Genomic DNA, 72,089 nt, shown 5'->3' with positions numbered 1-72,089 from the left:
GGAGTGCCTTTGAGCAACAACACTTGAAACCGCTTTCAGGAAAAAAAGTCTTCGATCAGTCAGACAGGCAGGGCTCTCGCTGCTCCCTCAAGCTCGGGGCCGCTGTTCCTTTCCTGAGATCTCATCTACCTTCCGCAGTCTCGGGCTCTTCTCAGCATCATTCACGATTACTGGGGCTTCCCGTTCTGCTGTTGCTCACTTGCTCACGCTCGATACCACCGATTGGAGCAAAGTATTGATTGCCGTCAGGGAGGGGGCCAACCCAAGGCAAGATTTCTCTGCTGATCGTGGAGCTGCTTGGAGGCGAGTGCGAAACAACTACTGTGAAGGGCATTGAATAAAGAGGGCAGTAGCAACATGGATACAGAATCGGCTAAGGGACAGGAAACAGAGTAGTGGTGAACGGTTGTTTTTGGGACTGGGGGGAGGTGGACAGTGATGTTCCCCAGGGGTCGGTGCTTTGACCAGTGCTTTCCTTTATATATGTTAATGACTTGAACTTGTGTGTACAGCGCACAATCTCCAAATTTGCAGATGACACAAAACTTGTAAGGGTTAAAAACAGTGAGGAGGATAGTGATAGACTTCAGGAGAATATGTACAGACTGGCTGCATGGGCGGAAACATGGCAAATGAAAGTTAACGAATAAAAATTCGAATTGATGCATTTCGGTAGGAAGAACGAGGAGAGGCAATATAAACTAGAGGGCTTAATTCTAACAGTGATACAGGAACAGAGAGATCTGCGGGTATATGTGCAAATATCATTGAAAGTGGCAGGGCAGGTTGAGAAAGCGGTTAAAAAAGCATACGGGATCCTGGGCTTCATAAATAGAGGCAAAGAGTACTAAAGTATGGAAGTCATGATGAACCTTTAGAAAACACTGGTTCAGCCACAACTGGAGTATTGTGTCCACTTCTGGGCGCCGCACTTTAGGAAAGATATGAAGGCGTTAAAGAGGGTGCAGAAGAGATTTACTAGAATGATTCCAGGGATGAGGGACTTTAGTTACGTGGATAGACTGGAGAAGCTGGAGATTTGATCGAGATTTTCAAAACCATGAAGGGTTTAGAAAGAGTATATAGAGAGAAATCGTTCCCATTTGCAGAAGGGTGAAGGACCAGAGGACATAGATTTAAGGTGATTGGCAAAAGCACCAAAGATGAAATCAGGAAAAACGATGGGGCGGGGGAGTGGGACCAGCTGGATTGCTCTTGCATAGAGCTGGTGTGGTCTTGATGGGCCGAATGGCCTCCTTCCGTTCTGTGTTCTTTCCATGATTCAAGTCGAATGCTCGCTGAGCAGGTGAGAGATAGCAAGATAGATTCTTGCATTCTCCACTCACCTTTTGACTTGGGTCAATTGTCCAGAAACAAAAGTGGCGTCAGTTTTCAGCGAGCCCATGGTCCATGTACTTCTTAAGCTTCACTGCTTGCTACGGTACAGAGAGGTCAAGTGGCAGCAAATCTTTTGGTGTGCTGCAGGAAGAAAAAAATATTGATTTTGGTCTTGAGCAAAGATGGGGAAAAAAAAAGCTTAATGACGCCTTCTCTGAGGATTGAACTCAGGACGTTCAGATTATGAGACTGACGCGCTGCTTACTGCGCTAAGAAGGCACTTGATGCATAAATATCCAGGCAGCTCTATCAAGTAGGACAGTTTGCAAGGTGTAAAATCATAAACTAATCGGCAGTTTGCAAAAACTCTCCATCCAGGTGGAAATCGAACCAACAATCTTCTGAATTTTGGTCAGACACGTTCCCCATTGCTCGACTGGCCAAAGGTGTGTCGAGTAAGTCGGAGCTCACACGCTCACAGCGCTGCGGTATGAGCAGGTACCGAGTCAGTCTCGGTCATGCCCACGCGACTCCACGAGTCCGGGAGTGTCAAAAGGCACACGGTGAACAATCACCAAAAAGAGGGACCTTTGCTGTTTCCCTTCGATCGTTCAGCTGGTCGTGTGGAAAACTTGTAGAGATTAAAACTTGAAAGCAAAATCACTCTTAAATCGTTGGTTTAATTCTGGCTCAAAATAATGAACGTGCTTTTGGAGTAAGCGGTATTGAGCTCAAGGCCGCTTTCTTAACTTTACAGACTGCTCACTGCTTAAAATGTTGGCGCTTTTCCTTTCTCAAACCTGAAAGCTGTTTTACTCGAGCATTTGCCTCTGCTCACCAGCAGGGAGCGCCTTTGAGTAACAACACGTCAAACTGGACTCACTTTCAGGCAAAAAAGACTTCTCTCAGTCTTTCGGACAGGTCTCTCGCTGCTCAAAGGAGTGCCTTTGAGCAGCAATTTTATTTTATTTTCAAAATATACTTTATTTCGTAATATTTAAGGATGCATACAGTTCAGGGTTAAATTTCGCAAATTCAATTCAAAACAATACAAAACAGATCGCACACATTATGATCCCATTATTTCAATAAAAAGCACAGCACATGTGTTACAATACATTCTGTATAATAAAAGGTGGGATGGCTTCACATAGTCGCCTTTCGACATCTAGCCCTTGCGTCTTCCGCACCTTGCTTCAGTGAGTCCCACAGCACAATCTCCTGAACCTTGGGATTTGCCAGTAGGCAAAACTCGGTCGTGGACAGTTCCTTCAGCTGGAAGATGGCAGGTTTCGGGCTGACCAAAGGGCCTCCTTCACAGAGTTGATGGTCTTCCAGCAGCAGTTGATATCTGTCTCGGTGTGCGTCCCAGGGAACAGCCCGTAGAGCACAGAGTCCTGTGTTACCGAGGGTTGGGGATGAACTGGGACAGATACCAACGCATCTCTCTCCACACATTCTGCGTGAAGGTCTGGGGGAGGCCTTTGTTGGTCCCCTTTGGGGGAGGCCTCGATCGGTCCCATTTAGGGGAGGAGACCTCGGCCGGCCCCCTCTCGCGGAGGCAATGGGCACCCAAGAGTTATCCCAGAGTGGCAGTCTTTATATTGAGACCACCACCACAACAACTACTACAACAAAAACAATAACTTCTCTTTATAATGTATGTAATATATATGTGCATTTTCATACGGCCAACGCGGCGGCATCTTGGACAAATTGGCAGAAAGTACGGCGGCCAACTTGGACAAAATGGCGGCAAGTACCGCGCAGAGTGTCCCCAGTGACAGTGAGCGCAAACTACACCCAGTCACCTCGATGTGATCCCAGACTGCACCCCGGATCCCACAGTGCACCCAATCACCACAGAATGATCAAAGAGTTCACCTAGAGATCCCAGCTTGTACCCAGTGACCCCAGAGGGATCGCAGAGTGGCAGTCTTTATATTTAGACCACCACCACATAAATTACAACTACAAAACCAAAAACGTGTCTTTATAATATGCATAATATATAAATCTATTGACTCACGGCCAACATGGGGGCATTTTCGACTGAGTAGCTGTAAGTACGGTGGTCATCTTGGAAAAATAGCGGCAAGTATTGCGCACAGAGTGCTCAATGAGCACACAGTGACCCCAGAATGTCCCAGCTACCCCACAGTGACCCCAGAGTGCACGCAGTCACACCAGAGTGATTCCAAAGTGCATCCAGTGAACCCAGGGTGCACGCAGTCAACTCCGAGTGATCCCAGAGTGCGCCCAATCATTGCAGAATACAGCCAGTCATCCCAGAGTGAAGCTAGGCTGCACCCAGGGATCCCGAAGTGCACGCAGTCACCCCAGAGTGATCCCAGAGTGCAACCAGGAATCCCAGAGTGGCAGTCTTTATATTTAGACCACCACCACAAGTACTGCTGCAACAACAACAACTTATATTTATAATATATATCTACTATATATATGTATTTAAACAAGGCCAGCATGGTGGCATCTTGGACAAAAAGGCAGCAAGTACGGCGGCCAACCTCGACAAAATAGCGGCAAGTATGGCAGACATCATGGACGAAATGTCGGCAAGGACCGTGCAGAGTGTCCCCAGTGATCCCACAGCGACCCCAGAATGTCCCAGTGACCCTACAATGACCCCGGAATACACCCAGTCACCCCAGAGAGATCTCAAGTGGCAGTCTTTGCATTTAGACCACCTCCACAACAACTACTACAGCAACAACAACTACTCGTATTCATAATATATGTAATATATATGTTATGTATGTGCATATTTACACAAGGACCAGCATGGCAGTAAGAACGGCGGCCATCTCGCACAAAATGGCGGAAAGTACCGCGCAGAGTGTCCCGAATGATCCCAATGAACACAGTGATCCCAGAATGCACCCAGGGATCCCAGAATGCACCCAGTCACCCCAGAGTGATCGCAGTGCGCACCCTCGGTTCCCAGAGTGCACTCACTGATCCGAAAGTTCACTCCGTCAACCCAGCGTGATCCGGAGTGCACCCAGGGAGTTCACCCACGGATCACAGAGTGCACCCAGTTACCCCAGAGTGACCTCAGAGTATTTACACACGGCCGTCATGGCGGCACGTACGGCAGCCATCGTGGGCAAGAAGGCGTCAAATACAGCGCCCACGTTGGACAAAATGGAGGCGAATACGGCAGCCACCTTGGTCGAAATAGAGGCAAGTACCGCGCAGAGTGTCCCGACTGATCCCACAGTGTCCCCAGAATGTCCCAGTGACCCCAGAGTTAACCCAGAATCGCACCCAGTGATCCCTGAGCGCACCCAGGGACCCCAGAGTACACCCAGTCACTCCAGAGTGACCCCAGAGTGCACCCAGGGATCATAGGGTGTACCCGATCTCCCGAGAGTGAATCCAGAGTGCACCCAGGGATCACAGAGTGCACCCAGTCATCCGAGAGTGACCCCAGAGTATTACACATGGCCAGCATGGCGTCAAATACGACAACAATCTTGGACAAGAGGGGACCAGAATGTCCCATTGACCCCAGAGTTAAACTAGAGTCGCACCCAGTGATCCCAGATTGATCCAAGAATGTCCCAGGGACCCCAGAGTGAACAGGGAGTGCAACCAGGGATTCCAGAATGCACCCAGTCAGCTTGGCGGCCCTCTGGGACAACATGGCGGCAAGTTCAGCGCCCATCTTGGACAATATGGCGGCTAGTACGGCGGCCAACTCGCTCAAAATGGCGGAAGGTAACCCACAGAGTTCCCCAATGATCCCATAGTGACCCCAAAATGTCCCATTGTCCACAGAGTTAACCCAGAGTCGCGCCCAGTTGTCCGAGGGGGCACACAGGAATCCCAGAGCACAAAAAGTCACTCCAGAGTGATCCCATTGTGCACCCAAGGATTCTAGGTTGCAGCCAGTCACCCCAGAGTGATCCCAAGGATCACAGAATGAACCCAGTCATCCCAGAGTGATCCCAGATTATTACACGGCGTCATGTACAGCGACCTTCATGGTCAAATGGCGGCAAGGACGGCGTCCTTCTTGGATGATATGGCCGTAAGTATGGCGGCCTTCTTGGACAAAATGACGGTAAGTAGTGTTAACATCTTGGACAAAATGGCGGCAAGTACGGCGGCCATCTTGGTCGAAATGTTGGCAAGTAACGCGCAGAGTGCGCCAAGTGATCTCACACTGACGCCAGAATGTCCCAGTGACCCGAGAGTTAACCAAGAGTCGCACCCAATGATCACATAGGGCCCCAGCCAACCCAGAGTGATCAGAGAACGCACCCAGTCAACACTGAGTGACCCGGAGTGCACCCAGGGATCCCAGAGTGCACCCAGTCACATCAGAATGATGCCAATATGCACTAAGGGATCCCAGAATGCACCCAGTCACCACACAATTATCTCAGGGTGGCTACAAGTACGGCTGCCCTATGGGACAAAATGGTGGCAAGTTCGGTGGCCATCTTGGACAATATTGCCACAAATATGGCGGCCCTCTTGGACAAAATTGCTGCAACAATGGTGGCCATGTTGGACAAAATGGCGACATGTATTGCGGCTATCTTGGACAAAATGGACGTAAGTATGTCAAACATCTTGAAGAAAATGGCGATAAGTATGGCGGTCATCTTGAACAAAATGGCGGCAAGTACGGCAGACATCCTGGGTAAAATGGTGGCAAGTATCTCGCCATTTTGGACAGAATGGCGGAAATTACCACGCAATGTGTCGACAGTGATATGACAGTGACCCCAGAACGTTTCAAAGAACCAACAGTGACCCCAGAGTACACCTGGTCACTACAGAATGATCCCAGAGAGCACTCTGGGATTCCAGAGTGCACCCAGTCATCCAAAAGTGATCCCAGAGTGCTCGCAGTATTCCAGAGTGAACCCAGTCACATCAGATTGATGCCAGAATTCACCCGGTCACCCTCGATTGATCTCAAAGTGCGCCCAGGGACCCCAGAGTGCAACCAGTCACTCCAGAGTGATCCCAGAGTGCATCCAAGGATCCCGAGTGCACCGAGTCACCCCAGAGTGATTCCAGAGTATACACAGGGATCCCAGAATGCACCCAGTCACCCCACAGACATCCCAAGTACGGCGGCCCTCTGGGACAAAATGGCGGCAAGTACACCAGCCATCTTGAACAAAATGTCCATAACTATGGTGGCCTTCTTGCACAAAATGGCCGCAATTACTGCAGACATCTTTGACAAAATGGCGGAAAGAACGGCGGCCATTTCAGAAATAATTTCCGCAAGTATGGCGGCCATCGTGGATAAAATGGCGGCAGACATCTTTGACAAAATGGCGGAAAGTGCGCAGTCATCTTGGGCGAAATGGCGGAAATTACAAAGCAGACTGTGGACAATGATACCACAGTGACCCAGAATGTTCCAGCGAACCCACAGTGATCCCAGAGTGCACCAAGTCACACCAGAGTGATCCCAGAGTGGCAGTCTTTATATTTAGACCACCGCCACAACCACAACAACAACAACGTGTATTTATAAGATATGTATCATATATATTTGATGTATACATACATATATTTATGTGTGTATTAACACACGGCCAGCATGGTGGCACGTATGGCAGCCATCTTTGACAAAATGGCGGATTGTAAGGGGGTCATATTGGACAAAATGGCCGCAAGTAAGGCGGCAATCTTGGATGAAATGGCGGCAAGCACCTCAAGGCTGTTAGACTGGAACAACAGGAGGCCATTGATCCCTTCGAACCTCTTACACAGCAACAGGAGGAGGTCATTCAACCCCTCGAGCCTGTTCGATAAGAACAGGATGAGGCTTTTCAGCCCTTGAAGCCTGTTATGCCGGAACTGGAGGTTATGCAGTCCCTCAAGCCTTTGACACTGGAACAGGACGAAGCCATTTAGCCCCTCGAGACTGTTACACACGAACAGGAGGCCAATCTACACCTCAAGAGGTGGACATTCAAACCCTCGAACCTAATACTCAGGAAGAGGAGGCCAATCAGACCCATAAGCATGTTCGATAGGGTCAGGCGGAGATCATTCAGCCTCACAAGCCTATTATACAGGAACTGAAGGCTATTCAGCCCTCGAGCCTATTACACTGGAAAAGGACCAGACCATTCAGCCAATGGAGCCTGTTAGGTAGGAACAGGAGAAGGTCATTCAGCCCCTCAAGGCCGTTACACAGAAACAGGAGGCGATCATTCAGCTCCTCGAGCCCGTTACACTGGAACTGGAGGCCAATCAACGCCTGAAGCCTGTTACATGGGAAAAGGTGGAGCCATTCAGCGCTGCGAGCCTGTTAGACGGAACTTGAGGCCACCCAAACCTTCAAGCCTTTCAGATAGGAACAGGAGGAGGCCATTCAGCCCACAAGCCTATTATACAGGAACGGAAGGCTATTCAGCCCCCTGAGCTGATTACACTGGAAAAGGACGAGACCATTCAGCCAATCGAGCCGGTTAGGTAGGAACAGGAGACGGTCATTCATCCCCTCGAGCCTGTTATACAGGAACAGGAGAAGGTCATTCAGCCCCTCGAGCATATTACACAAGATCAGGAGAAGGATGTTCCGCCCCTCGAGCCTGTTACATAGCAACAGGTGGAGGCCAATCGACCCCTGGAGTCTGTTGCATAGGAACAGCAGGAGCCAATTCAAATCCTTGAGCGTGTTCCACCATTCAATTAAATCATGGCTGATCTGTATCCTAACTCCATCTGCTCGCCTTGATTCCATAATAACCTTGCCTAACAAAAATCAATCAATCTCCGTTTTGAAATTTCGCATTGACCGTTCCGCCCCGCCCCCCCCCCCCCCCCCCGCGCCCCGCTCAACAGACTTTTGTGGGAGAGAGTTCCAGATTTCCACTCCCCTTTGTGTGAAGAACTGCTTCCTGGCATCACCCCTGGACGGCCTAGCTCTAATTTTAAGGTTATGCCCCCGAGTTCTGGATTCCCCGCCAGGGGAAGTAGTTTCTCGCTATCTACCCTATCAATTCCTTTAAACATCTTAAACACCTCAATTAGATCACCCCTTAATCTTCTATAGTCAGGGGAATACAAGCCTTGTCTATGCAACCTGTCCTCATAATTTAACCATTTAAATTATCAGCATTATCAATCTGGTGAATCTACGCTGCAGGTCTTCCAAGGGCAATATATCCTTCCTGAGGTGCAGTGCCCAGAAATGAATGCATTCCTCAAGATGGGCTCTAACCAGAGTTCTATACAGCTGTAACATAACTTCCACTTATTTATGTTGCAGCCCTCTTGAAATACAGGTCGATATTCTATTAGCTTTTAAACTTATTTTTGTAACTGTCCACTAGCTTTTAATGATTTCTGTACTTGGACCCTTAAATTTCTCTGCTCCTCCACAGTTCCGAGCTCCTCACCATTTAGAAAACTCTCTGATCTATCTTTCTCAGATCCGAAGTGGATGATCTCACATTTCCCCACATTGAACTCCATATGCCACACTTTTGCCGACTCATATAATCTCTCAGTGTCATGGGAATGCTTCGTGCTTTTGTTTGGTTGGACAGTGCTTTAAATCAGGTCGTTATTTTAAAGCGATTACAATTGATTTTCATTTTGTACAGTTTGACGAAGATCATTGTAAAATGCCTGTGTTCTTCTGATAATGGCGACAGTTCAGGGATAGTTCCTTTTTTGCCTACTTTAATGAAGTGAAATTTTGCTGATTTAAAATCAGCTGTATTTCTAAGCTTGAAAAAGCAGCTCCTCTGTTAGGTGAGGTTTCACTCCCAATGTCTCAGTGTTTCCGCTTGTCCTGATATCAATGTAACATTTGAAGGGCTCCAGGTAATGAACAGTGAAACCCCTTCAGATTATCTCAGCCCACTCGTTCTATCCAGTGCCTAATTGTGCCTGCTCTTCAGAGGGTGACAGATTCACACTAAACTAGAGCTTGTTTTAGACTTTAACTGCCAAACAAATTGATGAAACAGTAAGAGAACAAACAAAATAATAGCAGTAAAACAACAGTTTTAGTATAAAGCTCAACCAGATCCTTATTGGAAAAGAAAATAATAAATAATTTACAAATACTATACGGAACTGTGACCGAACTTTTGAACATCCTGGTTCTTTGTTGTCTTTTTCTCACAAACTAAGGAAGCTGTCAACTTGATTAACATTCTCAGAGATTCCAAACAGACTCATCAGTTTGAAAAAGACAGGCTGATAAATGCCTTCAAAACAGTGACTGGGAGCCAGTCATTTTAAGCAATGGTCTGCTAATTCAAACGAAGCTGCCAATCAAAACTTTACGAGAGGAAATGTCCCCGGAGGTCTGTATCTGAATCAAATGTTTGACTTTGTGAGATGCAACTTGCCTTTAAGAGGTGCAGCCTGCCTTTAAGAGGTGCAGGCTGCCTTTAAGAGGTGCGAGCGACTTACGCAATATCGGGGACCCCCTGCTGGTGAGAAGCCGCTCAACAGCGCAGCCAGGCCTGACTGCTCGCAGGAATCAGGTAAATCACCAGGCAGGACCAATCTCACGGACTGTCTGCATCTGAAAGACCGGGTGCAGGTTAATCACGTGGGGGTTAATCGACCCCCGCGCCCGGATTCGGGGTTATCGAATTTAACCCCGTACATATCGTTATATATATATATATATATATATATATTTTACATAGAACACAGCACGACACAGAAACAGGCCATTCAGCCCATCTGGGTAAAGAAGTTCCCGTGAATTCCTTATTTGATAACAACAACAAATTCTTGAATATGTAGTATAATATAAGATATAATATAATTATTTACTTATATATATTTTACATTGAATGTACAGTACAGCACAGTATAGCACAGAGGCCATTCGGCCCGACTGCTATTTCTATTTTGCAACGAAATCTTCCTGAATATATAATATATTTATCTTTGGATATATATATATATATATATATATATATATACACATATGTACATATATATATATAGATTGAATAGAATGCAGCACGGTACAGAAAGTGGCCATTCGGTCCATCTGGGTGAAGAAGTCTCTCCGGGATTCCCAGTTTTACTCCAACAACAACAATATTATATTTATTTGTATGCTGCATAGAATTACAAAGAAACAGTGGTCATTCGGCCCAACTGGGTAAATAAGTATCCCATAGAGTGCCCACAGTGACTAAGTGATTCCACGATGCACCCACTGATAGTGTCCCATTGATCCACAGTGTCCCAGTGATCCACAGTGCACCCAGTGATAGTGCCCCATTGATCCACAGTGTCCCAGTGATCCACAGTGCACCCAGTGATCCCTCAGTGATCGCAGAGTGACCCGGTGATCCAGCTGCACACCCACTGATAATGCCACAATGCTCCCTAAGTGATCCCAGTGATCCCACAGTGCAGTCAGTGATTCCACAGTGCACCCAGAGGTCCCAGTATCCCAGTTTACTGCATTTGTGTAAAAGTTTGAGAGACTGTCTTTATATACAACAACTTGCGTGTATAAAATAACGTGTGTATATAATATATATTTCTATATTACATAGAATGGGTAAAGTAGTTTCTCCTGTGACCCCATGAAGCGAAACAAAATGGCGGCCAGTAAGGCGGCCATCTTAAACAACATGGCCGCCAGTGTCCCAGTGATGCCTCAGTATGCCAATCATCCAACAATGTCCCACTGATCCCACAGTGGCCCAGTGATCCCACAATGTCCCAGTGAACCTGCAGTATCCCAGTGAGCCCATCGCAACCCGTGATCCCACAGTGCTCCCAGTGATCCCACAGTGACCCAGACACAATTCACGTGAGCCTGTGGTGAAGGCCTCGATCAGTCCCCTGTGGAGAGAAAGCTTCTTGTCCAAGGAATCCTCCTCCTCCCAAAAATTCTCTTTCCACAACTTCATGTTACAGCATTTCCACAAAAAAATCTTTTAATTGATTTTTAAAAATTGATTAAAAACAAAGCAAGCGATTAAAAAGGCACAACAAGAGCCCAGAGCTCCCTCACACTCACTCACACACACACATTCACACTCAGTCACTCACTCATTCCATTACACAGGCAGGCAATCTCTCAGCAAACACAACTGACAAAAAAAAAAATCCCAAGTTACAAAGCAGAGAATCTGAAGAAAAGAGTGAAAAGCTGGGACAGAGAGAAACAGAAAGACACTCGGGCAGACTGAAGAGCACATGTTGCTTCTCTCTCTCTCTAATACAAGTTTGCAGGGTTTTCTCTCCTGCTTTGCCACTCACTCCCTCACCCACCCCCTCCCCTAAAAGGTGCTGGTCTGTCTGCCTGTCCTGGTTAATGTTCGCTGCAAGGTTCAAATTGCCCCTGTGCCCATTTTCACTTCTGTTCCTGGAGCAGGGGACAAAAACCCTGGGCATTTTTCGTTACTTCGCCCTTTATGTTGCAGTTTGCAAAGGTGAACGAACTTTACCTTTGCTCTTTTCTCTTGTTTTAATTCGCAATGGACAAAATGGCAGCAGTTTGTGATCAACTTACAGTTTGTGGCTTTTTCCAATTAGCCAAAGATTTCAAATAAATTCATGACATATAAAAGAGCCAAAGCAATTTTTTAAAAACTCAATATACAGCAAGATCCCTCACTCAGTTACAGGGACAATCTCTCAGCAACATTCATTTACACAGAAACAAAGCCCAATTTATAAAGGAGAAGAATCTAAAGAGTAAAAGATTGAGAAACAGCTTTATCCACAACAACAACTTATATATATATATACATATATATATATATATATATATATATATAAGAGCAAAAGAAATAGAAGCAGGAGTAGGCCAATCGGCCCCTCGAGCCTGCTCCACCATTCAATAAGATCATGACTGATCTGATCCTAACCTCAAATCTAAATTCATGTCCAATTTCCTGCCCGCTCCCCGTAAGCCCTAATTCCCTTTACTTCTAGGAAACTGTCTATTTCTGTTTTAAATTTATTTAATGATGCGGCTTCCACAGCTTCCTGGGGCAGCAAATTCCACAGACCTACTACCCTCTGAGTGAAGAAGTTTCTCCTCATCTCAGTTTTGAAAGAGCAGCCCCTTATTCTAAGATTATGCCCCCTAGTTCTAGTTTCACCCATCCTTGGGAACATCCTGACCGCATCCACCCGATCAAGCCCCTTCACAATTTTATATGTTTCAATAAGATCGCCTCTCCTTCTTCTGAACTCCAATGAGTAGAGTCCCAATCTACTCAACCTCTCCTCATATGTCCACCCCCTACAACAGCAAATTGTATACATATGTATATATATATATATATATATATATATATATATATATATATATATATATATATATGTGTGTGTATTATCAAAACTACTATTACAAGCATCCATGAGGGCTGTGGGGGGAAAGCAGAAAGGGAAATGGGAATAATTGGATCATGCTTTCAAGGAGCTGGCACAGGCAGGGTGGGCTGAATGGACTCCTCTTGCACCGTGCCTGCTATCAAAATGTGAATCGATGAACAACAACTTCAACGCCATGAACCTGAAACAAAATGGCACCCGAAAGGCGGACATCTTCCTGAGGGGCAAGGTGAAGCTTGTGATGAGAGACACAGAGAGGGATAATTTGCTTTTCCTGTAAAATCACTGTTGCACTCTAGTTAAAAATACAAACTGAGTGAGACTAACACTAGCTGGTGTTCAACATAAAGACAGCGGTGCAGTGAGGGAATTAAACATCAAAATGTGAACTTCTGCAAAAAAATGGATTAACATTTGGTTATTTGGACCTAATGGTTACAGAAAAGTAGAGACCAGACATTCGGAGGAAAGGTCCAATTAGCCATTTTTTGTAGAGAATGTAATTCTAGCTTCTATTCAACAAATCAGAGTAAAATTGGACTCAATCTGAATGTAGTTCTGATCTGGGATTTAATTCATTTCTCCATTATTCATATTTTTTCTTTAATCTGAAAGAATAACTGCATGTGTAACAGTAACAGAGCAAGAGAGTGCTGCGGGAGCCTGTCCAGTTTATTAACACTGCAGAAGGGGTAAAATACATATTATTTGTCACAGAATTCAGCAGCTCACTGGGAAAGTAACACATGGTACAGATGGAGGAGCAAAAAGATGGAAAGTGATTTTACACTTTAATTTGGAGCAATGCCTTTTTATCTCCACAAGGTTTAGTTTTACATTTAACTTAATGAGCTCTTTATCCTAAACAAACTTCAGGCACAAACCATGGCTTTACAGAGAAAACAAGTATTTATTATTCATTCAATAGAAAAAAATGACATTAGAATTTAAACTTCATCTTGGTTTTATGCCCGATTTAGAATTGCTTTCGCAAAAATTAAACAACACATTCTCAATTCTCAAAATGCATAACCGTTTGGAAATCAAATGTTTATCTTAGACTAAGCCCATAACGAAAGTTTTAGACTTGCCGGGAAGATTCCAGGTATTTTGATGGATACCGTTGTAATGTAGCGTGACTTTCTCTAGTAGACAGGTCATCTGCTTCACAGGCAATCTGTAAACCTGCATCGAGGCATCAAGCTGGGAGGTAGCGAGCAGTCAGGAAGATTCCAGGTGAGGTGGCGCTGTCAGGAAGCGAAAGGTGAGCTTGGAGCAGTTATGGTGGATCTGCGTCTCTCCCCACTCAACAACTGCCCAGCTTTTTAAGACAGTTTTTACAGAGAATCACACCTCTGGGACAATGGCTTCTCAACAATAGGTTCCTCCAAATACAACCCACGATTGATTGACACTTCACTTGTTTTCTCTCAGTGTCCACAACGTAACCAAGTTAATTCGGCAGTAGTTCAAACGACCTCTCGCCCCCCTGGAATCGTTCTTGTTGCTGTGGTGATCTATCCTCTGCTGTGTGGTTTTTTACAATGTGTCATTAACAATCTTTTAACAGCTCTTCCACCTTTTAATCGTCCTTTTCCTTCAGACATACTGAAGCGGATTTAATCTCAGGTTTTCGTTTATCAGATGAATGTTTACTGCACAGAGCAGCTGGGAAACTCCTGCAGTAAGTAATGGTCAGGGTCAGGTACACAAGACTGAGTGATTTTATTGTGCAGCCTCCAGGCATCACCTTTAGAAATGTCAAAATTAAATCCACTCGAGTGTTACCCCAGAACAAACATGAACTGTCTGGCCTGCTACATCTGCTGCTGTTCTGCTGGTCAGCACTCTCACACACTCCAGGCTGATGACACAGTTTGTTTTTGTCCGTCTTTCAATATGTCTGTTATCTGTTTATGTCGTTTGTCTCTATTTATTTTCTGTGTGCTATTCTATCTTGTTATTTCCACTTCTACTTCCATCAATTTGTAATTCGTTGTCAGTCTCTCTCTCTCGTTCCATCCATGTCTGCTTGCTCTCTCTCATTATATACATATATATATATATATGCTTTCTTTCACTTTCTTTCTCTCTTTATTTTTTCTCTCCTGTCAAACAAACTCACTTTATTTATCTCCAGCTCTGTGTACCCCTGTCTCTACCCCTCTTTGTTTCCATCTCTCTCTCTCTTTGTCACAGACCCTCTCGCCTTTATGTGAACCTGTTTTAATTTTCTGCGCTATTTAATCATTATATTTATTTTGCCCTGTGTTCTCTGACTCTGTCCACTCCTCTCTCCATCTCTCTCTCCTTCTGTCTTTCTCTGTCTCCCTCCTTGTCTTTCTGCCTTTCTTACTCTCTCTGTCTCAATATCTCCCTGTCTTTCTCTCTGATCTCTCTCACGCTCTCCCTGTGTCACTCTTTGCCTCTCTCTCTCTCTTTCTCGCTCTCACTTTCTGTCTCTCCCTCGCTCTTTATATCACTATCTCGCTCTCTCACACTCTTTATCGCAGTAAGTTCCTCTCTGACTCTATGTCAGTCACTCTCCCCTCTCTCTCTCCCTCTCTGTATTTCGGCCTCTCTCAATCTCTCTCCCTCTTTCTCAAACTCTATGAATTTCTCTCTCTCGCTCCTTCTCTCCCTCCCCCTCTCCCCCTCTCTCTCCCTCTCTCCCCCTGCACCCATTCTGATCTGGCCCAAAGCAGCTACTTTGACTCCCAGCTTTGCACATTTTGCTGGATCACCATTTAGTTGAAGTCCAGCTGGGCTCTTTAGGACTGCCATTTCGAGCAAAATGCATGTGTCGTCTGCAGAATAAATCCTGCCTCAATTGGTCAGATTTTCAATAAAATATAACATCAGAACCATATTTCAGATCATTTAATGGCTCTGAGCTGCTAATATAAAATGTACTTTCCGTCCCCTGGGAAGTGTAGGGGATGGAGAATGAAATGGGATTTAGTTCTAGTGCTTGAAACCCTTCAGCTCTTTCAATGATTTCACGAATTTAACAATTAGATTGAGTGGGTATTTCACCGCGTTCTTCAGCTCCTCTCTGAATTTAGTCTGGGTCAGGACATAAATACACGTGTTTGTGCAGGAACTGAGAAGCTGCAGCATTCCTGCTGTCTGTTGTGTGATATAACCAGGGTCAGCGGTGGAGTAATAAGACCAAATGTCTGCAATTCGCAGATAAATGAAAAATACAACCCGTATCAGCCACAACAGTATAAAACTGCCCGATATACTGAAGAGTAAAATGATGGATTTCTTTCGGTTCTCCATCTCTGGATCACTCTGATTCTCTCCATTGCTGCGGCCCCGGAGTCCCCTGCGGACTCGACTGGACACTAAAATACGCCTGACCGTCAGAACATTGAGCAGCAAAATCAGACAGAACGGGACACAAGGGGTTAAAATGAGGTGAAACATGTCAAATGCGGCCCATGCGGGGGAAGTACTGAACCTCGGTTTAGTCACACAAAACCAGGGAATATTATCAATTATATAGTCAGGTTCATATGTAAAGTACCAGGGGACACTCTCCAAACAGCCCAGCACACTCACTGTTCCCAGAACCACAGCTGCCGTTCTCTCGGTGCAATATTTAGTTTTCAGCTTCTCACAACAAATGGCCACAAATCGATCAAAGGTGAAAGCGACTGTGAACCAGACAGAAACCCCCGTGGCTGCTTCACTCAAGGAGGAAATAAAACTACACACAGGAGTAATGAACAGGAATGAACCTGGGAAATAAATCGCACCAATCCAATTCAATATCACACCAATGATAACGACCAGGAGATCTGCCACTGCCATTCCCACCAGGTAGCGACTAATACATTTGGAGAGACCGCACTTTCCTCGGGACAGGATCACAATCGCCACCAAGTTAACTGTAAGAGAAAAGGAAGCTGAGAAATTACTGCTCAAAGCTGGCGCCAAAGCAGCAGATTGAGAGGATCTGAGGTGAAATTTCCAGCTTTGTTGCTGCATCGAAGGGTGGAAAGTGATTGATTGACCTGGGCAGCGCTTTCGGGCAGAGAGATATTTTTAAACACAATGATCAATAATGAATTGGGAGATTGATACAGAAAGTGAATGAAGTGAGCGCTGGATCCACTGGAAGGGCTGAGTGAGGGCGCAGTGCCGGTGGAGAAGGGAGAAGGGGTTTTACACACCGGGAATCCAGCGGATTAAAGCCGGATTTGGGCTCCAGACTGACGGGAAAGAGAGGGAAGGGTCAGGAAGGTGAGGGGACAAAGAGAGGTACATTTAGTTTGTTGCTCTGGTTTAAGAGAGCTGACAGGGGCTGGCACTAAACGGGAAAGGCGGCTGAGGACCGTCCCAGTGAGACAGATTGGGAGGTAGACAAGGAAAAGGACATGTCAGAGCTGGAGGGGAGTCAGGAGCAGATAATTTGGGAACTTGCACGAACTGAAGTAAGGGAAGAAGAGACAGAGGATTCAATGCAGTGAGAGGAGAGGCTGTGATTTACAGGGCGAGAAAGCAGCAGAGTGTGAGAGGAAATCTAATCTATAGGTCCCAAGAACACAATCCAACTAATGCATTCAACAGTTCATTTCTGTGGTTATTGGTGTCAGGCAACCTTTGTTGGGTATTAATTATATCAAACTTGTTGTTTATTGAATTCAGCCGAGCTTCTAAAACACAGAATCCTCATAATTCATCACGATAAATAAATTGCTAATTCTACTCTTCAAGTAAATTGTAATTATATTTAGTCATTCCGATCAAGACATTTCTGATTATATTTTTTCAGCAAATTTTAATTATGTTTAGTGTTAAGTTGGAAAACAAAGAACATTCACAAAAACAGACTGAGGACCTGACAGGGATATAAACATGAGGAGCGAGTCTCACAATAAAAACTCACCCAATATGACCACATCATAATAACAGCTTCAAATCACATTTTCTATATTTAATTGTACTGGAAGTTTCAGCAGTTCATTCTGATGAATTATTCACACCACAGCCTCTCGCTTTCCCTCTCAGTCGCCCTCTCTATCACGCACTCTACTCTCTTTCCCAACTCCATTTTCATATCCGATTAAATCCTATCATCCTTTGCCTGCATTCTGTTCACCAGCCCCGTGTTCCACCGATCCTATTCTCAGTCTCATTTTGTTAAATAGTGAAGCCTCTGTGGAATAGTTTAATGTTTCTACAGATCACCCAATTCTCCACCTGTTCACCGACACTGTTCACTTCATCTTCAAATCATGGAATAAACAGAATCGAATGCCTCTCCCAGGCAGATCTCACAATAATTGAGATTCCTTCTCCTGTAATTATAAAGTAAAGTGATAGATGGCGGGATTGTTCAATTAACAAAACGCCAAAATCACACGGATAATCGACAGATACATGGAAGGGCTCCTGATTCCAACAGATACGGTGCAAATTGAGATAACATAACAACCACACTTTTCATTTAACAGTGAAGTCCAGTGACAGTCAGTGAATTCATCCACAGTGAAGCAGAGAAGGAGATGTGAAAGAGTCAGCAGTAAATTCAGATCAGTAACCAAACATCTGAAGCGGCGTCAGATACACACATAATGAAATAATATTTCATAACAGTGATCACCAATAAATACATTGAAATCTCAGTTGAATTGAAGCATGTTATTGGGGAGGGAGGACACTGCACTGCCTCCTTGTAACACTGAGACCGTGAGCTGTCTCATTATTAATCACTGAAAACACATTGATGAAAACATATTCCAGGACAGGTTAGTTCCACAAGAAACTGTTAACAGCTCCTGATGGTCTGAAACCAACTCTTAGCCCAAACACCTGATTGCAATACATTCAGTACAGAGAATAATCCAGTAACAATGTCAGCTTTGTATATATAAAGTCATTACAGATATAATGTAACTCCTACAAGATCGAACATTTGGAAGCTAAGGACATACCATTATTCAACACAACATTCAGTACAGAGAATAATCCAGTAACAATGCCAGGGTTGGATATGAAAGGGTCATTATGGATATAATGCAGCTCTGACAAGACCGAAAGAGCAGAGACTTAACATATTCCATCATTCAACCGATAGAACAGGTGACTGTGTTGAACATGGTAGGAGAAAAAAATCATGTACCAAGTACAGCAGCGGAGTCAACTCTGATTTACGTCATTAACAGCTGAGATAACGGCTTACCTGGAACTCCAACCGCTGCAAGAACAGGAAAATAAATATCTTGTACCAGAAATATTACTGGATATCCCATTTCTGTGAGAAGCACTGACTTCTGGTACCCTGGAAACCAAAGCTTCGGCAGACACTCTGAGCTGCTCCATTCCAACAAGCCCTGATTTATACAGGGGATAAGTCTCCACTGACACGGTTATACTCCTGACCATTGCTATTAGTTACAGTCAGTTTAACAAACACATTACATCAGCAGCTTTGACTCCGATGTAAATAATGTGGTGAATAAAACAAAAAGATCTCAAAGTCCACGATATTACTTAATCAGACCTCTCTCAGGAATAAAGTTTAAATCTGTTCTCATACAGGACTGATCCAATAATAATAAACGGCTTCATTTACAGCTTTTATATAACTATATTGACCATGTTCACTCCTGGTGTTTCATTTATAATTTAGACAGATGTCTCCGCAGTGTAGACTGAATACAGGGACACAAGCAGACCCGTTTCACTCTGTTCCTGCAGTTTCCCAGTTAAAATATGAATTGTGAGTCTCTGATACGAGGACAGTTGAAGGACAGGTTGAGGATTGCAGCCTAGAAATGACTGTGGGTGATATGAGGGGACGGACACTGAACGTGTCCCATTGACATTCCTCTCTCCGCTATTTTACTGCAGATGTTTACCCGTTTATTCTACATTGGTTAACAGCTCCAGTAAAATTGGCCCCTTGCAACACCGAGCTGAGCTCATGACCGGATTTGACCTCCATCACAAAGGCCCGGTGATTCCCTCACCCGCCTCCATTCCTTCCTCAGCCCATTGCCATTGAAACCCTCATCAATGTCTCTGTCCCCTCCAGTCTCCATTCCTCAAAGGCACTCCTGACCGGCCACCCAACCTCCACCTTCCATAAACGTGAGCTCGTCCAAAACTCTTGTCCGTGTCCAACCAGCACCAGGCACTGCTCGGACTCACTGACCCTCACTGGCTCCCAGTTACATATTCATTAAATTTAAAATTCTCATCCTTGGGTTTAAAACCCTCCCCATTTCCAGACCTACAGACAACCCACCGGTCACCATCTCATTCATCGGACACTGGCCTCTTTTGCTGGGACTACCCTCACTTGGTTCCACTCACCTATCTGATCAGAGCCAGGAGAAGCTTCTCTTCCCACCCTATCACCGTTATCTCTGATGTTTCTAAAGGTTCAATCCTTGGCTCCCTCCTCTTCCTCATCTACATGCTGCCCTTTGGTGAAATAGTCCACAGACATGGACCAGCTTTCAGATGGACGCTGACAAAACCACCGCCTCTCTTGACCCTTCCAATACCTTTGTGTTGTCAGACCCACATTCTGTTTTAGATGAGCCACCAGTTCCTCCAGTTAAAAATTGGGAAGTCATGATCTTTGGCCCCAAAATCTCCACATCCTTGCCAGGGATTCCATCCTCACCCCTGGTTTTTTGATTGGTGAGTCACTCACCAATCACTCAAGCCCTTACTGACTTGCTTTGGATTCCAATCTCCTCAGCCTTTAGTTTATTTTTATTCTTTCTCACACTTGAATCCATCAGGGCCTCACCCCTCCCTATCTCTATAAACTACCAGTTCCGACAGCCCCTCCCAAACATTCTGCTCCTCCACCTCTGGCCGCTTGTGCATCTGCAGTCCATTTGTCCCACTTCTGACAGTCGTGCCTTCAGCCATATCCACGCTCCTGAATGCCCTCCCTGAGCCCCTCCATCTCCATTCCTCCTTTCACGTGTCAGACGTGGCTCAGTGGTAGCAGTCTCACCTGTAAGATAGAAGTCTGTGCATTGAAGTCTAATTCCAGAGACTTGAACATATAATCCCGGCTGACACTGCAGTGCAGTCCTGAGGAAGCACTCGACTATCGGAGGGTCACGACTGAGGGAGCACATTACTCTCGGAGGGTCAGTACTGAGGGAGAACATTATTCTCGGAGGGTCAGTACTGAGGGAGTGCTTTATTGTCGGAGGGTCAATATTGAGGCAGCACAGTACTGTCTGAGGGTCAGCAGTAAGGGAGTGCTGCACTGTCGGAGGGTCGGTACTGAGGGACTGGCGCACTGCTGGATGGTCAGTGCCAAAAGAGCGCGGTACTGTCGGACGGGCAGTACTCTGGGAGCGCTGTGCTGTCGAAGGTGCCGACGGTAGGATACTTTAAGCCGAGGGCCCATCTGCCCTCTAAGGTCGATGTGAAAGATCCTACAGCAATATTCGAAAAGGTGCAGGGGAGTTCCTTCCAGTGTCCTGGCCAATATTTACCCTTCAACCAATATTAATAAAACCGACTTTCTGGCCATTTATCTCATTGCAGTGTGTGGGAGCTTGATGTGCGCAAATTGGCTGCCACGTTTCCTACATTAACACAGCGACTACTCTTAACAATGTACTTCATTGACTGTTTAGGGACGTCCCGAGGTCAAGAACGGCGCGAGATAAAAGCAAGTTCTTTCCTTCTTTCAGACCTTCCAAGAAACCCATCTCTTGCTCCAAGCTTTCGCCGTCCTTCCTACTATTTCCTTCCTTGCTCAGGGGTCGTCGAAATTCTACTCTTGAAAACCAATCATATCCCCTCCGATTCTCCATTTACTTCTCCTCCATTTACACCCTCCTCAAACCCACTCTTGACCAAGGTTTTCGCCAGTCCTCCTGATATCTTCTTATTCCTTTTACTTCTCCGTGAATCCGTTTGGGAATGTTTATTCCATTAAAGGCGGTCTGGGAATGCAAGTTGTTGTTAACTTTCATTGGAATGTGTTCATTATTTGTCCACTGTATGAGCAAAAGTAGTTTCTGGGATCATATTCTTGTACCAGAAAGAGATTTATATCAGAGACAGACTTACTCACATAAATAAACATTGGAAACTGCTCGTGGACACCGTTTTGTTCGAACAACATAACTTGGTTTATGTTCAGGCATCGCATTGAAATCGGTTTGTACAACCGTGAGGGATCCTTTCGGGAGTGCTCTATCTAATAGGAGACAAGCAACACTGACTGGGATGAAGATTTATTAGTTATTTGTCTTTTTACTCTTTGATTATAACCCGTTTTACTGCTCTCTGGGACTGATGACTGAGATGAAGATTTATTAGTTATTTGTCTTTTTACTCTTTGATTATAACCCGTTTTACTGCTCCCTGGGACGGATGATTATGATGAAGATTTATTAGTTATTTGTCTTTTTACTCTTTGATTATAACCCGTTTTACTGCTCCCTGGGACTGATGACTGGGATGAAGATTTATTAGTTATTTATCTTTTTACTCTTTGATTATTACCCGTTTTACTGCTCTCTGGGACTGATGATTATGATGAAGATTTATTAGTTACTCTATTCGGTTAAACCACATAGTTCCAGAGCAGTTTCGGTGTCCCATTATAGAAACAACATTAAAGCCATAGGGAGAGCACAATGTAGATTCACTCGAATGAGGCCAGGTAAGGGAAACTTATTTGGAAAGACTTGAAAAAACAGGATTATTTCCATGGGAATAGAAAAGACGAGACTTAAATCTTAAACAAAAACAGGTCATTCGGCCCAACTGTTCCATTCCGGTGCATATGCTCCACACGAGCCTCCTCCTTACTTCATCTAACTCTTTCAGAATATCCTTCTGTTCCTCTCTCCCTCGTGTACTTATCCAGCTTCCCCTTAAATACATCTCTACTATCCGCCTCAACTACTCCAGGTAGGAGCAAGTTCCAAAATTCCATCCACTCTCATGGTTAAAAAGTTTCTCCTGAATTCCTTATTGAGATTATTAGTGACTATTTTATATTGATGACCCCAAGTTTTGGACGCCCCACAAGTGGAAACATCTTCCCGACCTCTAACATATCAAACCCCTTCCTCATTGTAAAGACCTCTATTAGGGCACTCCTCAGCCTTCTCTTCTCTAGAATAAAAATACCCAGCCTGTTCAGTCTTTCCTTATATTTATAACCTCTCAGTTCTGGTATCATTCTAGTGAATCATTTTTTGCACCTTCTCCAGTGACCGTGTATGGTTTTTATAATATGGAGACCAGAACTGTTCACAGACCTGAAATGTTAAGACTGTTTCTCTCTTCACAGATGCTGCCTGGCCTGTTGTGTGTGTCCAGCATTATCTGATTTAATTGCAGTTTGCATAGACTGGTCTGAACAAGCTCCTGTACAAGTTCAACATAATATCTCTGCTTTTCAATTCTATTCCTCGAGAAATGTTTGCATTTTTATGGCCTTCGCCCCTCAGCAAGGCAGCCAGCTTGCCCCACAGTAAGATGGCCGCCTTGCCCCACAGTATGATGGCCGCCTTGCACCACAGTATGATGGCCGCCTTGCCCCTCAGTAAGATAGCCAGCTTGCCCCTCAGTAAGATAGCCAGCTTGCCCCACAGTATGATAGCCAGCTTGCCCCACAGTATGATGGCCGCCTTGGCCCTCAGTTAGATAGCCGCCTTGCCCCTCAGTAAGATGGCCGCCTTGCCCCTCAGTAAGATAGCCAGCTTGCCCCACAGTATGATGGCCGCCTTGCCCCTCAGTAAGATCGCCAGCTTGCCCCACAGTATGATGGCCGCCTTGCCCCTCAGTAAGATGGCCGCCGTGCCCCACAGTATAATGGCCGCCTTGCCCCTCAGTGAGCCTTGCTGGCAGACATTATGTTTTCAGTTCAGGGAGGGAATGAATGGTTCCCTGTTACCCACTGTGTACTGTACATGTCCAGGAGCTGTCACTGTTCCATACATCGGCCGTAAAGTACAGAGAAGGAGAGACACACTGAGAGAGGCATTTTGTTTAAATGTAAAGGCACTGATTTTTTTACAGGTGTATGTCTCAATTTTGTGTTTATTCAGGGCCACCATTTTCTGTCAACACAGCACTGGGACATTTATTACAGAGTACCTCGCCTCACTGGGAAAGAAACACACTGTACAGAGGGCAGGAAATAGAAAGTGAAACATAGATACAGGTCTGAATGGAGATCAGAAATTGCACAGATAAAACTAGGTGCAGATCTCGTTGTTATGTTTAATAACTGTTTTTTTATTCCTTCATAGGATGTGGGTATCGCTGGCAAGGCCGGCATTCATTGCCCATCCCTAATTGCCCTTTAGAAGTTGGTGCTGACCTGGCTTCTTGAACCGCTGCAGTCCGTGTGGTGACAGTTCTCCCACAGTGCTGTTAGGAATGGAGTTCCAGGATTTTGACCCAGCGACGATGAAGTAACGGCGATATATTTCCAAGTCTGGGTGGTGTGTGACTTGGAGGGGAACGTGCAGGGGGTGTTGTTCCCATGTGCCTGCTGCTCTTGTCCTTCTAGGTGGTAGAGGTCGTGGGTTTGGGAGGTGCTGTCGAAGAAGCCTTAGCGGGTTACTACAGTGCATCCTGTGGATGGTACACACTGCAGCCACTGTGCGCCAATGGTGAAGGGATTCAATGTTTAGGGTGGCGGATGGGGTGCCAATCAAGCGGGCTGCTTTATCTTGGATGGTGTCGAGCTTCTTGAGTGTTTTGGAGCTGTACTCATCCAAGCAAGTTCAGAGTATTCCATCACACTCCTGACTTGTGCCTTGGAGATGGTGGAAAGGCTTTGGGGAGTCAGGAGGTGAGTCACTCGCCGCAGAATACCCAGCCTCTGACTTGCTCTCGTAGCCACAGTATTTATATGGCTGGTCCAGTTAAGATTCTGTTCAATGGTGACCCCCAGGATGTTGATGGTGGGGGATTCGGCGATGGTAATGCCGTTGAATGTCAAGGGGTTAGATTCACTCTTGTTGGAGATGGTCATTGCCTGGCACTTATCTGGCGCGAATGTTACTTGCCACTTATGAGCCCAAGCCTGGATGTTGTCCAGGTCTTGCTGCATGCGGGCTCGGACTGCTACATTATTTGAGGGGTTGCGAATGGAACTGAACACTGTGCAATCATCAGCGAATATCCCCATTTCTGACCTTATGATGGAGGGAAGGTCATTGATGAAGCAGCTGAAGATGGTTGGGCCTTGGACATTGCCCTGAGGAACTCCTGTCGCAATACCTTGGGGCTGAGATGATTGGCCTCCAACATCCACTACCATCTTCCTTTGTGCTAGGTAAGACTCCAGCCACTGGAGAGCTTTCCCCCTGACTCCTATTGACTTCAATTTTCCTGGGGCTCCTTGGTGCCACACTCGGTCAAATGCTGCCTTGATGTCAAGGGCAGTCACTCTCACGTCACCTCTGGAATTTAGCTCTTTTGTCCATGTTTGGACCAAGGCTCTAATGAGGTCTGGAGCCGAGTGGTCCTGGCGGAACCCAAACTGAGCATCGGTGAGCAGGTTATTGGTGAGTAAGTGCCACTTGTTAGCACTGTCGACGACACCTTCCATCACTTTGCTGATGATTGAGAGTCGACTGATGGGGCGGTAATTGGCCGGATTGGATTTGTCCTGCTCTTTGTGTATGAGATTTTTGGACTGGTATGTAATGTGTATCTCAGTCTGCACTAATAGAATTGATACTCTATCTTTAAATCTCATTCTCCGAGTACATTCTGAACAGGTATCTAATTTGTTTCTCAGGTTTACTATCTTTCAATATTTCTCAATCTGATACTCTACCTGAGTTTTGGACTTGTATGCAATTTGTATCATATGATACACTTTTCGAATGGATATTGCATGTATTAAAGTCATGTGTGTGAGAGTTCTGGGCTAGTATTCAATTTGAATCTCGGGGAACATTATTGGGATTCATTCTGTACCTTTGAATCGGGTACCATGTGTGATTTCTATCTGGTATTTAATTTGTAGCTAATGTTGCTCTACTGTGAGATTATAACAGTGCCTTTCACTCTGAGAGTGTGATTTTGGACTGGGATTTTGGTATCTACCTGTCAGCGGGACTGAGTTAGGGGGAAATGGAACAGTGTCTGCCTCACCTACTCTGCTTGACTGTTGGATTGAAAATGTGTCTCTGGAAATTGTGATCAGTGTGGGACTGACTACTTCTGCTGTCTGAGACTGTGGAACTGATGACATGTCTGTGTCTCTGTGCTCTGTGAGTGATAATATACTTACTGTGTGTGAGAAGGAGCTGGCTGCATTGTTCCTTCTGCCTCGGGTGGAGGAAGCATCACATTTATTCTGGATCGTTCAAGGGTTTGCCTGTGGAAAGAAAATTATCTCTTGTTACTCAGGAACATGTGAGGGAGAAAATTCAGAAGTGATCAGTTAAATATCTCTGTTAATGATCATTTTGAATATCCACAAAATGAAATCCAGTGATACAAACAGTGTCAGTGTCTGACTCCACTGCAGTACTGCAGCACTCAGCTTCTGCATACCAGGTGTGTTGGGCTGTTTTACAACAATTCAATGACATCCAGACACGGCCCAACCCCTGCACTGATCCATGAATGGGACTACCCGATGGGGCAGGGACCTTTGTACAGGTCAGGTTTCTAATCCCCTCTCCCATGGGACTAACCGTTCAACCGAAACCAAACAGCCGCTGTTTAAAATGTGTCCTTCACACTTCTCACCTGATGCCTGCAATAGATGCTCTTTGTATAACTCCCCACATCCTTACTGTCCGGCTCTGTTTCCACTCTTCACTGTCCAATAACAATAAACAGGGTGAGACTGGAACTAAACCAGGACCATTCACTCCTGGTTTGGGGAGAGAAAGCAGCAATGATTTTAATAGCAGGTTCCTCCCATTCTCTCTCCCTTCCCCTGGACACACCCTGTACACACACAGCCCGAGAATGACCTCTCCTTTCCCCCCTCTCACTCCATGTTCCGTGACCAGTTCCTAATCCACTCCGCCTCTTACAAACAGCCCCCGGACTCCCCCAGAACTTCCCCCGGACTCAATGCCGATCACTGAGCCCATCTGCGGACACGGTCCCGAAGCGATGATCTGCTGTAACGAGGCTGCTCTTTGCTCCCTTCCCCCGGGGGCCGTGATCGCTCCATTCCCAGCTGTTTTAAACCATCTTCTTCCGCTCACTGAGGGAATGGCGCCCACAATTCCCAATCCAAAAATCGATGGAAACTTTCCCCAATTGGAATTTTTCCGAGTCTGAGCAAAGGAAGTGGGACTGGGGGAAAGATCAGAGGGAATGGGGTCCACAGGCAGTGCAGGAACAGGCACGAGAATGGGAAACAGATGGGATTCCACCAGTGCCTAACGCTGGAATCCAGACTGACTTTACAATCTCCAACTATTAAACTCGATGTTTCCATCCCTGCTGTTTCTCTCGGGGTCTTTTGATGGTAAAGAGCCTTTCAGAGATAAAGTGAGCGGCTGTGAAATCAGCCAATGGATTCTCTTCATTAATGGCCCCTATAATGTGTGACTGGGAGAGGATTTCCCAAACCAATCCTGGAGAAACATGGGAGGAAAGTGGGAGTCGGTGTATTTGCTGGGACCGTGTAGGGTTAATATCAGGCAGCAACAGTCGCAGATTAATTTAACCGGAGTGAAACTGTAGGTCACTGAGAGTAATATCGAACAGCCCTGAGCTGTAAAACTGCAGATAGTACAACAGGCATTAGAGGGTTAAATGTGACCCATTGTTTCTGTCCCTCTCTGTACTGTCCCCGAGTGTGGGATTAATAGTGTTTCTGACCCTTGTACAATATCAGTGAGAGATGAGATTGCATCTTCTGTCTCTCCAACGCGATCTTTCTGGATAAAACGGCACTTTACCGGTCAGTCTGGAACGAATACTGTTAACGTCTGTCTGTCACTGTGTCTCACCGCTCTCTCTGTCTCTCTCACCGTGTCTGCCTCCCCCTCTCTCTCTCTGGTGCTGTATATGAAGGTGGATACTGCTATTGAGCGTAATTTGGACACAGATAGTGAGTGTAAGACTGATACTGTCTCTCTCTCTCTCTATTGCTGGACATGAAAGTGGGATACTGTCTGATATAAAATAGAGAGAATGAGATGTCCGGGCCGGGCCTCACTGTAACTGGGGATGTGTTCGGCTCCAGTCCCAGTTCATGGTCATAATCTTTTCACAGATTCAGGGCGAGAGTCTCTGTGAGACGGTAACACTGGCGGAGAAACTCCTCGTCATAACTCAAACCCCAACACATGAGATTCTCCAAATAAGCTGGAATAAGGTGTTTGTAAAACGCTGAACCCGTCTGGGAGGGGATGTGTGGGGAGATAGAACAGGGAAACAGACTGAAATGGAGGAGCCGAGTTGACTTGTTATTGAATGGACTGTATTTAGGCAGGAATATTAACGATTTCTCATTGTAACGGGGCTTATTTGAAAGCTTCGGGTTTTGGGAACCCTTGAATATGAAGCCCGGGTCTGTCAGGGTTTGTGCGGAGCGCTGAGGTTCGGTTCTATTATCGATAAACGGTTTGAAACTGTGGGATGGAGAGAACTGGAGGTGGAGCTGGAAGATCAGAGGCCGCTCTCCCCTCTGTCACTCTGACTGTCTCCTCCCCTCGCGATTTCTCTGTTTAATCCCCCATATGGAACAAAAGCGGGTCGATGGACTCTAAACACGGTTTACTCGTTAACAGGACGAAAGGTGAGTAATGTTCCTGATCTCCTGGGCACCAGGCAATTCACTGTTATTTGTTTCTATACAGAGTTACATTTCAGTGATTCCCCAGTGAGTTTGATGCGTTATGTAAATAATCCAACAAAATAGAACAGAAACGGAGTGAAGCGCTGAATTCCACAGATGTAGAAAGGTTAGTCGAGCAGTTCTGGTGATTCTTTACGAGCCCAGCATGGCAAGTAGTTTAAATAAATACAAGAAATCTGGTGATGTGTGGGCTGGGATCTATAAGTCACCGTTTAAAGTACCGGACTGTAGTCACTGCCCCGACTCCAGTCCTATTAATACCTCATCTCGTCCACAACGAGACAAAAGCAGCGCAAAGCCACACTGGTAGCATGATATCAGCGTCTCCCTTCAGACAGTAACCAGTCCTTTCACAGATACAGAGGGTGGCTCTGAAAATAGCCTTTGCATCGAGTTACATTGAAACGACAGCACAGAAACAGGCCATTCGGCCCAACTAATCTATGCCGGTGTTTATGCTGCTCATGAGCCTCCTCCTTCCTTACTTCATCTAACTCTATCGGCATATCCTTCGATACCTTTCTCCCTCATGTGCTGATCTATCTTCCCCTTAAATGCCCCTATGGTATTTGCCTCAGGTACTCCTCGTAGTTGCAAGTTCCACATTCTAACCACTCTCTGGGTAAAGCAATTTCTCCTGAATTCCCTATTTGATTTATTAGCGACTATTTTATATTTATTACCTGAAGTTTTGGACTCCCCACAAGTGGAAACATTTTCTCTACATCTGTCCCAACAAACCTTATCATTATCTTAAAAACCTCGATCAGATCAACCCTCAGCCTTCTCTTTTCGAGTGAAACGAGACCCAGTCTGTTCAGTCTTTCCTGATAAGAATATCCTCTCATTTCTGGTATCATCCTTTTGAATCTTGATTGCACCTTCTTCAATGCCCCTATGTCTATAATATGGAGACGAGACCTGTTCGCAGTATTCCAAGTCTGGTCTAAACAAGGTTCTATACAAGTTTAACATAACTTATTTGCTTTTCAACTCTATCCCTCTAGAAATGAATCCTACTGTTTGATTTGTCTTTTTATGACCTGAGTAACCTGGGTCGCTACTTTTAGTAATTTGTGTATCTGTACCACGAGATCCCTTTGCTCCTCTATCCCGTTTAGACTCTTATTATCCAAGCAGTGTGTGACCTCCTGATTCTTCATTCTGTAAGTTTATTAATTCCCTCTTGCATTTTGATGCATTCTTCTTTTGTATTAACTCAATCCCCCAATTTGGTGTCGTCCCCAAATTTTGGAATTGTACTTCCGATTCCCGAATCCAAATCGTTAATGTAAATTGTGAAGAACAGTGGTCCCAGCAACTGGAACTCAACTTCCCACCTTTTGCCAGTCTGAGTAGCGACCCTTAACCTCTATTCTCGGGTTTCAGTTTTGTCGCCAACTTACTGTCCATTCAGCCACCTGACTCTGACTCCACGTGCTCTGAACTTAGCCATGAGTCTACAATGTGGTACAACATAGAATGCCTTCGGAAAATCCAAATATATCACCTCTACTGCATTAAACTTGTCTGCACTTTCTGTTCCTTCTTCAAAGATTTCAATGAGTTTGGTCCTGTCCTTTGGGTTATCAGATTAAGCCTTGGCCGGTTTACTTGCTCTTGGAGCTCACAATGCTGGTTTTCTTCGGCAGCAGCACGGCCTGGATATCAGACTACACCCTGAGCGATGGTCACCCGTCCCAGCAGCTTGTTGAGCTCCTCGTCGTTGCGGATGGCCAGCTGCAGGTGTCTGGGGATAATGCGGGTCTTCTTGTTAGTCCCGGGCCGCGTTGCCGGTCACCTCGAGGATTTCAGCCGTCAGATACTCGATGCACAGCAGCCAGATAGACCGGGGCTCCGGCACCCACACGTTCAGCATAGTTCCCCTTTCGCAGGAGCCTGTGAACACGGGTAACAGGGAACTGCAGTCCGGCCCGGGATGAGCGAATCTTGGCCTTGGACCGAGTTTTACCGCCGGTTTTTCCTCTTCCAGACATTTCCACAATCTCACAAACACTTTCACAAAGAATGAAGAAATCCTCCCGCACTCGCCCTTCTTATACCTTCTGGGGGAGTACAGTGGGGACACTTGTGATGGGTCTCTCTCAGAGTGTTTACACTGCCCGCTCACCCTCACTGATATTCTATCTTTGAACTGCTGTATTATTGTCCGTTAGTAATATTGCTGCTCCTCCTCCTTTCCCTATTTCCCTGTCCTTTCTAAAGATCTGATAGACTTGAATATTAAGCTGCCATTCCTTTCCAGTTGGTAGTCAGGTCTCTGTAATGATTTAATGGAATTATTTAACTTTACTCAAAGGCTGATGTGAGCTGTGGTAAAATGTATTTCCAGCTGGTCAAGTATTGCAGGTATCGACTGTCTCTTCAGTCCGATATCAGGTGAAGAATTACTGGCTGGTGTGGAATTTCCATTGATTGGGGGTTGGTGAAATCTACTGGGCGGAAACAGGAACTGCAACAGAGCGAGAAAGGATCCGTCAGAAACCAGTGAAAATGAAGAACAAAATCCAACAGCCTGCAGTGTCTGTTCAGGGTCTGATGTTTGGGAACTATTTTATTATCGATTATTTTCAGCGATGGTGGTATAGTGGTGAGCATAGCTGCCTTCCAAGCAGTTGACCCGCGTTCGATTCCCGGCCATCGCAATTCAGTGTTCTTATTAGTTTATTTCCATCAGAAACTCTTAAGTTTATAATCGAATTTGATGCAGTTCAGTTGGATATTGTTTCCAAAACATAATCGGGTGTAATTATAGTAAAATGTTTTCAACCTTCATTTATTTTCCCGACAGAAGGAAAAGAGGAAAAACATGCTGGAAATACTGATTTACCAAGGGTCTAATGAGAGTGAGGAAGCGAAATGATATGTTTGCCTTTATTGTAAGGGTGTTGGAATATAAGAGTAAGGAGGTCTTGCTGAAATTGTCGTGTGAGGAAATATTGTGTCAAATTGGCCAATATTCGGTGGGGTTTAGAAGAATGAGAGATGGTCGCATTGAAATGTATAAAATTCTTAGACGGCTTGACAGGGTAGATGCTGAGAGTCTGATTCCCCTGGCTGGAGAGTCAAGAACGAGAGCTCATAGTCTCAAGATAAGGGGTTGGCCATTTAGGACCGACATGAGGAAACATTTCTTCACTCAAAGGATTGTGAATCTTTGAAATTCTCTGCACCCCAAAGGGCTGTGGATGCTCAGTCGTTGAGTTATATTCAAAGCTGAGATCGATAGATTTTTGGACTCTTGGGGAATCAAGGGATATGGGGATCGGGCGGGAAAGTAGAGTTGAGATCGAAGATCAGCCATGATCTTATTGAATGGCGGAGCAGGCTCGATGGGCCATATGGCCTATTCTGCTGCTATTTCTTATGTTCTTATGTAAAGAGCTTTATTTCCAAGTGTGCTGACGACAATAATTTAGGTAGCACAGTAAACATTGTAGATGGGAGCAGAAATTTGCAAAGGGACATTGATAGATTACGTGAGTGGGTGAAACTGTGGCAGATGGAGTTCAACGTGGGGAAGTGTGAGGTCATCCCTTTGGACCATAAAACGATAGATCTGTGTATTTTCTAAATGGCAAGAAGCCAGGTACTGTGGGGGAGGAGAGAGATTTAAGTGACCAAGTACAGAAATCAATAAAAGTGATCACTAAATCACAAAAAAAATGTTAAAATGGAGATTAAATTTTGATTTTTATCTCAAGGGAATTGGAATAAAAAGCAGTGGAAGTTATGTCCCAGTTATACAGAGCTCTGGTTAGGCATCATTTAGAGTTCAGTGCTCAGTTCTGGGCACCGCACTCTCTATAATGGCTTGGAATGAGAAGGGGGTTTTCATTGAAGGAACTCATTGAACTGCAGGGTTTTTGAAGAGTTACGCTCAGAAATGGGAGCGGAGCTCAGTTACTGCTTCACACTGTTGCAACACATTGAGGAGAACAGCATCAATGAAGAAAAAGGGAATGAAATGAAATGTGTCACACAGTTACATCTCGCTGCTCTGTCTGACCATTTTAGTCGCTACTTCCCTGCAGAGGGATTTGAAAATTTGAAGGAAAAGCGTTGCGTGAAAGATCCTTTTGCTTTCGAAAATCCTGAATCAATAATGAGGCTAAACTTGATGCCTGAGCAAGAAAACGAGCCGGTGCGACTCACCTGTGAGCACACTGAAAACGCCACAAATCATTCAGTTTGTCATCTTTTTGGATCAGTGCTTTCAAAGAATATCCTCTGTTATGATTACTGTTCTGTTGTTGCTGCCGTTCACAACAACCTACATGTGCGAACTGGGATTTTCGACTTTGACAAGGTTAAATACAAGAGAAAGAAACTTTACAGCGCACCTGAGATGCGTGAAGCACTTTCATCCTGTGATCCAGATTGGAACGAGATCATGACCAACTGACAGACCCACCCCTCACATTAAGGAAGCGAAACTCAACCTGATCTTCTTTTGCTGTATTTATACTGTATTTAAAATGTTTTTCAAGCAACGTCGATGTCTAATTTTAGTTATTACTTGAAGTGAAGTGAAGAGCGAGCATGGACTGACCTTTATTGGGATTTGATGCAAACTCCAGTCTGAAGTTATTATTGTTTGGGGTCCCTGGGGGAAGTGTTTTTACTTCCACTGTGTCACGAGAAAAATAGTTTGAGAAACTCTGTTCTACATTGTACGGTCAGTGTCTGTTCAGCAAACCCGCTCTGAATTCCTCAGTCTGTATTTCCAGAAACGGTTCTGTGGGCGACGCGCGCAATAAAGCACTGACCCACAACCTGCGACTAATGGCGGCCGGATGCCCCACAATCCCCCGCGCCCCCGAAAACCCTCTATCTCTCAGAGGCGCTGATTTCTCCGGCCAGCGGCCCTGGCCGCGACTGCGCATTGCGCCCCTTCGAATGGAGATAGACCGTATTCTACCCCGCGGGGCATTCTGGGTAAGATCATCAGCCATTGTAAACCCCTCTTGCTGATATTTCAGTGATTTGGTTCAGAAGGGCGAAGTTTATCTAATCAAAAGCAAAATACTGCGGATGCTGGAAATGTGAAATAAAAACAGAAAATGCTGGAAAGCAAGTGAGGCAGCGTCTGTGGACAAAGAAACAGAGTTAACGTTTCAGGTCAAAGTTAAGGTTTCGTCAGAACTGGAAGAAGTTAAAGAGTTAATAGTTTTTAAATCAGGTACAGAGCCAGGCAAAAGGCGTGGGCAGGGGAAGTACAAAATGGAAGGTCTGTGTGAGGTGGAGGGCAGGAGTGATAATGTGACAAAAGGGATGATGGTGCAAGGGGAGGAGGGTGGTAATGGGACAAGCAAAGAAACAAAAGATGGGTCTGGAGGAGCTTTAAAGTCAGCTCGATGTGTAAATGATAAAAGGGATGATGGTGCAAGGGAATGAGTGTGGTAATGGGACAAGTAAAGAAACAAAAGATGGGTGGAGAGGAGCTTTAAAGTCAGCTCGATGTGTAAATGATATCGTGAACCGAAAGAAATGCATTTGAAGCAGAGAGCCAAAGACACGCCAATAATAATTGCAGCTTTTCATTTGATTCGATTTTAAATCGCTAAGTTGATGAACTGAATCTTGTTTCTCTAATTTTCCAATTCAGATTCAAGGCCTCATTTTATTTTCTTTCTCTGAGCCCCTCAACTTCACCCGGCAGCGTAATGTTGGCGAGTTGTGATTGATTGCCCGAAGAACCAACAGGAAGAGAGCCCAGGCTGGAGGGCCAAGGGAGCAGCGTGTTCTGCACCAATCGTGGTGCTTGACGGGTGGAACCTGGGTCGGTGAGTCAGGTGAGTTAGTGGGAACCCCTGTTAATAATTTATCTTTGAAAAGCTCAATCGAGATTTCTTTTGTCAAGAAAGTAGTTTTAACATTTGTCAGTAATTATTTTATCTGGAGTTCCTATCATTAGTTTCAGACACTTCAGTGCCAAGTGGATCAACTGTTCAAATTCCCTCTTTCCATGTCACCTCTGAGAACTCTGCGTTTTTCCAAATCTGGCATCTTGTTCATGGCCAACTTCCTTCGCTCTTTGACCAAGCTTAGTCCTAATGTGTCCTTCTTTGGCTCAGAGTCAATTGTTTTTCTGATTACGCTCTTGTGAAGTGCTTTGGAACATTTTACTACGTTAAAGGCGCAGGTTGTTGTTGATCTGCTAAAGTTGGCCTCAGCTTTGCCGGACAGAATCAGCCAGGGACGGCGGCTGTGCTGCTCCCCGTGGTCGAAATGCCGGCAGTTCGCTGGAAAGACTCACAAGTGCAGAATTTCCATTTGCCCGGGTGCTGGAGGGTAAACAGTGACTGGGGCCGAAACCCACCATAATGCAGAACATTCAGGAGAGAAAGGGAGAAAAATAGAGGCTGTGATGAATCTGGATTTCAAACAGCGAGGACGTGTCAAGGAGGGAGAGTGTGTGGGACGGGGGATTTACAGATTAATAGGGGCAAGGAGGGAGAGTGTGAGGGACGGGGGATTTACAGATTAATAGGGGCAAGGAGGGAGAGAGTGTGGGACGGGGGATTTACAGATTAATAGGGGCAAGGAGGGAGAGTGTGTGGGACGGGGGATTTACAGATTAATAGGGGCAAGGAGGGAGAGTGTGTGACGGGGGATTTACAGATTAATAGGGGCAAGGAGGGAGAATGTGGGACGGGGGATTTACAGCTTAATAGGGGCAAGGAGGGAGAGAGTGTGGGACGGGGGATTTACAGATTAATAGGGGCAAGGAGGGAGAGTGTGTGGGACGGGGGATTTACAGATTAATAGGGGCAAGGAGGGAGAGTGTGGGACGGGGGATTCACAGATTAATAGGGGCAAGGAGGGAGAGAGTGTGGGACGGGGGATTTACAGATTAATAGGGGCAAGGAGGGAGAGTGTGTGGGACGGGGGATTTACAGATTAATAGGGGCAAGGAGGGAGAGTGTGTGGGACGGGGGATTTACAGATTAATAGGGGCAAGGAGGGAGAGAGTGTGTGGGACGGGTGATTTAAAGCTTAATAGGAGCAAGGAGGGAGAGAGTGTGTGGGACGGGTGATTAAAGCTTAATAGGAGCAAGGAGGGAGAGTGTGGGACGGGGGATTTACAGCTTATTAGGGGCAAGGAGGGAGAGTGTGGGACGGGGGATTTACAGCTTATTAGGGGCAAGGAGGGAGAGTGTGGGACGGGGGATTTACAGATTAATAGGGGCAAGGAGGTAGAATGTGGGACGGGGGACTTACAGCTTAATAGGGGCAAGGAGGGAGAGTGTGGGACGGGGGATTTACAGCTTAATAGGGGCAAGGAGGGAGAGTGTGGGACGGGGGATTTACAGCTTAATAGGGGCAAGGAGGGAGAGTGTGGGACGGGGGATTTACAGCTTAATAGGGGCAAGGAGGGAGAGTGTGGGACGGGGGATTTACAGCTTAATAGGGGCAAGGAGGGAGAATGAGTGGGACGGGGGATTTACAGCTTAATAGGGGTAAGGAGGGAGAGTGTGGGGACGGGGGATTTACAGCTTAATAGGGGTAAGGAGGGAGAGTGTCTCCGCGCCTCACGTTGCCCTCTTCTTAATCTCAAGGGCTTGACATATTCTTGCCGGCCTCTGCTACAATGTGCCTGAGCATTTCTAGTCCCGTCCAACCGTAAGCAAAGTGACTGATAACGGGAGTATTTGAAAATGTGCCCTGAAACAGGAAGGATGGTGAGAGCACAGCCCAAGGAGTCTCACCCCCTCTCCCAGCCTTTCTTCTCGAAGCCCCCTTTCTCATTACTCTGAGTGCCGAGGCCTGGTTTCTTCCATTCACCCACAGTTATATGAGGTCCGCAAACTCCATGTTTAATTGTCTTGTTGGAGCAGAAAATGAGATGATTTTATGCCCAGTAAATCCTTGGGTGGCCGGATAAACTGAAGGCAATCAGTTCTTCTTTCCTTGGTTAAAACGTTGCTTCGGCTGGGGATGTAGCTCAGTGGTAGAGCACATGCTTTGCATGTATGAGGTCCTGGGTTCAATCCCCAGTATCTCCTAGAATGTTTTTGCACCTGAATTACCCCCAGAAAGATGAATCGCAGTGCAGCGAGTTGCAACTTCTGAGGCTCCACAAGCGTTAAATTGTCCCGGAGGAGGACTTCATCTCACGGTCCCCTCAGCTGCTCAGCTCAGAGCAGCCGCCGACTGACCGGAATGTGTGACGGTGCAATGTCGAGCGAGTCGTCCCAGCTCTTGTTCCTGTTTGACCCTCCATCATTCTTGCATGTCCCTTGAATGTCGTACTTAGAGGAAAATATTTGCAGGGCTCTGGGGATAGGGCGTGGGAGTGGGACTGGCAGGATTGCTCTAACATAGAGCTGGCGTGGACTCGATGGGCTAAATGGCTTCCTTCTGTGCTGTCACATAAAAACATAGAAAATAGGAGCAAGAGTTGGCCATTCGGCCCTTCGGGCATGCTGCACCATTCAAAATGATCATGGCTGATTTTCTAACTCAGTACCCTGTTCCCGCTTTTTCCCCATATCCCTTGATTCCTATGGCATTAAGAAACATATCTATCTCCTTCTTGAATACATCTAATGACTTGGCATCCACTGCCTTCTGTGGTAGAGAATTCCACAGCTTCACCACCCTCTGAGTGAAAAGATTTCTCCTCATCTCGGTTCTAAATGGTATACCCCGTATCCTGAGACTGTTACCCCTGGTTCTGGAACCTTTCTATGTTTCAATGATTCAGAGTTTTGATTTCAGCCAAATCACTGACTATTAGCAATTGTTTTTTCCCGCTAAATTGTTTTTTTGAAAGTTCAATGTAGAGGAGCAGAAACCCCGTGAACTGAAGCAGAGGTTGAACATTGTGAGCACACGGAACCGCTGGGCATCTCGTTGTCCTGGAGAGAGGAAGCAGAAAGCCCACTTGTTTACTTAGAAAGTGACGCGCGGTTCACTGTAGTTCTATACAAGTTAACATAACTTCTTTTATTTTCAATTCTATCTCTCTGGAAATGAACTCTAGTGTTTGATTTGCCTTTTTATGGCCTTATTAACCTGCGCCGCTACTTTCAGTTATTTTTGTATCTGTACCCCTTTGCTCCTCTATCCCGTTTAGACTCCTATTATCCAAGCATGTGACCTACTTATCCATCATTCTGCAAGTTTATTAATGTCCTCTTGCATTTTGACGCATAGTTTCTCAGTATTAACTACACCCCCCAATTTAGTGTCATCAGCAAATTTTGTAATTGTACTTCCGATTCATGAATCCAAATCGTTAACGTAAAATGTGAACAGCACTGATCCCTGTGTTAAAGCACTTCCCACATTTTGCAAGTCTGAGTAGCAACCCTTTACCCCATTCTCTATTTTCTGTTTTGTAGGCAGCTTACTATCCATTCCGCTACCTGTCCCTTGCCTCCAGATGCTCTGAACTTAGTCTACAATGCGGGACATCATCGAATGCCTACTGAAAATCCAAATATATTACATCTACCAAATTAACTTTATCTACACTTTCTGTTACTTCTTCAAAGGATTTAATAAGTTTGGTGCTGCCCTTGTTCTATTAATAGATTAAGTCTTGGTCGCTTTACTTGTTCTTGGGAGGAGAGGAGAGTCCAAGAGATGAGCGCAGTGTAAAAGGAGAGTCCAGAGACCGGGAAGAGAGTCTGAGAGGTGAACGCAATGCAAATCTAAGGCAAGTCATGGCAGCAGAGCTCGTACCCGTGATATGCTCCTCCTGCACTATGTGGGAAGTCATGAACACTACAGGTATCCCTGGCGACCATGTGTGCAGGAAGCGTGTCCAGCTGTAGCTACTGGCTAACCGGATTTCGGAGCTGGAGCTGCGGGTGGACTCACTGTGGAGCATCCGCGATGCTGAGACTATCGTGGATAGCACGTTCAGTGAGGTGGTCACACCGCAGATAAAGATTACGCAGGCAGAAATGAAATGGGTGATCGCCAGGGAGAGTAAAAGGACTAGACAGGTAGAGCAGGAGTCCCCTGGGGCCATCTCCCTCTCAAACAGATATACTGCTTCGGATACTGTTGGGGGAGATGGCTTATCAGTGGAAAGCAGCAAGAGCCAGGTTCGTGGCACCACGGGTGGCTCTGCTGCACAGGAGGGGAGGAAGAAGAGTGGCAGCGCTATATTGATAGGGGATTCAAATGTAAGAGGGACAGATAGGCGTTTCTCTGGCCGCAAACGTGACTCCAGGATCGTATGTTGCCTCCTTGGTGCTAGGGTCAAGGATATCACGGAGCGGCTGCAGGGCATTCTGGAGGGGGAGGGTGAACAGCCAGTAGTCGTGGTCCATATCGGTACCAACGACATAAGTAAAAAACGGGATGAGGTCCTGCAAGGTGAATTTAAGCAGTTAGGAGATAAATTCAAAAGCAGGACCTCAAAGGCAGTGATCTCAGGATTACTACCGGTGCCACGTGCTAGTGAGTACAGGAACAGGAGAATAGACCGGATGAATGCGTGGCTGCAGGCATGGTGTAGGAGGCAGGGATATGGATTCGTGGGATATTGGAGCCGGTTCAGGGGAAGGTGGGACCTGTAAAAGCGGGACGGGTTACACCCGAGCAGGACTGGGACCGATGTCCTCGCGGGGGTGTTTGCTAGTGCTGTTGGGGAAGGTTTAAACTGGAGTCGCAGGGGGATGAGAACCTGAGCAGGGAGACAAAGGAGGGGGAAACAAGGATAGAAACAAAATAAATGGAAGAAGCAGTGGAAGGCAGAGAAAACAAGGGCGAAAAACAAATAAATAAAATTAAGATGACTAGTAATCTTAAAAAGACAAGTCTAAAGGCATTGTGTCTTAATCCACGGAGCATTCGCAATAAGCTAGATGAATTAACAACACAGATAGATATTAACGGTTATGATATAGTTGCGATTACGGAGACATGGCTGCAAGGTGACCAAGGATGGAGCAGGTGTATTAAATATTTAGACAGGACAGGCAAAAAGGGAAAGGAGGTGGGGTAGCATTGTTAGTAAAGGAGGAAATCAATGCAGTAGTGAGGAAGGATATTGGCTCGGAAAATCACGATGTCGAATCTGTATGGGTGGAGCTAAGAAACATCAAGGGGCAGAAAACGTTGGTGGGGGTTGTCTTTAGGCCCCCAAACAGTAGTGGAGATGTAGGGGACGGCATTAAACAGGAAATTAGAGATGCATGCAAGAAGGGTAGAACTATAATCATGGGTGACTTTAATCTACATATAGATTGGTCAAACCAAATTAGCAATAATACTGTGCGGGAGGAATTCCTGGAGTGTGTGCGTGATGGTTTTCCAGACCAATACGTTGAGGAACCAACTGGAGAACAGGCGATCCTAGACTGGGTATCGTGCAATGAGAAACGATTAATGAACAAGGGGAGAGCGATCATAACATGATAGAATTCCTCATTTAGATGGAGAGTCAAGTAATTGAATCCGAAACTGGTGTCCTGAATCTAAATAAAGGAAATTACGAAAGTATGAGGTGCGAGTTGGCCATGATAGATTGGGGAAATTTACTTAAAGGGATGACGGTAGATTGCAATGGCTAATATTTAAAGAACGTGGGCAGGAATTACAACAATTATTCATTCCTGTCTGGCGCAAAAATAAAACTGGAAAAGTGGCTCAACCGTGGTTTACAAAAGAAATTAGGGATAGTATTAGATCCAAAGAGGAGACTTATAAAATTGCCAGAAAAATTGGCAAGCCTGAGGATTGAGTGCGGTTCAGAATTCAGCAAAGGAGCACGAAGAGATTGATTAAGAGGGGAAAAATAGAGTATGAGAGTAAACTAGCAGGGAACATAAAAACTGACTGTAAAAGCTTCGATAAATATGTCAAGAGAAAAAGATTAGTGAAGACAAATATAGGTTCCTTACAGTCAGAAATGGGGGAAATTATAACGGGGAACAAAGAAATGGCAGAACAATTAAACACATACTTTGGTTCTGTCTTCACAAAGGAGGACACAAATAACCTGCCAGAAATGTTAGGGAACCAAGGGTCTAGTGAGACGGAGGAACTGAAGCAAACCAATATTAATAAAGAAATAGTGCTCGGGAAATTAATGAGGCTAAAGGCTGACAAATCCCCAGGGCCTGACAATCCACATCCGAGAGTACTAAAGGAAGTGGCCCTGGAAATAATCGATGCATTGGTGATCATTTTCCAAAATTCTATACTTTCTGGAACAATTCCTACAGATCGGAGTGTGACAAATGTAACTCCACTATTCAAAAAAAGGAGGGAGAGAAAGAACAAGGAATTTCAGACCAGTTAGCCGAACATCAGTAGTGGGGAAAATGCAGAGTCTATTATAAAGGATGTGATAACAGAATACTTGGAGGGCATTAACGGGATTGAACAAAGTTAGCATGAGTTTATGAAAGGGAAATCATGCTTCACAAATCATCTGGAGCTTTTTGAGGAAGTAACTCGTAGAATAGATAGGGGAGAACCAGTGGATGTGGTGTACTTGGGTTTTCAGAAGGCTTTTGATAAGGTCCTACACAAGAGGTTAGTGTGCAAAATTAAAGCACGTGGGACTGGGGGGAATATACTGGCATGGATTGAGAATTGGTTGACAGACAGGAAACAGAGAGTAGGAATAAGCGAGTCTTTTTCCAGGTGGCAGGCAGTGACTAGTGGGGTAACGCAGGGATCTTCGCTTGGGCCCCAGCTATTCACAATATATATCAATGATTTGGATGAGGGAACTAAATGCAACATTTCTAAGTTTGCAGACGACACAAAGCTGGGGTGGAATGTGAGCTGTGAGAAGGATGCAAAGAGGCTCCAATGTGATTTGGACAAGTTGGGTGAGTGGGCAAGAACATGGCAGATGCAGTATGACGTGGATAAATGTGAGGTTATCCATTTTGGTTGTAAAAACAGAAAGGCAGATTATTATTTGAATGGTGATAGATTGGGAAAAAGGGAGGTGCATCGAGACCTGGGTGTTCTTTTACACTGGTCGCTGAAAGCGAGCATTCAGGTGCAGCAAGCAATTTGGAAGGCGAATGGTATGTTGGCCTTCGTTGCAAGAGGATTTGAGTACAGTAGCAGGGATGTCTTATTGCAGTTACGGAGGGTCTTGGTGAGACCACATCTGGAGTATTGTGTGCAGTTTTGGTCTCTTTACCTGAGGAAGGATGTCCTTGCCATGGAGGGAGGGCAACGAAGGTTTACCAGACTGATTCGTGGGAATGCAGGACTGACGTATGAGGAGGGATTCGGTCGACTCGGCCTATATTGACTAGAATCTAGAGAAATGAGAGGTGATCTCATCGAAACATATAAAATTATAACGGGACTAGACAGACGAGATGAGGGAAGGTGTTCCCGATGACTGGGGAGTCCAGAACCAGGGGTCACAGTCTCAGGATACGGGGTATGCCATTTAAAACCGAGATGAGGAGAAAATTCTTCTCTCAGAGGGTGGTGAACCTGTGGAATTTTCTACCACACAATGCAGTGGAGGCCAAGTCATTAGATGTATTCAAGAAGAAGATAGATATATTTTCCCGCCGTCCCGGGGGTCACGGTCCCTCCATCCCAGAGTCGCGGTCCCAGCGTCCCGGTGTCTCAGTCCCTCATTCCAAGGGGTCACGGTCCCTCCATCCCGGGGTCGCAGTCCCACCTTCCCTGGGACTCAGTCCCTCCATCCCGGGGGTCACGGTCCCTCCATCCCGGGGTCACGGTCCCTCCATCCCGGGGTCGCGGTCCCTCCATCCCAGAGTCGCGGTTCCAGCGTCCCGGTGTCTCAGTCCCTCTGTTCCGGGGGTCACGGTCCCTCCATCTCGGGGTCGCGGTCCCACCGTCCGGATTCCCAGTCCCTCCGTCCCGGGGGTCTCATTCCCTCCATCTGGGGGTCAAGGTCCCACCGTCCCGGGGTCTCAGTCCCTCCATCCCGGGGTCCAGGTCCCACCATTCCGGGGGTCACTGTCCCTCCATCCCAGGGTCAAGGTCCCACTGTCCCGGGGGTCACGGTCCCTCCATTCCGGGGTCGAAGTCCCACCGTCCCGGGGAGTCAGTCCCTCCGTCCCGGGGGTCAAGGTTCTTCCATCCCGGGGGTCGCGATCCCTCCATCCCGGGGTCGCGGTCTCTCCCTCCCGGGGTCTCAGTCGCTCAGTCCCGGGGGGTCTCAGTCTCTCAGTTCCGGGGGTCACGGTCTCTCCATCCCAGGGTCTCAGTCCCTCCGTCACGGGGTCTCAATTCCTCCATCCCGTGGTCGCGGTCCCTTCATCCCGGGATCTCGGTCCCACCGTCGCAGGGTCTCAGTCCCTCTGTCCTGGCGGTCACGGTCCCTCCATTCCTGTGTCGTGGTCCCACCATCGCGGGGTCTTAGTCTCTCCCTCCCGGGGTCTCAGTCCCTCAGTCCCGGGGGTTCACGGTCCCTCCATTCCGGGGTCGCGGTCTCTCCCTACCGGGGTCTCAGTACCTCAGTCCCGGGGGGTCACGGTCCCTCCATTCCGGGGTCGCGGTCCCTCCATCCTGGGGTCGTGGTCTCTCTCTCCCGGGGTCTCAGTCCCTCAGTCCCGGGGGTTCACGGTCCCTCCATTCCGGGGTCGCGGTCTCTCCCTACCGGGGTCTCAGTACCTCAGTCCCGGGGGTTCACGGTCCCTCCATTCCGGGGTCGCGGTCTCTCCCTACCGGGGTCTCAGTACCTCAGTCCCGGGGGTTCACGGTCCCTCCATTCCGGGGTCGCGGTCTCTCCCTCCCGGGGTCTCAGTACCTCAGTCCCGGGGGGTCACGGTCCCTCCATTCCGGGGTCGCGGTCTCTCCCTCCCGGGGTCTCAGTACCTCAGTCCCGGGGGGTCACGGTCCCTCCATTCCGGGGTCGCGGTCTCTCCCTCCCGGGGTCTCAGTACCTCAGTCCCGGGGGGTCACGGTCCCTCCATTCCGGGGTCGCGGTCTCTCCCTCCCGGGGTCTCAGTACCTCAGTCCCGGGGGGTCACGGACCCTCCATTCCGGGGTCGCGGTCTCTCCCTCCCGGGGTCTCAGTACCTCAGTCCCGGGGGGTCACGGTCCCTCCATTCCGGGGTCGCAGTCTCTCCCTCCCGGGGTCTCAGTACCTCAGTCCCGGGGGGTTACGGTCCCTCCATTCCGGGGTCGCGGTCCCTCCTTCCCGGGGTCGCGGTCCTGTTGCTAAGGGAACGTGGCACAGAGACCACGCGGCGCATGCGCGGCGTCCCTCGGGCCGGAGATGCACATTACGCGTCGTGACGCCAGCGCGCAAATGTGAGAGATGGTGCAGCGTGTCACATGATGGGAGGAGTCAGCCCAGGATGAAGGCGGGCGGAGGTGAGAGCTGTCAATCAAAGGGCCCGGAGTCAGCACTCACCGCGCACAGGGTTTGAAGAATTTGTTTAAAAAACAAAAATAGAAATGTACAAAAAAATGAAAAAATTGCAAATGCAATAATCTGAATTAAAAACAGAAATGTCCAAACTCGCATAAGGCTGATGGTCTGGGTCCTCCTGTCACTATTAGTCTTCTCTACCTGGGGCATAGGATGAGCAGAATGCTTGAATGTAACTTTCTTAATGCAGAGGGTACTGGCTGTATGGAATGGACAAGCAAGGGAGGCAGTGGGGATTGATTGCATCAGCAATTTCCACAGAGTTGGCTAAGTACCCGATAGCGGTACCTTGGGATATGACAGCCTCGAAATTGGGATCTTTCATTCATTTTTTATGCTTGTGCACTTAGTTTTATTGATTGCTGTACCTGGACACCCAAACCCCTTTAACCTCTACAGTCCCTAGTTTCTCACCATTTAGAAAATACTCCCTATTTCTCAACTGATGCCTGCAATAGATGCTATTTGTATAACTCCCCACATCTTTACGATCCGGCTCTGTTTCCACTCTTTGGTGTCCAATAAGAACAGACATAGTGAGACTGGAACTTTCTTAAAATATTTCAAAATATACTTTATTTCGTAAAATTCATGGATACACCCAGTTCAATGTTAACATTACAATTCAAAACAAATACATTACACATCATACGATTCCATTATTACAATTCAAAACACAGTACATATCTTCTAATACATGCTGTACAAAACAAGGTGGGATAGCCTTAAAAGGTTGCCTTTCCCCATAAAGCCTTTGTGTAAGCCGCACCTCGCTTCAGTGTGCACCTCAGCATGTAATACTGGACCTTGGAATGTGCCAGTGGCCAACACTTAGCCACGGACCGTTCCCTCGGCTGGAAGACCAGCAGGTTTTGGGGGAACAAAGGGCCTCCTTGACCGAGTTGATGGTCTTCCAGCAGCAGTTAATATCTGTCTCGGTGTGCATCTTGGACAACTGCCCATACAGCACAGCGTCCTGTGTTACCGAGCTGTTGGGGATGAACCCCTCTTCGACTCTACGGTATAGGGGATGAGTCTCCGTGGAGAGGGATTATCACCTTTTACATGAATACAAGGATCCAATCTCCCACATTCATGTCAGTGTTTGGCAAACACTGTCTGAATGGCTTTCACACACCTGTCGAACCTTGGGGTCAGAGACGTGGGGGTAATTTCACCTTCACTGCTTGGACGGAGCAGAAATTAAAATCGGGCCGGTTCTATGAGAGTCGGGTGATCCGCTCTCCCAGATCAGCCCCAAGCAATGGTGAAAATTTCCCTCCACTTGTTGTGAACCGGTGGCGTTTGAGACAATGGACCAGCTTGTGGGCTTCGAAGATTGATACTAGGGCGTAGGTCAGGAAAGGTGTGGCCGATTTTAAGTATCCCCGCCTGGCGGAAATGGGGTGGTAGAGGCTAGTAAATGGTATCAGTTCACTAACAGTCCCTTTATTGGTGACGTTCCTGCCTCCACCATCGCGGGTAGGGTTCTGAGAGGAGCGGCCGGACCTCCGCCCTAGTATCAATCTTCGAAGCCCACAAGCTGGTCCATTGATTCAAACTGCATCGGTTCAAAACATGTGGAGGGAAATATTCTGGTCAGGTCACGTGTAATATGTAAATCAGAGTATTATGACGTACGTGGGACACCATTTAATGTTGGGCACAAATGGGTGGAGGAGCCGCCCTTTCGATGGGCATTGAATGGTCCGGAACACGGAGAAGTTTCTTTTTAACTTATAATTTGTTGAGCAAGGAGAAGCAGGAGAGCTTTCCCTTGGCCTGCTGCGGCCGTGAGAAATCTCTCGGCTCCTGATCGCATCAGAAATGTATCAGGAGGTTTCCTTATAAACCTGTGTAACCAGGTCCAGACTCATATCCCATTAATCTCCCTGCAGTGAGTAAAAATTGCTGCACAGCAGCTCAGAGAGGAAACAATCTCCAGAACAACCCACTGGAGTTTGATATTACATTCATATTTTACCAGTTAGTAACGGTCCGGGTGTTGGTCCATTATTATTCTGTTCCGGTCAAAACAAATGTCCCAATGAACAGGACGCTGTCTGACCCTGACAGCTCACCCTCAGTCCATCCCACCGGGCAGTGAGTGTGATGGGAAATAATCATCAACTGAAAAGGAGGATTTGATTTTATACATTTCAGGATTAAACATTTAATATTGAAATCATATTATATCCAAACTAATAACAGCAAACCATTTCATGTTGGAATCACATCTTGTGTCATTTCACAACACCGCATTTATCGGGTAAAATATAATTCCTGTCTGGAATTACTAAATTTACTGAATTATTGGATTGATATCAGTTACTTCAGTGAACTCATTCATGTCAATGGATGGTAAAATCAGGCGCGGTGAATAACGGGCGCCCGATCCTCTACTGCCCGTCTTACGCCACCGCCAAACGTGAAAAACTACTCTAATTTACCTTTTATTTAATTTTGGATGAAAACTCTTCAGATGTTTCTATGATTTAACTAATGTAACAATTAGATTCAGTGGGTATTTCACTCCGTTCTTCAGCTCCTCTCTGAATTTAGTCTGGGTCACAGCATAAATACACGTGTTGGTGCAGGAACTGAGGAGTTGAAGCATGAATCCGGCTGATTCAATGTCACTCTTCGTATAGTACTGGACGTTTATTATATACAGAGAGATAACATAAAACACTTCTGTGCCCCATAACAATATAAAGCTGCCTGATATGCTGAAGAGTAAAATGATGGATTTCCTTCGGTTCTCCACCTCTGGATCTTTGTGATTCTCTCCATTGCTGCGGCCCCGGAGTCCGCGGCGGACTCTGCTGGCCGCTACGATATTCCTGGCGGTGAGAACATTGAACAGCAAAATCAGAATGAATGGGAAACAAGGCATTAACACAAGATAAAACAAGTCAAACGCTGCCCATGCAGGTGAAGTGAAAAGGCTCAGTTTCCAGACACAACCCCGGGGTACATTGTCCATTATATATTCCGGGTAAAATACAAAGTACAAGGGAATGTTTAGTAAACAGCTCAGCGCACTCACCACCCCGATAACAGCAGCCGCCGTTTTCTTGTTGCAATATTTTGTTTTCAGCTTCTGACAACAAATGGCCACAAATCGATCAAAGGTGAAAACCACTGTGAACCAGACAGAGGCCGCAATGGCTGCCAATCTCAGGATGGCAATGAGACGGCACACGGGGGTAATGGTCAAGAATGAAACTGGGAAATAAATCTCAACAATGCGCCACATTATGACATCAGTGATAACGACCAGGAGATCGGCCGCCGCCATTCCCACCAGGTAGCGAGTGATACATTTGGAGAGACCGCACTTTCCTCGGGACAGGATCACAATCGCCACCAAGTTAACTGGAAGAGAGAGAAACGGAAGCAGAAGAAATACTGATCAGATCTGGAGACAAAGCAGCAGTTTGAGAGGATCTGGGGTGAAATTTCCAGCTTTGTTGCTGCATCAAACGGTGGAAACTGATTCACTGACCTGGGCAGCGCGTTCGGGCAGAGAAATGTTTTTGAACACAATTATCATTAATGAATTGGGAAATTGATTTAGAAAGTGAATTAAGTGAGCACCAGATCCACTGGAAGGGCTGAGTGAGGGCGCAGTGCCGGTGGGGAAGGCAGAAGGGGTTTTACACACCGGGAATCCAACAGGTTAAATCCGGATTTGGGCTCCAGATGGACGCGAAATTGAGCGAAGAGCCGGGAAGATGAGGGGACAGGGGGAGGTGCTGCTGGTTTGTTGCTCTGGGTGAAGTGAGCCGACACGGACCGGCACAAAACGGGAAAGACCAAGATCCGTGGCGGTGAGTTTGAGCTTCGGATTGGATTGGAAGAGGCAGCTGCAGGCCGAACGAGTGAGTGAGATTGGGAGGAAGACAAGGAAAAGGACATGTAGGAGCTGGAGGGGAGACAGTAGCAGATGGTTTGGGAAAACGAATAAACTGAGGGAACGGATGAGGAGACAGAGGATTCAATGCAGTGGGAGGAGAGGCTGGGATTCACAGGGAGAGACTGGAGCGGAGTGTTAGAGGGAATCTAATCTATAGGTCCCAGTAACATAATTCATTGAATAAATTCAACCTTTAATTTCTTTGGTTATTGGTGTCAATGAACTGCTCGTTGGTTACATAATGTGGTCAATAAATTTAATTTGCATAATCAATTATAATTACATTAAAATACAATAATTGAATTAGCTTCGTCCTTTATTCAATGAAGCTAACACACAGCCTTTAGAATACAATATCCCAATAATTCAATGCGTTAAATAAATCACTGATTTTGTTCTTTAATTATATTTCAATTATGTTTATGTATTCAATCAGTAAACAAGTAAATGGAACATTTGCATAAACAGACTGAGGACCTGATAGCGATAAACACACCCGGCAAGAGTACAATAAAACTCTCACAATCTGACAACATCCTAATAACACCTTCAAGTCACATTTCCTCTTCATAATTGGACTGGAAGTTTCAGCAGTTCATTCCGATTAATTATTCACACCTCTGCTGCTCTCTCTCTCCCCCTCTCTCGGTCCCTGTGTGTGTCTCTTTCTCTCTCTTTCTCTCCTTTCTTCTCCCCCTACCTCTCGTTTTCCTTCTCAGTTACTTTCTCTATCGCTCCTCTCTATGTCTCCGCACTCTCTCTACTCTCTTTCTCAATGCCCCTTTTTCACTTCCGAGTAAATCCTAACATCCTGCGCCTGCTTTCTCTTCACCAGCCCCGTGTTCCAACGATCCTATTCTTAATGTCAGTTTGTTAAATGGTGAAGCATCTGTGAACAGTTTAATATGGCCACAGATCATCCAAGTCTCCACCTGTTCACCTACACTCTTCACTTCATCCACAATGCATGGAATAAACAGAATTGAATCCCTCTTCCAGACAAACCTCACAATGATTGAAATTCCTTCTTCTGTAATTATAAACTACAGCGTTAAATGGCGGCATTGTTCAAATAACAAAACACCAACATCACCGCTGCTACTTGTAATCGACAGATAAATCGAAGGGCTCGTGATTCCAACAGATAAAGTGCAAACTGATACAACATAACCTCAAAATATTGCATTTCACAGTCAATTCATCCACCGTTAATCAGAGAATGAGATTGAAAGAATCAGCATCAAACTCAGTTCAGTAATCAGACATCTGAAGCGGCGTCAGATACACACATAATGAAACAATCTTTCATAACAGTGATAACCAATAAATACATTGAAATCCCAGTTAAACTGAAGCATGTTATTGGGGAGGGAGGACATTGCGCTGCCTCCTTGTAACACCGAGACCGTGAGCTGTCTCATGACCAATCACTGAAAACACATTTATGAAAAAAATATTCCAGGACAGGTTAGTTCCACAACATGAAACTGTTAACAGCTCCTGGTGGTCTCATACCAGCTATTAGCCCAGACACCTGATTCCAAAACATTCAGTACAGAGAATATTTCAGTAACAAAGACAAGGTTAGATATACAAGATCATAATGCATACAATGCAGCTGCTGCAAGACAAAAAGACAAGAGACTTAGGACAGTGGATCAACTGATAGAACAGAACAGTCCACTGCGTAATACACAATGGGAGAAAAATAGTGCCAAGTACAGCAGCGGAGTTAATATCGACTTACACCATGAACAGCTGAGATAATGGCTTACCTGGAACCCCAACGGCTGCAAGAACAGGATAATAAATACATTCTATCTGATACATTAATGAATATCCCATTTCTGTGAGAAGCAATGTCTTCTGTTGGCCTGGAAACCGCAGCTCCGGCAGGCAGTCTGTGTGGATTCATTACAGCGATCCCTGATTTATACAGGGGGTAAATCTCCACTGACACGGTTATACCCCTGATCATTGCTATTAGTTACAGTCATTTGAACAAACACATTACATCAGCAGCTTTGCCTCCGATGTTAATGATGACGTGGATATATCACAAACATCTCAAAGTTCATAACCTTGTCTTAATGAGACCTCTCTCAGGAATAAAGTTTAAAGCTGTGCTCAGAAAGGACTGGTCCAGCAATGAGCGGCTTCATTTACAGTTTTCATCTAATTGTATTGACCATGTTCATTCCTGGAGATTCATTTATAAATTGTACAGATTTCTCCACATTGTGCATTGAATCCAGGGACACAAACAAATCCGTTTCACTCTGTTTCTGCAGTTTCCCAGTTAAGATATGAATTTCGAGTCTCTGACACGAAGACAACCTTTTTAAGGGACCCCATCCTTTCAGGCAATGCTTAACAACCCTCTGTGTGAAAAATATTCTCCTCATTTCCCCTCCAGTTGTTTTGTCAATTATTTTAAACCTATGACCTCTGGTTACCAATCCAGTTGCCAGAGTAAACAGTTTCCCATATTTGCTCCATAAAAATCCCTCATTATTTTGAACACCTCTATTCGGTCTCCACTTCACCTTCTCTGATCGAAGGAGAACAATCCGTCCACATAACTGAAGTCCCTCATCCCTGGCATCACTCTGGTAAATCGCCTCTGTACCCTCTCCAAGGCCTTGACATCCTTCTTAAAGTGTGATGCCCAGTGTTGTACACAATAGTCCGGCTGAGGCCTAACCAGTCTTTTGTAAAGGTTTAACATCACTTCCCTATTTGTATATTCAATGCCCCTATTTACAAACACATATATCTCTTACACTTGCTTAACCGCCTTATCAACTTGCCCTGCTACCTTCAAAGAATTGTGAATATGCGCCACCAGGTCCCTCTGCTCTTCCACCACCCTCAAAATAGTACATTGACTTTCATCGAAACTCCAGCACGGAAATAGGCCATTCGGCCCAACTGGTTTACGCCAGCTTTTTTTGCTCCACACGAGCCTCCTCCCTCCCACTTCATTTTACCCGATCAGGATACCCTATTCCTTCCTCCATCTTGTGCTTATCTGGCTTCCCCTTAAATGCATCAATGTTATTTGCCGCAATTAATCCCTGTGGTAACGCATTCCACATTCTTACCACTCTTTGGTAAAGAAGTTTCTCCTGAATTCACTATTGGATTTATTAGTGACTACCTTATATTTATGACCTCTAATTTTGGACTCCCTCACAAGTGGAAACATTTTATCTACGTCTACCCTACCAAACCCCATCATTGTCTTAAAGGCCTCTATCAGGTCACCCCTCAGCTTTGTCTTTTCGACAGAAAAGAGATCCAGCCTGTTCAGCCTTTCCTGATAAGGATATCCTCTCAGTTCTAGTATCATCCTTGTGAATCTTTTTTGCACTCTCTCCAATGCCTTTATTTCTTTCTATAATATGGAGACCAGAACTGTGCGCAATACTCCAAGTGTGGAAAACCTAGGCTCCACACAAGTTTAACATAACTGCTTTGCTTATCAATTCTATCCCTCTAGATTTGAACCCCAGTGCTTGATTTGCCTTTTTAACCTGTGTGGCTACTTTTAGTGATATGTGTATTTGTGCCCCAAGATTTCATTCTTCGAGTACATTCTGTGCAATACAAGCTGAAATGGCCTGACACGATGACCTTTCCCTATAGACCCTTTGCATAGGTCGCACCTCGCTTCATTGCGTCCCTCAGCACGTACTCCTGGACCTTGGAATGTGCCAGTCGGCAACACTCGGTTATGGACAGCTCCATCAGCTGGAAGACCAGCAGGTTTCGGGGGGACCAAAGGGCCTCCTTCACCGAGTTGATGGTCTTCCAGCAGCAGTTGATATCTGTCCCTGTGTGCGTCCTGGGGAACTGCCCGTAGTGCACAGCATCCTGTTTTACAGAGGTGTTGGGGATGAACCGGGACAGATAAAACGCATCTGTCTCCACAGTTTCTGCACCAAAGATCAGCTCACCATTAGATGGACGACGGTCTCCTCCCAGCCGCAGCCTCGAGGGAAGCTCACGGTGGTGCTGAGGACAGTGAACCGACGGCTGATAAGAGCAAACGTCGGCGACGTCGTCCATGTGTTGGGAGGCCTGAACCTGAGACCATCCGCTGCCTGCGATAGTCACCCACTGATATCTGCATCCTACCTGATCAACGCAACACACTGCTCAATGCCACATACGATCAAGGTCGCGGAGAGTGGACAGACCTGCCTGACTCCAGATCTGATTGGAGGGCTCTCCGACACCGACGCGTTGGTTAGGACTGTGCTACGGATGTCTGCGTAATGCAGCCAGATCCAATCGCGGATTCCATCCCCAAAACACATTTTGGAGAGCCCATCCATCATATACGTGTGGGATTCTCTGTCAAAGGCCTGTTCCTGGTCCAGGCTGATACCTGAGCAGCACAAGGCTATAAGAGATCTTCCTGCCGGGTACAGTACAGGTCTGATCCGGGTGGATCACTCGCTCCAGAGCAGACTTGAGCCTATTGGCGATGACCTGAGACAGAATCTTGTAGTCGACATTTAGCAAGGAAATGGGTGGCCAATTTTTGATTTCTTCCCCCTCCCCCTTCCCCTTGGAGATAACCGTGGTGATGCCTTTCCTCATGGACTCTGACATGCTGCCTGCCAGAAGCAACCCCCCGTACACTTTCAGCAGGTCTGGGCCTATCCTGTCCTTCAGAGCCGAGTGCAACTTATCCAGTAAGACATTGCTCCCAGGACTTCTACTCTTCTCGAAGGATCAGACGGCCTTTGTCAGCTCGTCCAATGTCAGTGGCTGATCCATGCCCTGCTGCTCGCTGTCCTCTAAATCCTCCGTGATAGAGGACAGGAAAGATTGGGAGGCCGTGCTGTCTGTGGGCCTTGAGTCGGACAGCCCGGCATAAAAGGATTTGCTGATCCTCAGTATGTCGGTCTGTGAAGACGTCACTGAGCTCTCTTCCTCCTTCAGGCTGCTGATTTCAGAGGTCTCTCTGTGCAGCTTCTGGAAGAAGAAGCCCGCACAATTCTCGCCCTGCTCCACGGAGTGGAACCTGGACTGGAAGATGATCTTTGAGGCCTCGGAGGTGAAAAGCGAGGCTTGCTGGCCCTTCACCTCTCTGAGATCTTCCCCGAGATCGACCCCCATTAGATGCAGCTGGACCAGATCCTGCACGCTTTTCTGGAGTTGTGACACTTCCCTCTCTCGCCTCCTGAACACCGTTGAGGATGAAGAACTTCCTGATATGGGCCTTGATCGCTTCCTACCAGTGCATCGTGGTTTCGAAGAGGGGTTTCACGGTCGTCCACCCTGTGTAATCCCTCGCTAGTTCCTCGATGTTCTCCGGGGTCAACAGTGTCGCGTTCATCTTCAATATCCCTCTGCCCATCCTCTGGTCCTCCTGCGATTGGCAGTCAGCCAGTAGGAGGCAGTGGTCAGAGAGGAAAACCGGCTGGACGTCGGTGGATCTGATCTTGAGCGTTGGGGGCACAAACTGGAAGTCTATCCTGGAATGGATGGACCCGCCCAGCCTGGACCAGGTGTTTCTTTGCGCAGCTCCATCTATAGGGTTGCTGAAGATGTCACAAAGCTTTGCGTCTTTCACCGCTTTCATCAGCAGTTTTGACGTGGTGTCCAGTATTCCCCCGCCCCTGCTGGATCGTCCAGCCGCATCTATGATGCAGTTGAAGTCTCCGGCGAGAACGACTGGACAGGAGGTCGCCAGCGGCATCGGGAGATACTGGAAGACCTCCAGCCGCTCGCCCCTGAGCTTCAGGGCGTACACATTAGAATCATAGAATCGTAGAAAAGTAACAGCATGGACGGAGGCCATTCGCCCATTCGAGTCCACGCCAGCTCTATGCAAGAACAATCCAGCTAGTCCCACTCCCCCGCCCTATCCCCGTGGACCTGCACATTTTTCCTTTCAAGTACTTATCCAGTTCCCTTTTGAAGGCCCATGATTTAATCTGCCTCCACCATCCCCTTGGGCAGTGCATTGCAGATCCTAACCACTCGCGGTGTAAAAAAGTTTTTCTTCATGTCACCTTTGGCTCTTTTGCCAATCACCTTAAATCTGTGCATTCTGGTCCTTGACAGTTCCGCCAATGGGAACAGTTTCTCTATATCCACTCTGTCTCAACCCTTCATGATTTTGAATACCTCCATCAAAGCTCCTCGCAAACTTCTCTGTTCCAAGGAGAACAAACTCAGCTTCTCCAGTCGATCCACGTAACTAAAATCCCTCAGCCCTGGAATCATTCTAATAAACCTCTTCCACACCCTCTCTAAGGCCTTCACATCTTTCCTGAAGTGGGATGCCCAGAACTGGACACTATACTCCAGTTGTACATGAACCAGTGTTTTATAGAGGTTCATCATGACTTCCATACTTTTATACTCTATGCCTCTATTAATAAAACACATGATCTCGTATGTTTTTTAACTGCTTTCTCAACTTGCCCTGCCACCTTCAACGATTTGTGAGCATATCCCCCCAGATCTCTCCATTCCTGTGCCCCCTTTAGAATTGTGTCCTCTAGTTGAGATTGCCTCTCCTCGTTCTTCTGACCGAAATGTATAACTTCGCATCTTTCGGTGTTCGATTTCATCTGCCACTTCTCCTCCCAAGCCACCAGCTTGTCTATATCCTCTTAAAGTCTACCACTATCCTCCTCACTGTTCACCAAGTTACGTGTCATCTGCAAGTTTTGAGATTGTGCCCTGTGCACCCAAGCCCAATTCATTATTAAATATCAAGAAAAGCAGCGGTCCCAGCACCGACCCCTGGAGAACACCACTGCACACTTCCCTTCAGTCCGAAAACCAACCGTTCACCACTACTCTCTGTCTCCTGTCACTTAGACAATTCTGTATTCATGTTGCTACTGCCGCCTTTATTCCATGGGCCGCAATCTTGATGACAAGCCGACCATGCGATACTTTATCAAACGCCTTTTGAAAGGCCATATACACGACCTCAAATGGATTGCCCTCATCGACACTCTCTGTCACCTCATCAAAAAACTCCGTCAGATTAGTTAAACACGATTTGCCTTCAACAAATCCGTGCTGGCTTTCCCCAATCAACCCACACTCGTTCAATTGAATGTTAATTCTGTCCCGGATTATCATTTCTAAAAGTTTCCCCACCACCGAGGTTAAACTGACTGGACTATAGTTGCTGGGTTTATCCTCACACCCTCTTTTGAACAAGGGTGTAATATGTCCAATTCTCCAGTCCTCTGGCTCCATTTCTACGGATGTTTGGAAGATTATGGCCAGGACCTCCACAATTTCCACCCTTACTTCCCTCAGCAAACTAGGACGCATCACATCCGGACCGAGTGACTTATCTACTTTAAATACAGCTAGCCTTTCTAGTATATCTTCTTTATCAATGTTCAGCCCATCCAGTATCTCAACTGTATATCCCTTTACTGAGACTCTGGCAGTACCTTCTTCCTTGGTAAAGTCAGATGTAAAGTTTTCATTTAGTACCTCGGCCATCCCCTCTGCCTCCATTTGTAGATCTCTTGTATGGTCTCTAATCGGCCCACCCCTCCTCTTACGATCCGTTTACTTTTTACATGCTTGTAGAAGATGTTTGGATCCCCTTTTATGTTGGCCGCAGTCGGAGCGGGGCGTTATTGTACAGAACGCCTGCTGCGAGCAGGCGGCCACCCACCACCTCTCTAACCTCGGGGATGGTGAATTGTTCTCCTCACAACAGAATCCCCAGGCCTGAGGAATGACTATCGTTGATTCCCGACCAGTTCAATTGCTATTTGGTCCATATGCGTGATCACTGCCGATAGTTGCTGAGGTTCAGGATCCCGCACTCCTGCAGGAACAGCAGGCCCCTCTTGACCCTTGACAGCAATGGTGTATTGGGCAGATAATCTGTATTAGTGATGTTGGTTGAGGGGTAAATATTGACCAGGACACCTGGGAGAACTCCCCTCAAGATCTTCAAAATAGTTTCATGCGATCTTCTACATCCACCTGAGATGGCAGGCGGGGCATCATTTTAATCAGTAATGCAAGCCAAGATTTTGTGCCCCATTAACTACATCGACTGCACCAAATCAATTCAGTGCAGATTCTGACTGATGAGTTAAAAACCGACAAAAGTAGGGGAGAGCAACAGATAGCAGCACGAGTTCGGCTGAGATGGTAGAGACTTGCACTCTCACTGGAGGGAAGCACCTGTAAATATAAGATAATTGACGTATAAATATTGCTACTTTTGAGCTGTAGAAACACGAACCACTCAGAATGCATTTCCTTCTTCCACTTCTCGCACACTGAGAGAAGGGAACGGTCATCAATGGCCACAAGCGCTGGTCTCAAGCAACACTTCCAACCCGCTTCACGCTCAGAAGGAAAAATTCCATCTCCTCCTCATGGTTGGTGAAACCAAACGCTTCAGAACACATTTCTCAAGTTGAAAAACTATAGAAATGATCGCCAAAAGTATAGTCTTACTTAACAGATGCGGCAACACCGCTCTCCAAACTTAGCGAGCCCCCTTTAACATAAGCTGAGCGCGGACCAATTCCTCGACCATTCATTGCGCTATTCATTTGTGAGGAATCAAATAAAAACGCAATTAATCTCCGCTACACCCTTTGTAAACTTGTGATTGTGTGAAAAAGAAATACCGTACAGCCATTACCCAGTAGGCACTAATTTGCATCATGTAGATACCAGTCTCCAGCAACTGTCCTGATCATAAGAACACAAGAATATATGAAATAGGAGCAGGAGTAGGCGAAAGAGCCCCTTGAGGCCGCTCCGCCCTTCAATCAGATCATGGCTGATCTTCAACCTCAAAATCACTTTCCCGCCCGATCCCCATATCCCTTGATTCCCCGAGAATCCAAAAGTCTATCCACCTTAGCCTTGAACACATACAACGACTGAGGATCCACAGCCCTCTGGGGTAGAGAATTCCAAAGATTCACCACCCTCTGAGTGAAGAAATTCTTTCAAATCTCAGTCTTAAATTGCCGACCCATTATCCTGAAACGATGCCCCATAGTTCTGAACTCGTTAGCAAGGGGGAAAAAATCACTCAGCATTTACCCTATCAAGTCCCGATGATGCACACAGTGGGTGGGTGACCCAGCACTGTGATCATTGATTCACACAGTGGGTGGGTGACCCAACACTGTGATCATTGATTCACACAGTGGGTGGGTGTCCCAGCACGATAATCATTGATTCATAGAGTGGGTGGGTGTGCGAGCACTGTGATCATTGATTCACACAGTGGGTGGGTGACCCAGCACTGTAATCATTGATTCACACAGTGAGTGGGTGACCCAGCACGGTAATAATTGATTCACACAGTGAGTGGGTGTCCGAGCACTGTGAACATTGATTCAAAAAGTGGGTGGGTGTCCGAGGACTGTGATCATTGATTCACACAGTGAGTGGGTGACACAGCACAGTGATCATTGATTCACACAGTGGGTGGGTGACCCAGCACTGTGATAATTGATTCACACAGTGCGTGGGTGACCCAGGACTGTGATCTTTGTTTCACAAAGTTGGTGAGTAAACCAGCACTGTGATAATTGATTCACACTGTGTGTGTGTGTGTGTGACCGAGCACTGTGATCGGTGATTCACACAGTGGATGGGTGTCCCAACACTGTGATGATTGATACACACAGTGAGTGTGTGTCACAGCACTGTGACCATTGATTCACACAGTATGTGGTTGACCCAACACTTTGAACATTTATTCACACAGTGGGTGAGTGACCCAGCACTGTGATCATTGATTCACACAGTGGGTGGGTGACCCACCACTGAGATCATTGATGCACACAGTGAGTGGGTGACCCAGCACTGTGATCAGTTATTCACACAGTGGGTGGGTGACCCAGCACTGTGATCATTGATTCAAACAGTGGGTGGGTGACCCGGCACTGTGATAATTGATTCACACAGTGGGTGGTTGTCCCATCACTGTGATCATTGATTCACACAGTGAGTGGGTGACCCAGCACTGTGATCATTGATTCACACAGTGGGTGGGTGTCCCAGCACTGTGATCATTGCTTCACTCAGTGAGTGAGTGACCCAGCACTGTGATCATTCATTCACAGAGTGGGTGGGTGACCCAGCACTGTGATCATTGTTTCACACATTGGTTGGGTGACCCATCACTGTGATAATTGATTCATACGGTGGGTGGGTGGCCCAGCACCGTGATCAGTGATTCACACAGTGGATGGGTGACCCAGCACTGTGATCATTGATTCACACAATGGGTGAGTGACCCAGCACAATGATAATTGATTCACACAGTGGGTGGGTGTCCCAGCACTGTGATCTTTGATTCACACAGTGGTTGGGGGACCCAGCACTGTGATCATTGATTCACACAGTGAGTGAGTATCTCAGCACTGTGATCATTGATTGACACAGTGGGTGGGTGACGCAGCACTGTGATCATTGATTCACACAGTGGGTGGATGACCCAGCACTGTGATCATTGATTCACACAGTGGGTGGGTGACCCGGCACTGTGATCATTGTTTCACACAGTGGGTGGGTGAACCAGCACTGTGATAATTTATTCACACAGTGGGTCGGTGTCTCAGCACTGTGATCTTTGATTCACACAGTGGTTGGGTGACACAGCACCGTGATAATTGATTCATACTGTGGTTGGGTGACACAGCACTGTGATCATTGATTCAAACAGTGAGTGGGTGACCCAGCACTGTGATCATTGATTCACACAGTTGGTGGGTGACCCAGCACTGTCATCACTGATTCACACAGTGGGTAGTGACCCATTACTGTGATCATTGATTCACATAGTGCGTGGGTGACCCAGCACTCTGATCATTGATTCACTCAGTGTGTGGGTGACCCAGGCACTGTGATCATTGATTCACACAGTGTGTGGGTGACCCAGCACTGTGATCACTGATTCACACAGTGAGTGGGTGATCCAGCACTGTTATCACTGATTCACACAGTGAGTGGCTGACCCAGTACTGTGATCATTGATTCACACAGTGGGTGGGTGTCCCAACACTGTGATCATTGATTCACACAGTTGGTGGGTGTCCCAACACTGTGATCATTGATTCACACAGTGGGTGAGTGACCCAGGCACTCTGATCATTGATTCACTCAGTGTGTGGGTGACCCAGGCACTCTGATCATTGATTCACTCAGTGTGTGGGTGACCCAGGCACTGTGATCTTTGATTCACACAGTGGTTAGGTGACACAGCACTGTGATCATTGATTCACACAGTGAGTGAGTATCTCAGCACTGTGATCATTGATTCACACAGTGGGTGGGTGACCCAGCACTGTGATCATTGATTCACACAGTGGTTGGGTGACCCAGCACTGTGATCACTGATTCACACAGTGTGTGGGTAACCCAGGCACTGTGATCATTGATTCACACAGTGTGTGGGTGACCCAGCACTGTGATCACTGATTCACACAGTGATTGGGTGACCCAGCGCTGTGATCACTGATTCACACAGTGGGTGTGTGACCCAGCACTGTGATCATTGATTCACACAGTGGGTGGGTGACCCAGCACTGTGATCATTGATTCAGACAGTGAGTGCTTGACACTGAAACTGTAATCATTGATTCACAGTTATGTACTGTCGCACCGGCAGGTCAGACTCACCAGGGCTGGCAGTACAGCTGTGTACAGTCAGGGGAGAATGGCCCTTGAAGTAGTTAACATTGCCTCGGGACCTCAAGAAGTCTCATGTCATCAGGGCAAACATGGGCAAGGCAACCTCCTGTGATTACCAACTACCCTCCTCCCTCAGCTGATGAATCAGTCCTCCTCAATGTTGATCACCAATTGGAGGAAGGACAGAGGGTAGTAAGGGCATGGAATATATTCTAGGTGGGGGACTTCAACGTCCATCACCAAGAGTGGCTCAGTAGCACCACAACTGATGGAGCTGGCCGAGTCCTGAAGAAAACAACTGCCAGACTGGGCCTCCGACAGGTGGTGAGTGAACCAATACGAGGGAAAAACCTACTTGACCTCATCATAAGACCTTAAGACCATAAGAGATAGGAGCAGGAGCAGGGCATGGGACCTCGAGCCTGCTCCGCCATTTTATGAGATCATGGCTGATCTGATTTTTACTTCAACTCCACTTTCCCGCCCTTTCCCCATATCCTTTGACTCCCTTGCTGATCAAAAGTTTGTCTAACTCAGCCTTGAACGAATTCAATGGCTCAGCCTCCACAGCTTTTTGGGGTAAAGAATTCCAAAGATTCACGACCCTCTGGGAGAAGAAATTCCTCCTCATTTCCGTCTTAAATAGGCGAACCCTTATTCTGAGACTGTAGCCCCTGGTTTTAGATTCCCCCATGAGGGGTAACATCCTCTCAGCATCTGCCCCATCGAGTACCCTCAGAATCTTGTCTGTTTCAAAAGATCTCCTCTCATTCTTCTAAACTCCAATGAGTAACGACTCAAATTGTTCAATCTTTCCTCATAAGAGAAACCTTCACTGAACTGCCTCCAATGCAAGTATGTCCTTCCTTAAATAACGGCACCAGAACTGTACGCATTACTCCAGGTGTTGTCACACCAGCACCCTGTACAGTTGTAGCATGACTTCCCTGCTTTTATACTCTAACCCCCTGGAATTAAAGGCCAATATTCCGTTTGCCTTCCGGACTACCTGCTGCATCTGGATGTTGACTTTCTGTGTTTCATGTGTGAGGACACCCAGATCCCTCTGGACGCAGCATTTTGTAGTATTTCTCCATTCCAATAATATTTTGCTTTTTTATTTTTCCTCCCAAAGCGGATGACTTCACATTTTCCCACATTATATTCCAGCTGCCAAAATTTTGCACATTCGCCTAACCTGTCAATATCCATTTACAGACACTTTGTGTCCTCATCGCAACTTGCTTTTCCACCCATCTTTGTATTATCATCAAATTTGGCCACAAGACACTCTGTTCCTTCATCCAAGTCATTGATATATATTGTAAATAGTTGAGGCCCCAGCACTGAGCCCTGCGGCACCACACTAGTTACAGATTGCCATCTTTAAAATGACTCTTTTATCCCGACTCTCTGTTTTCTGTTAGATATCCAATCCTCTATCCATGCCAGTATATTACCCCCAATACCGTGAGATCTTAGCTTGCGCAGTAATCTTTTATGTGGCACATTATCGAATGCCTTTTGGAAATCCAAATACACTGCATCCATTGGTTCCCCTTTATCCACCCTGCCCGTTACTTCCTCAAAGAACTCTAATAAATTTGTCAGAAACGATTTCCCCTTCATAAAACCATGTTGACTCTCCTTGATTGTATTATGAGTCTCTAAATGTCCTGCTGCTACTTCCTTAATAATGGATTCTACCATTTTTCCAATGACAGATGTTAGGCTAAATGGTCTATAGTTACCTGCTCTCTGTCTCACTCCCTTCTTGAATAGGGGTGTTAGGTTTGCGGTTTTCCAATCTGCTGGGACCTTTCCAGAATCTAGTGAATTCTGGAAGATTACAACCAAAGCATCCACTCTCTCTGTAGCCACTTCCTTTAAGACCCTTAGATGCAAGCCATCAGGTCCAGCGGACTTGTCAGCCTTTCGACCCATTAGTTCACCTCGGACTTTTTCTCTAGTGATAGTGATTGTTTTTAGTTCCTCCCTCCCCTTTGTCCCTTGGTTTTCTGCTATTATTGGTACATTATTCGTGTCTTCTAATGTGAAGACAGATACAAAATATCTGTTCAATTCCTCTGCTATTTCCTTGTTTCTATTATTATTTCCCCAGTCTCACCCTCTAAGGGACCAATGTTTACTTCAGCTACCCTTTTCCTTTTTATATACTTGTAGAAGCTTTTACTGTCAGTTTTTATATTTCTTGCTAGTTTACTCACATGATTTATTTTCTCCCTCTTTATTGTTCTTTTAGTCATTCTTTGCTGGTTTTTAAAGTTTTCCCAATCTTCGGGCTTACCAGTAATCTTTGCCATGTTGTATGCTTTTACTTTTAACCTGGTACCATCCTTGACTTTCTTGGTTAGCCATGGTTGGTTCATCCTTTATGTGGCATCTTTCTTCTTCACAGGGATATATTTTTGTTGCGAGTCACAAAATATCTTTTTAAATGTTTGCCACTGCTTATCCACCATCATACCATCTAATCTGTTTACCGAGTCCACTTTAGCCCATTCCACCCCCATTCCTTTATAATTGCCAATATTTAAGTTTAATATAGTAGTTTCAGACCCAAAATCCCCGCTCTCAAACTGGATGTGAAATTCTATCATGTTATGATCACTGCTTCCCAAGGGATCCTTTACTTTGAGATCATTAATTAAACCTGTTTCTTTACCCATTACAAGATCCGAAATGTCCTGTTCCCTTGTTGGTTCCCGACGTATTGATCTAAGAATCAGTCCCTAATACACTCTATGAACTGTGATCTCACGGTGTGACCGATCCAGTAAAAGGGGCCTCATCCTGTGATCTCATGGCGGGGGGCGGGAGGGGTGTGAGGTGACCCGTCCAGTTAAAGAAGCTTCAAGCATCATCTTCCGGTCCAGAGTCCGCTCCATGGAGCAGGACGAGAATTGCTCGCGCTTCTTCTTCCAGAAATTGCACAGAGAGACCTCTGGTGATCAGCAGCCTGAAGGAGGAAGAGTGCTCGGTGACGTCTTCAGAGACCAAAATACTAAGGAACAGCAAATCCTTTTAAGCCGGACTTGCTGAACTTCAAGGCCAACCCATCTTGTATTGCACAGAATGTAATATAAGATATGTACTGAGTCCACACCACATTGTATTGTACACAATGTAATATAATACATGTACTGAGTCCACCCCACCTTGTATTGTACAGAATGTAATATAAGATATGTACTGAGTCCACCCCACCTTGTATTATACAGAATGTAATATAAGATATGTACTGAGTCCACCCCACCTTGTATTGTATCGAATGTAATAAAATATATGTACTGAGTCCACCCCACCTTGTATTGTACAGAATGTAATATAAGATATGTACTGAGTCCACCCCACCTTGTATTGTACAGAATGTAATATAAGATATATACTGAGTCCACCCCACCTTGTATTGTATGGAATGTAATATAGAATATGTACTGAGTCCACACCACCTTGTATTGTACAGAATGTAATATAAGATATGAACTGTGTTTTGCATTGAATTAATAGGATCATAGTGTGTGCGAACTATTTTGTATTGTTTTGAACTGTAATTGCGACTTTTACACTGAACTGTGTGTATCCTTAAATTTTTTGAAATAAAGTATATTTTGAAATTTTTAATAAGTTGCAGCTCAAAGACGCTCCCTGCTGGTGAGCAGAGAAAAATACTCGAGTGAAACAGCCGTCTTCGGGCAGACACTGAAAGCTTTCAGGTTTGAGAAAGGAAAAGAGGTGTCAACATGTTGGGCTGTTGGCTGCCTGGAAAGTTAAAAGAGTGGCCTTGAGCTGCTTCCTCCAAAAGTGCACTCGCTCCTTCAAACTGGAATTGAAACAGTGATTTAAAGATGGTTTTGCTTTGATGTTAATTAATTATCCTCCAATCCACCAGCTGAGCTAAGAAAGGGAAGCAGCGAAACTCCCTCTCTTTGGTGATTGTTCACTGTGCACCTTTTGACACTCCCGGACTCGTGGAGTCGCGTGGGCATGACCGAGACTGACTCGGTATTGGCTCATATCACAGCGCTGTGAGAGTGTGAGATGCAACTTACCCTGCGCACACTGGAGCAATGGATAATGTGTCTGACTACAAATCAGAAGATTGTAAGATCAACACCTACCTGCCTGGATGGCTTTTGCAAACTGCCCATTACTTTTTGACTTTAGATAGCTTGCAAACTGTCTTACTTGGTAGTGCCGACTGCGACAACGGATGAACGGACACCGCGCAACAATCGCCAAACAGGAGGGTTCTCTCCCTGTCGGGCAACACTTCAGCAGTCATGTACGTTCAGCCACCGACCTTCGGGTAAGCGTACTCCAAGGCGGCCTTCCAGACACACGACAACGCAAAATCGTCGAGCAGAAATTGATAGCCAAGTTCTGCACCCATGAGGACGGCCTCAACCGGGATCTTGGGTTCATGTCACACTACACGTAACCCCACCAGCGAACAAATGTTATCTGTTTTTAATATAACGGGTCATTGACTGTCTTCCTTCTCTCTCTCTCTCTCTTTTTTTGGGGGGGTTGTATATCCGGTGGCCTTTTAGGTGACACCTTTCTGTCTGCTCACTGTGATTGCCTTGGCAACGGGCAGTAATCACCTGGCATTGTTCTGTGATTTTCAAATGCGAAGGATTCGAAAATTTCATTTCCACACCATCCACCTGAGGAAGGAGGAAGCCTCGGAAAGCTTGTGGAATTCAAAATAAATTTGTTGGACTATAACTTGGTGTTGTAAAATTGTTTACAATCGTTTAGATTTGTCATCAATACTCAACTATTCTGCGTAGATTCAAATTACAGATCATAAGATTTCTGAATTATCCATAAATATGTGGAGGTTGCATTATTTCACCTAATCCAGCTGCTGATCGTTGTCACTTGTGAAATCCCCATACACACCTGGCAGGATCCTGGTGCACTGTGAATCCCCATGCACACCTGGCAGGATCCTGGTACACTGAATCCCCATACACACCTGGCAGGATCCTGATACACTGTGAATCCCCATGCACAACTGGCAGAATCCTGATACACTGTGAATACCCATACACACCTGACAGGACCCTGGTACATTGTGAATCCCCAAACACACCTGGCACGATCCTGGTACATTGTGAATCCCCATGCACACCTGGCACGATCCTGGTACATTGTGAATCCCCAAACACACCTGGCACGATCCTGGTACATTGTGAATCCCCATGCACACCTGGCAGGATCCTGATACACTGTGAATCCCCATGCACACCTGGCAGGATCCTGATACACTGTGAATCCCCATACACATCTGGCAGGATCCTGATAGACTGTGAATCCCCATACACACCTGGCAGGATCCTGATATTCTGTGAATCCCCATGCACACCTCGCAGGATCCTGATACACTGTGAATCCCCATGCACACCTGGCAGGATCCTGGTACATTGTGAATCCCCAAACACACCTGGCACGATCCTGGTACATTGTGAATCCCCATGCACACCTGGCACGATCCTGGTACATTGTGAATCCCCAAACACACCTGGCACGATCCTGGTACATTGTGAATCCCCATGCACACCTGGCAGGATCCTGATACACTGTGAATCCCCATGCACACCTGGCAGTATCCTGATACACTGTGAATCCCCATACACATCTGGCAGGATCCTGATAGACTGTGAATCCCCATACACACCTGGCAGGATCCTGATATTCTGTGAATCCCCATGCACACCTCGCAGGATCCTGATACACTGTGAATCCCCATGCACACCTGGCAGGATCCTGGTACACTGTGAATCCACAAACACACCTGGCAGGATCCTGGTACATTGTGAATCCCCATGCACACCTGGCAGGATCCTGGTACACTGTGAATCCCCATGCACACCTGGCAGGATCCTGGTACACTGTGAATCCCCATGCACGCCTGGCAGGATCCTGATACACTGTAGATCCCCATGCACACCTGACAGGATCCTGATACACTGTGAATCCCCATACACATCTGGCAGGATCCTGATAGACTGTGAATCCCCATACACACCTGGCAGGATCCTGATATTCTGTGAATCCCCATGCACACCTCGCAGGATCCTGATACACTGTGAATCCCCATGCACACCTGGCAGGATCCTGGTACACTGTGAATCCACAAACACACCTGGCAGGATCCTGGTACATTGTGAATCCCCATGCACACCTGGCAGGATCCTGGTACACTGTGAATCCCCATGCACACCTGGCAGGATCCTGGTACACTGTGAATCCCCATGCACGCCTGGCAGGATCCTGATGCACTGTAGATCCCCATGCACACCTGACAGGATCCTGATACACTGTGAATCCCCATACACACCTGGCAGGATCCTGATACACAGTGAATCCCCATACACACCTGGCAGGATCCTGATACACTGTGAATCCCCACACACCCCTGGCAGAATCCTGATACACTGAATCCCCATACACACCTGGCAGGATCCTGATACACTGTGAATCGCCATACACACCCGGCAGGATCACGATAACCGGGAAGCCCCATATAGACATGTGATGTAACGGCAGTGAATTTGGGCTCACAGATAAGGAACCTTGAGCCCGAAGTCGAGGTTTATCTCTGTCCCTGGAATTATATCCGAGCAGAAATTGTAGAAGAAGAGGTGGAGAAATGGGAAACAGTGAAGTATTATCATTGTACAACACATGATGAACCGCCAGAAAGTGATCGATGCGATTTGAGAAGTTGTCCAGATGTCCACACAATATAACATTCATCTGTTGTGGATGACGAGGAAGTTATTGGGACATTTCCCACTGGCAGTGGAAGAGAGAACTCTGTTCCGCTCAAACAATAGTCCTTTAATTTAGCAACCTTTTAATTACTGGCAAATGGAAGCATATTTGTAATTTTCAAAATTACATTTTAGAAAAGTTGCGGTAAGTAGCAACAACAGAGCAAATTATTTATAGAGCAGGTGAAATGAAGTCGGAATGTTTTCTGCTCTAACTTTAGACTGAGTGAAGCGTGCGGTAGTTCTATCCCTGATTCTGATCGCTGATATAACTGGTCTGTTATGAAAAACACAATCATTTACTCTGTGTAAAACCAGCGGAAATAATTTGTTACCATTTGCTGTAGCACAACACAAACGGGGGATGGATAGCAACAGGAAAGGCCGTCCCTGCTAAAGTGATGTCCCCGGCTACCCTTCCTCTCAGTTTATCTACAGAAAAACATCGAATTGTCTCCAGACCCTGACACACTGCCCCTTCAATATTCTCCCCAACTGACTCTTCCCCCGCTCTCATTGCATTGGAGTGAGATTTTCAGTGACTGAGTTTAATTTCCTGCTCGCACCTCTATTGAAGCTGTGAATTTAATCTCGGAACATTTTTCTGAACAGGAAAGTGATATTGAGAAGTTATTTTTATTTCAATACAACTAACATTGAGAACCACTTTCTGTCTGTTCTAATTGAAGATGTTCAACAGAAACACAAGGAAGCACTCCGTGTCCAAACTGAAACACTGAGAGTGAACACGATCTTAATAAAGGAGAAGGTTAAGATTTTCCAGCTGGTCACTCTATACACTGAGCTAACGGTCATTTCTACTGTTCGAGATCGGACACTTGTAGAACATGAACTGCTGGCAAGAGGCCGAGACCATGAAGAGTGGAGAGAGAAACATCTCCGGAGAGAACTGGAAAAAATCCGAACTGATCAATTGTTCCAGAGCAGTTTTTCCCAGAGAAAATCCAAATCTGGGAGTTCAGCAGCAGTGAGCGGAGTCGCGGGGATTGGAAAAACAACAATGGTACAAAAGATTATTTATGACTGGGCCACTGGGAAAATATACCCACACTTTCAATTTGTTTTCAGTTTTAAATTCCGGGATTTGAACGCTATTAACTGTAGAATAAACCTGAGGAATCTGATACTGGATCTGTATTCTTACTTTGGGAATATTCTGGGTGAGCTCTGGAAGAACCCAGAGGGATTATTGTTTATATTCGATGGTTTAGATGAATTCAAGGACAGTATCGATTTTGCTGACAATCGGAAAAATACAGAACCTCAGTACATGTGCACAGATCCTGAAGACGAGTGCAAAGTGTCTGACATTGTGTACAGTTTAATACAGCACAAGCTGCTCCCAGGATGCTCAGTGCGAGTGACCAGCCGCCCCACTGCATTACATTTATTGGAAAAGGCTGAGATCAGTGTCTGGGCTGAAATCCTGGGATTTGTTGGTGAGGAACGGAAGGAATATTTCAACAAGTGTTTTGAAGATCAGGCGGTGGCAGCAGCTGTTTTCAAACATGTGGAGGAGAACGAGCTCCTGTACACCATGTGTTACAACCCTTCCTACTGCTGGATCCTCGGTCTGTCACTGGGTCCCTTCTTCACACAAAGAGACAGGAAACAGCAGCGAGTTCCCAAGACCATCACCCAACTATATTCCTACTATATTTACAACATTCTGAAAAACCATGGCCGAGAGATTGAATCCCCCCGTGATGTGTTACTGAAGATCGGTGAGATGGCCTTCACAGGAGTCTCCGAGAAGAAGATTGTGTTCAGAAATGGAGATTTGATCAAGTACAATCTGCAACCTTCCCAGTTCCTGCCTGGATTCATGATGGAACTTTTGGAGAGAGATGATTCTGCCCAGAATGTGGTTTACACATTCCCGCACCTCACCATCCAAGAGTTTGTAGCCGCACTCGCACAATTCCTGACTCCAGATCGAGGGGACATCCGGAAACTCCTCAGTGAAGCCCACAGCAAGGAAGATGGGCGATTTGAGATATTTCTCCGTTTTGTTGTTGGTCTCTCCTCCTCACAGTCAGCTCGGCCCCTGGAGGAGTTTCTGGGTCCATTTCTTCATCAAACAATCTGCGGAGTGATTGACTGGGTGAAGGAGAAGGTTGAAGGAGAGATTGGAAACACAGGGAGTGAAACTGGTAAAAGGGACCTCCTGAACACATTCCACTACCTGTTTGAGTCTCAGAATAAAACACTGGCCCGTGTCACAGTGGGATCTGTGGAAACACTTACATTTAGTGGATTGCGACTGACTCCGATTGACTGTGCGGTTCTGTCCCATGTCATTGCACACTGTGATACAATAAAACACCTCAATCTGCAGCATGGCTCCATTCAGTGTGAAGGACTCCAGCGGCTGCGACCCGTACTGCACAAATGCCAGGTGTTGAGGTAACTGTTTATTTGTCTCTAACTGTTAGGCCAATTGTCGAAAAGTCACGGATTGTGTTGTTGCTCCGTAATGAAGGGAAACAAACAGTTCAGTTAAATCAGAGAGAAACAGATTCGACACAAATATGACAAATGATAAGAGGATCGGTTAGTAATTCTTCAGGACTGGAGAATCTAAAATGGATCTTTGTGAACAAGTCAGGATTTTACAGTCTTTATCGGATCAGTAAATACAGGTCACTGAAAGAGTCTGATAATTTCATTGCAATAAATGATATTTATTGCTGTTTTTCTCACTGCCTGAGATACGCCCATTGAAGGGGTTCCTTCTCACTGTTAGTTACACGTAGACCGACACTAACTGCAGCAGTCTGTGTGTCGGAGCATCCCTCCCTCTTACCGAGGTGTTGGGGCAAGTGACAGTCACCGGACTGTCAACGTGTGCCGAAGAGGGAAGCAGAAACACCAAACATTCATTAACAAAGAGCAAAACACAGCTTTCGGGCAGTCAACCGCCAGTGGGCGAGCTGAGCTTTCCCCTCAGGACGTCGGTCCGTTATCTTAACTTATCAATGACACAGCCCTCACACTCTCCAATACATCCACCATCTCTTCATCCAGCTGGCAGCACTCGTGCCTCTTTGTCAGAAGGTCGTGGATTCAGGCCCCTCGCTCATTAATCCAGGCCGACACTTCAGTGCGATTTGGGAACTAAAATCCGCCGCTGGAAAGGTTCAAATCTAACGGGTGGTCGGGTATTAGCCCAGGAGTACAGACACACACCGGTCAGCGGTGGGGCCTCACCCACAGCGGGAGGCTCCTGGGTTAACCAAGGGCAGTGAACCCAGGAATTTCCCAGTATCTGCCCCCTGTGCAAGGCCCCGCTCGGGGACAGAACACCAGAAAATTCCCCATAAAACTGTCGGGCACGTTACACCTGAAATAAATGTAAAGGCAGTTTAATATAAAGAGAGAAACTCCCCTCCCCTGTAAACTCGGAGTAAAGGGGCATTTAAAACTTGTAACAAGAAAGAATAAACTCTCCTTGTCACAAAAAATCCTTTGGGACGAATTATACAGCAATGGTTCCCGCCGTTTCACAATATAACTCACACCCAGATATTATACAGATTATATAATACTGCATAAAGTTCAGGTAATCACCGCTTTTTCATTTAATTCAGGGGAAAGCGTCCCTTTCCCATCAAATCCGTGATTTGAGACGCAGCAGAAATGATACAAGTTTACCCAAACATGACGGACAGGTCACTGACCTCCAGGAGGGTAATTCTGATCATCAAGGAATGAGACCGGACTGAGGGACATTTAAAGACTTCACACAGACAGCACTTTATTTAAGAAATACATTTACAGACAGTCCCTGAATCTATGGGGCGTTGGACAGAGTGAGATTCATTGTCAGTGACAGGGAAATCTGGTTATTAGTTTCCTGAAGATTTTTCAGTGTTTCCTGTAATATCAGAGAGAAATTGTGTCTGATCGGGGATTGGATTCAGTTTGTTTCTCACTCTCTGTCTGTTTGTGTTTAGACTGGGATGCAATAAACTGGGAGATTCAGGAGTGAAACTACTGTCTGCGGCTCTGAGGAACCCGGTCTGTAAAATACAGAAACTGTGGTTAGTATCAGACTGTGTGAGATTGTGTTTATCATAACTGGATACCGAACACGGTGTATTAATGTCAGTTTAAATAATAATACAAATAAATACTTGGAATTTCCTCTGATTCCTGTTAACTCTGCTCGTCTCTGTCTCTCTCGCTCTCTTTCTCTGATCTCCAGGCTATGGGGTAACGATCTCACAGATTCATGTACCAAGGATCTCTCCTCCGCTCTCAGTGCAAACCCGTCACTTTCAATTCTGGACTTGAGTAATAATAAATTGGTAGATTCAGGAGTGAAACTATTGTCTGCGGCTCTGAGGAGCCCGGACTGTAAAATACAGGAACTGCAGTAAGTATCAGACTGTGTGAGATTGTGTTTATAATAACTGGATGCGGAACACGGTACCTTAATGTCAGTATAAGTAATAATAATACCAATAAATACTGGGAACTTACTCTGATTCCTGTTATGTCTGATCGTCTCTCTCTCTCTCTCTCTCTCTCTCTGATCTCCAGGTTACGTGATAACGATCTCACAGATTCCTGTACCGTGGATCTCTCCTCCGCTCTCAGTACAAACCGGTCACTGACGGTTCTGAACCTCCGTAATAACAAACTTGGAGATTCAGGAGTGAAACTACTGTCTGAGGCTCTGAGGAACCCGGACTTTAAAATACAGAAACTGCAGTAATTATCAGACTGTGTGAGATTGTGTTTTGATAACTGGATGTCTGACACTGTCCATTATTATTAGTATCAATAATAGTGATATTATTAAACACTGTACATTATTATTAGTATCAGTAATAGTGTTATTAACAAACACTGCACATTATTATTAGTAACAGCTATAATTTTATTAATCAACAGTGTACATTATTAGTATCCACAACTGTTATTAATAAACACATTATTATTAGTATCAGTAATAGTGATATTAATAAACACTCCACCTTATTATTAGTAACAGCTATAATTTTATGAATCAATACTACGTTATTACTATCAATAAAAGTGTCGTTATTAAACACTGTATATTAATAGTATCAGTAATAATGTTATTAATAAACACTGTATATTAGTATCAGTAATAGTGTTATGAATAAACACTGTACAGTATTATTAGTATCAGTAATATTGCTATTAATAAATACTGTACATTATTATTAGTATCAGTAATAGTCTTATTAATCAACACTGGGGATTTACCCTGATTCCTGTTCTTTCTCTCTCTCTGATCCCCAGTCTGGGTCGTGTCGGTCTCACAGATTCTTGTACCGAGGATCTCGTCTCCGCTCTGAGTACAAACCGGTCATTGACGGGTCTGAACCTGGGATCAAACTCCTTCACAGACCGATCTGTCCCCGCTCTCCGCTCCCTCATACTGACCTGCAGGAGACTGGAGCGGATCGGGTGAGTGTTTGTGTTGATGTTTAATGTAATAAATGAAATATCAATGGGATTCAGTCCCTTTTTTGTCTGTAATTATTATTGAAATATTAACCTCAGTCTCCCTGTTATTTACACTGTTGTTCAATCTGTTTATTTCCTGTTTAATCTTTAATCTGTTTCAGGCTGTGGGAGAATCAGTTCAGTCCAAACGGAAAGAGACACCTGGAGTCACTGCGGGAATCCAGACGCGGACTGAGTGTGACAGTGTGAACATTTCAATTTATAACCATTGCTGGTCTCATTATATGAACATTTTCGGCCGATTCTCTGTCCCTGCCCTTTAACCAGCCGCGCTCCAGGTTTAAATACTAACGGCCCTTTAACGCTTTCCAGCTCGAGCTGAGCGAACGTCGTCTC

General features: G+C 46.0%; 1 protein-coding gene, 4 non-coding genes and 2 pseudogenes across 5 annotated transcripts; 3 read left to right on the top strand and 4 right to left on the bottom strand.

The window, feature by feature from the left end:
• Window positions 1–1,544: 1,544 nt before the first annotated feature.
• On the bottom strand, window positions 1,545–1,617 carry trnam-cau (transfer RNA methionine (anticodon CAU)). The gene has a single exon. It is a non-coding gene; the product is annotated as a tRNA-Met (tRNA).
• Window positions 1,618–15,663: 14,046 nt separating this feature from the next.
• LOC137314541 (probable G-protein coupled receptor 139) lies at window positions 15,664–18,932 on the bottom strand (the record flags this gene model as incomplete). Its single annotated transcript, XM_067979845.1, has 2 exons — window positions 18,863–18,932; window positions 15,664–16,565 (listed from the first exon to the last, which is right to left on the bottom strand). Coding segments are annotated over exons 1-2 (972 nt in total), but the record flags the coding sequence as incomplete, so codon positions are not given.
• Window positions 18,933–30,078: 11,146 nt separating this feature from the next.
• LOC137314540 (histone H2A.J-like) lies at window positions 30,079–30,518 on the bottom strand (annotated as a pseudogene).
• Window positions 30,519–31,062: 544 nt separating this feature from the next.
• Window positions 31,063–31,134, top strand: trnag-ucc (transfer RNA glycine (anticodon UCC)). The gene has a single exon. It is a non-coding gene; the product is annotated as a tRNA-Gly (tRNA).
• Window positions 31,135–36,426: 5,292 nt separating this feature from the next.
• On the top strand, window positions 36,427–36,498 carry trnaa-ugc (transfer RNA alanine (anticodon UGC)). The gene has a single exon. It is a non-coding gene; the product is annotated as a tRNA-Ala (tRNA).
• Window positions 36,499–56,003: 19,505 nt separating this feature from the next.
• LOC137314580 (small nucleolar RNA U3) lies at window positions 56,004–56,221 on the bottom strand. Its single transcript, XR_010961237.1, has one exon. It is a non-coding gene; the product is annotated as a small nucleolar RNA U3 (small nucleolar RNA).
• A 6,110-nt stretch (window positions 56,222–62,331) lies between these two features.
• On the top strand, window positions 62,332–70,971 carry LOC137314539 (NACHT, LRR and PYD domains-containing protein 3-like; annotated as a pseudogene).
• Window positions 70,972–72,089: the final 1,118 nt, after the last annotated feature.

The sequence above is a fragment of the Heptranchias perlo genome, unplaced genomic scaffold (genome assembly GCF_035084215.1).
Source record: "Heptranchias perlo isolate sHepPer1 unplaced genomic scaffold, sHepPer1.hap1 HAP1_SCAFFOLD_52, whole genome shotgun sequence".
NCBI lineage: Eukaryota > Metazoa > Chordata > Chondrichthyes > Hexanchiformes > Hexanchidae > Heptranchias > Heptranchias perlo.
The sequence above is the reverse complement of the archived record's forward strand: the minus strand, read 5'-3'. Positions and strand labels throughout refer to the sequence as shown.